We start from the raw sequence: 66,525 nt of genomic DNA, 5'->3' as shown, positions 1-66,525 counted from the left end.
CCTTTATTTTTGTCTGAATTTGTGAATCATTGTTTGCGCTGTTTGTGCTTCAGTTCATGGGTGGTGGCTCGCCTTGGTTTCTTTTGTTTTGGTACTTATTGAAAGAAGGAAGTAAAGGATGTTTCCCGAATCTCGCTCTGCTCATGTTGTCCCGCCTACCTACAACCATGACGGTGACACACGAACAGACGTACAGAACGAGCTATAACTTCGAAACGGTTTACCCGGTATGAGTACAAATACCCACAGAGAAGCTCAGCACTCTGCAGTTGAACTTTATGTGGTCAGTGTATAGTTTTGTGCTGCAGTACAGAGACAAAACAACAAGAGAACGTCACAGTCCATATGTTAACTTAGAGGAACTCACATCACCTCACATCACAGGCACACCTGCCGATCTCCTCAGAAGTCCCTAAACAACCCCACACTGCTGGTCTGTGACCCAGGGCCCCCCCCCGTCCTCCCCCCGTCCTCCCCCCGTCCCCCTCCCAACATCCGTCCGTCCCTAAAGTGTCACCAGGTGCCTCCCTTCCCTCTTCCTCCCCGTTCCCCTCCCCTCGGACTCTCTCCTTCAGACGCCATTGTCCCAGTGAACAATGGAGTCCTCGCCGCGCCAAGGTGGCGTATTGTGAAGGGGTGCTCGCCGGGGTCTGCAGAGGTGACCCTGACAGTGTGTACATTCCCTCCCCAGGCACCAAGCCACCTCTCTTCCACCGCCCCCAGCGGCAGGTCATAGGGCATACAGGAGGTGGTCGGCAGCCCCACCAGGCCCGCTTAAACAACAGCACAGCTGCAACCGAACGAGAGGGAGAGAGATCTGCTCCACCCACGCTGACGTCAGGCGGACTCATTCAACGCCAGGTCGCACCCTCTGCCCTTTCCTTTAACTTTTTCTCTCCTCTTGCCGTCATTCTTATTGCCCCACCGGCCTTTCTCTTTCTTCACAGTCTTTCTCTCTCTCCCCTATCTCTCTTTTCCTTTCCCCTTCTCTTTCTCCCCCTCCCTCCCTCTCTCTCTCCCTCCCCCTCCCTCTCTCTCCCTCTCTCTCCCTCTGACCTTCAGCCTTGCTCTCTCTCTTGCATGTGTCTCTCCATATTGACCCCTAGACTGACCCATGGAAAGTCTCCCCTAGCCGCAGTACAGATGAAGACTAAAATGTTACAATGTCCAGCCCATAATAACCCGCTTTTAGCAGAACGACTATAGGCCAGGAGCATCTGTTGATAACACCTGGGATAGAAGAGAGTTCAGTTGAAGTCTTCTATGTTCCTCACTGTTGTTCAGAGGTAAGAACATTCATTCCTATTTCCCTTCTGTGTTTGGTGGTCCTGCCATGAAAGGAGGTAGGTCACAATTCATATGCTTTTCTTGGAATGTCTCCAAGCTAAAGTTGTCTCTATCAACATCTACCTCCGTGATGTCTGCATGTGTGTGTAGGTGTACGTGTGTGTGTGTGTGTGTATGTTTGTTTGCTGGTGTATATAGATGGATGGCCTGTCTGCCTATCTCCACTCAATGCATGCCACAGTATCATCTTACAGAGAATGTCTGTGCGTGTGTGTGTGTGTGTGTGTGTGTGTAAGAGAGAGAGAGTGAGAGGTGGCTGTAAGTTGGCCAACAGAGTGACCATTGTAAACCTACACCACCTTTCAAAAGTCACTTAGAAATGTCCTTGTTTTCACAAGAAGAGAAAATAGTTTTGGCTGTTAAAATAACATCAGAAATGTTATTTTATCAGAAGTTCAGAAATACAGTCTAGACATTTTTAATGTTGTAAATGACTATTGTAGCTTGAAACGGCTGATTTTTTATGAAATATCTATTCAGGCGTACAGAGGCCCATCATCATCAACCATCAGTCCTGTGTTCCAGTGGCATGTTTTGTTTCCTAATTCAAGTTCATCATTTTAAAAGGCTGACTGATCATTATAAACCCCTTTTTGCAATTTTGTTAGCATAGCTGAAAACTGTTGTGCTAATTACAGTTTTTTACAATCACTTTGGCACTAATTTCAGAACCTTGACGTCATTTTTCAAAACTCTAGACACAAAACTCAAAACGGTCATCACTTGTAACACAGGCTGTCCAATGTTCAAAACATTGCATTGTGCATTCATATCTTTAAAGAAATCTTGCACTTGCACAATCATTGGTTCAAAAAACAAATTTATTGTGAAATACCATTGAAACATTAATTTAGATCACCCACACACAAGCAACCGATAGTATCACTGTGTCATTGTTCGTACAGTCATTAAATATTGTAGTACAAAATAGGTGATACATGTTTCATTATGGTACTACATGTAAATACATCCCTGTAAAAGTACTGCAGTAGTAGGGGGAATACTACAGACACAGTGGAATCATTGAACAAAATCTGAAATGTATTGATGAAAAACAATACAGTACAATCACAACATAGGTTTATTTGAATCAAAGCAAAATAATTAGCTACGAAATAAAAAAGAAAAGACAGTACTGTAAAACATCAAATGCAGTGTTCCTCAACTTGCTTGCTTGTACTGTAAAAAGCAAAACATAGGAGTGATTACTGTACTTCTATATTTTCATCAACTCTGTCTTGTGGATTTGGCCATAGGTTCTCATCTACATCACAATGGATGTTTTCATTAGCCAAACATCTTGGAAAAATCCTTCGGGCATGGCGAATGCAGGCCTGACACTGGTCTGCCGTGATGTCATTGCATGCATCATCCATGGCCTGGAGAAGAGTGACTTGTTTATGAGGGCGCCTATCATAAACCTTCCATCTCCAAGGGGAGATACATTCCTCAATCGGGTTAAGGAAAGGAGAGTATGGGGGTAATTACAGGGTGGTAAATTGTGCATGGGCCTGAAACCATGCTTGCACCATATGAGCATGGTGGAACCTGACATTTTCCCACACAATGACATGGGTCACGCCATCAGCTCTATAGACCTGATCGAGCTCATCAAGGACGGTTACAAGGAGAGCTGCATTATATGATCCAATACGAGGTCTGCGTCCCACCACAGCATCTTCTGATATAGCCGCACACATGGTAATGTTGGCCCCATGTTGTCCAGGTTCTTGCATGGTTGCCCGCTGGCCAATGAAATTTCAACCACTCCTCCTTGTCTTGGCCAGGTTAAAGCCTGCCTCATCCAAATATATGAATTTGTGATGGTTGTCATCAGCATCCAGCTCCATCACCCTCTAAAAATACATTTTGGAAAGAGATTTACTGATTATTTGTACAATGTAGAATTTTTTGGGAATTTTAACAGCCAGCACATACTCAGTCCTCATTTGCTTCACTCTGTCTGCATTTCTTTCAAAAGACACACGGTATAGTTGTTTTAAAGACAACTGGTGCATTTTCAGCATGCGTGCAATAGTCGGCAAACTTATGGATTCCATATTGTTGAACATGTCTTCATTGTCCAAGATATGCTGGCGAATTTCTGTAAGGCGAATATCATTTCTGTCCCGAACCAAATCTACCACAACCAGATTTTGTTGGTCAGTCAGAATTTTGCCTCTGCCTCCCCTATTTGGCCTAGTCTCAATTCTACAGGGAACATTACAGTAAGAAGACACTTGGTCACATAACCTACTCTGTGATAAACATTGGTATGCAGTCATTTGACAATTGAGAGTAGCAAGATGTTTAGTGCATGCTGATGACTTACTGGTTCTCATTGCGGAATGTTCTGATTATCAAGGCCACGGTTTAAAGTGATTGTAAAAAACTGTAAAGAAGCAATTTAACTGGCCTTCTTTAGACAAGCTGAGTATATAGAGAATCAGCAATTGTGGTTTTGATTAGGCTCAAAAAGCCCAGAAACAAAGAAAATTCTTCTGAAACTTGTCTATCTATTATTTTTCTGAGAAATGAAGGCTATTCCATGTGAGAAATTGCCAAGGAACTGAAGATCTTGGACAGCGCTCTATACTACTCCCTTATCAGAACAGAGTAAACTGGCTCTAACCAGAATAGAAAGCAAAGTGTGAGGCCACAATTGAGCAAGAGGACAAATACATTATGGTGTCTAATTTGAAAAACAGATTCCTCACAGGTCATCGGCTGGCAGCTTCATGAAATAGTCCAACAAAACACCAGTTTCAATGTCAACAGTGAAGAGGCAACTCCAAGATGTTGGTCTTCTAGGCAGAGTTGCAAAGTAAAAGCCATATCTCAGACTTGCCAATTAAAAGAAAAATGATGATGGGCAAAAGAGCACAGAGACTGGACAGAGGATGTCTGGATAAAAGTGTTATGGAAGGATGACGTTTGATGTGTTGGGATCACAAAGAACATTCATCAGATGCAGACCAAATGAAAAGATGCTGGAAGAGTGCTTGACGCCATCTGTCAAGCATGAGGTAGGAAATGTGATGGTCTTGGGGTGCTTTGGTGGTGGTTAAGTTGGAGATATTTACTGGGGAAAAGGGATCTTAAAGAAGGCTACCACTCCATTTTGCAATGTCTTGCCATACCCTGTGGACGGCATTTGATTGGAGCCAATTTCATCCTACATTAGGACAATGACCCAAAGCACAGCTCCAAACTATGCAGAATGCTACTCAGGGAAGAAGCAGTCAGCTGGTATTCTATCTATTATGGATTGGAGTGGCCAGCACAGTCAACAGATCTCAACCCTATTGAGCTGTTGTGGGAGCAGCTTGACCAAATGGTTCGTAAGAAGTGCCGTCAAGCCAATCCAAATTGTGGGAGGTGCTTCAGGAAGCATTGGGTGAAATCACTTTAGATTACCTCAACAAACTGACAACTAGATTGCAATAGGTCTGCAAGGCTGTAATTGCTGCAAATTGAGGATTCTTTGACGAAAGCAAAGTTTGAAGGACACAATTATTATTTCAATTAAAAATAATTATTTTTAACCTTGTCAATTACTATATTTCCTATTAATTTTGATACAGTATATTTCCTATTTAATACACACACACACACACACACAAACACACGGACACACAGTTCTCAGTCCAGGTAATAGCAAACCTCTGAAAGAAACCCACGATTTCCCGCAATTTCCCACCAAAATTACCCTTTGAAGTCTTTTCTCTACTTCCCTATTCTCTTCAATAGATCGACGTTTCTTTTTTTTCTCTGGCATCACAAAGCCTTAGCTCGGGCATACAAAAATCGAAGGGAAATTACCTGCTTTAATGCTACCAACAACCTGTAATTTGTGTGCAGCACGTCTGGTCAAGGCGAAGGGGTTAAGTGGATGCGGTGCCGGCCTTTTCAGGCGCTGCTCAGGGAACAGTTAATAGTTTCTGACTGCTTACCTTGACAGAGAGAAGTGTCTCTTCTCTGGTTCTGAGTACCGTTAAACATTAACGCCTCTCCCGGTTGTCTCTGCACTGTCCCCCACCTATTGTCCTAGAACCTTTACCCAGCTGGATCCTCAGCTCTGTTCCACCTGGTCCTAGAACCTTTACCCACCTGGATCCTCAGCGCTGTTTCACCTGGCCCTAGATTCTTTACCCAGCTGGATCCTCAGCTCTGTTCCACCTGGTCCTAGAACCTTTACCCACCTGGATCCTCAGCTCTGTTCCACCTGGTCCTAGAACCTTTACCCATTTGGCTCTTCAGCTCTGTTCCTCCTGGTTGTAGAACCTTTATCCAGCTGGATTCTTAGCACTGTTTCACCTGGTCCTAGAACCTTTAACCACCTGGATCCTCAGCTCTGTTTCACCTGGTCCCAGAACCTTTACCCACCTGGATCCTCAGCACTGTTTCACCTGGTCCTAGAACCTTTATACAGCTGGATCCTCAGCTCTGTTCCACCTAGTCCTAGAACCTTTACCCACCTGGATCCTCAGCGCAGTTTCACCTGGTCCTAGAACCTTTACCCAGTTGGATCTTAAGCTCTGTTTCACCTGGTCCTAGAACCTTTACCCACCTGGATCCTCAGCTCTGTTTCACCTGGTCCTAGAACCTTTACCCAGTTGGATCTTCAGCTCTGTTCCACTTGATCCTAGAACCTTTACCCATCTGGATCCTCAGCTCTGTTTCAGCTGGTCCTAGAACCTTTACCCACCTGGATCCTCAGCTCTGTTTCACCTGCTCCTAGAACCTTTATCCACCTGGATCCTCAGCTCTGTTTCACCTGGTCCTAGAACCTTTACCCAGCTGTATCCTCAGCTCTGTTCCACCTGGTCCTAGAACCTTTACCCACCTGGATCCTCAGCGCTGTTTCACCTGGCCCTAGATTCTTTACCCAGCTGGATCCTCAGCTCTGTTCCACCTGGTCCTAGAACCTTTACCCATCTGGATCCTCAGCTCTGTTTCACCTGCTCCCAGAACCTTTACCCACATGGATCCTCAGCGCTGTTCCACCAGGTCCTAAAACCTTTATTAACCTGGATCCTCAGCGCTGTTCCACCAGGTCCTAGAACCTTTACCCACCTGGATCCTGAGCTCTGTTTCACCTGCTCCTAGAACCTTTACCCATCTGGATCCTCAGCTCTGTTTCACCTGCTCCTAGAACCTTTACCCAGTTGGATCTTCAGCTCTGTTCCACTTGGTCCTAGAACCTTTACCCATCTGGATCCTCAGCTCTGTTTCATCTGCTCCCAGAACCTTTACCCACATGGATCCTCAGCGCTGTTCCACCAGGTCCTAAAACCTTTATCAACCTGGATCCTCAGCGCTGTTCCACCAGGTCCTAAAACTTTTACCCAGCTGGATCCACATGCTTCAGATGCTGATTGTTATTGTATTGTATTACAATGTAACTGTGATGGCCCAGCTTCAAGTGAACACTGTACTATTTAATTCAAATATGAGCCACCTTTACAAAGTGTTTGTGGCTGTTTGAAATACGGCTTGATAAATATCCCCAAAATAATCATTATAACATATGAAATACATTTTTGTTAATACATCTTATTTTCCTCTGTTTACATTTGAGTCTACAGTCTAACAGATTATTGTGGACGTAATACATATAGGAACACGATGGTGATGAATGACACGCTGTCAGGTGTGTGACCTCCCCCTTGGGGTCATGGGGTCAAGTGGGAGAGACTTGAGGCAAGGGTTAATTAACTCTTAACACAGATCAGGTCCCCCATGACATCATCAAAGCAGTGATGTAATGCCAGTGGAGTGTAAATAATGTCTCTAAATGTACTGGAATCTCATGAACACAGTTAACAGACGTTTATTTTAAGGTATGATGTACCTTTCAAAGCAACAAGCCTTGTTGTCTTGTTGGCAAAGGGACAGAACATTTAATGAAAATTGACGGTCAATTTGACCTGTCACAATTCAATTGGCAGTGGAGGACTGCAAGATTACCGTCAATACTCTATGCATTCAATGTGGCTTAAATTCAAGTAAACCTTCATAATGGTGCCAAGGTTTTAACAGGGCTTAGCTTGGAGTGCTCATGTCCATTCAATCTATTTCGAAACGCCCCTCTAATTTTACCCCAACCACCCCCCCACCCCCCGCACGGTGTCCCGGCATGATGACCTCACAACTGCATGAGTCACCCCATTAAACAGCCTCTTGGCTTCATTATGAGGACAAGTTAGGCCCCAGCTGGTTAGCATGTTCTCAATCAGCCAAGAAATTGGACAACACTAACCTCTTAAACTGCACCCCCTCCTCTTTTAAGCATCTTGGTTCTCCCTGTATCTTTCCTTGCCATCTGAAAAATAAGGGGAGACAGGGCCAGGAGAGTGTGGTGTGGCATGGCAATCTGACTGAATGATAAGGCCTGTCGAGGGCCGACAACCCAACTGTCTCGTGTGCTTGTGGTGGCCACGGAGACACAGTATTGTTGACAGGCGCCGACAGACGTTCGGAAAAAACGCCGCCACGTTTTGTCGCATGTGACGACACACAGAGCAGAAGTCCTGGTTGTGAATTTGTTATAGATCACGTTGTGCATCATCTGCTCGTCGTAGAGAACTGCAACAAGTATACAGTGGGAGAGTGAGTGGAGGGGATTGTCGCCATAACGGGGAGAAGGCCTTTGAAGGTGATTTAGCACGTGTCTGACTTGTGGGTGGGTTTAGGGTGTAGGCTGGCCCTACCAGGTGGGGAACACAGATATGTTTGTGTTGTAGAACATAAGGGCTGGATAACCGCTGTTGCCCCCAGACAATGGCTCCCCCCCTGGGGCTGCAGTGGATCCCATCTTTAGTTGGCTTCTCATTAAGCAGATTATTCCTGTAATCCTTCTGCTAGCGTGTGGCATAAAAAAACACACATTATTAATTGCCCGTTTACAGCCGACGGTGTTTAGCACTGGTGACTGATTAAAGCAAGACAGACAGACAGGCCGACAGACAGACAGGCCGATAGACAGACAGGCCGATAGACAGACAGGCCGACAGACAGACAGGCCGACAGACAGACAGGCAGAGAAATGTGCAGACTAGATGGCTTGAATTTTGTGTGTGTTCGTGTATTTATGTGTCTGTGATGGCTCTGTGTGTGTGTGTGTGTGTCTGTGATGTCTCTGTGTGTGTGTGTGTGTGTGTGTGTGTGTTTGCGTGCATCTTCCTCTGCTGCAGAGTCCAAGGACACCTCTTAGACAACACGGTCCTGTAAAGATGTGTTCATTATAAGACGTCAAAGTACAGGTACACAGAGAAGATGGAAACAAAAGTCACCGTGCAAGGTCATAATTCAAAATCCTTCAATAACTGCAGACAGTTTAGAAATACACTCAATCAATTATTCCATAGATTTTTTCGTTGTCTCACTTCAATTACTCCTCTGTTCCCCTTCTCCTTATAATGGATCCTGACTCATTCTTTTATAACCATAACCTTTTTATAACCATAACCAGAAACGATTTTTCTTTGAATATTTGTTTCTCTCTGGCTTACCTGTCTGTCTCTCCCTCTTTCACTATTTTTCTCTTTGTGCCTCTCTTTCTCTTTCTATCTTTTTTGTCGTTCTGTCCATGTCTTTTCCACCCTTACTCTATCTGTCATTCTCCTGTCAGGTGGGTCCTAGGGTGATTGACAGCTCTTACAACACCAATCAGCTGCAGCTCAGCAAGGTCACTCATCAGAAGCGTGATCTGATTGGCTGCTGCGCTTCAACCTGTCGTCACCTGTCTCTTCTGATCAACTGTGTGTGTGTGTGTGTGTGTGTGTGTGTGTGTGTGGGTGCGTGCGTGTGTGCTGGTGTGCATGTGTGTAAGTTGTGTGAGATGGAGATAGTCAGGGGGTGTAAGGTATGGATGGGTGTCTGGGTGTTTGGGGGGTGAATTGATAAGGTTAAGCTGTGGAGGGAGAGGGGGTGAGAGGTGGGTGGGTGTGTGGTCAGGTTGTTACTCAGGCTAATTAAATCCCAGCTGAAGCAATTAGACGTTCTCTGTGTGAGAGTGAGGTGCATGTGTGCCAGTTAGTGTGTGTGTGTGTGTGTGTGTGTGTGTGTCTTTGTACATGCTCTCTAGGCAGCATTGTGCCCAAGTTCCTTGGCAATTACACATTTTCTCAAAGACTAAGAAGCATGTACATTTAAAATTGTGTCATTTAGCTCACAATCTTATCCAGAGTGACTTACAAGAGCAATTAGGGTTAAGTGACTTGGTAAAGGGAATATTGACAGATGTTACACACTGCAGGTTTCTGGGATTCAAACCAGAGACCTTTTGTTGCCTGACCTCCTGTCTGGAATAGCTATTAGTATAGACTACCTGATTCACAGGCCAGACAGAAGGAGACTGATTGCTTGTCTGATTCATCATTTCACTGCTCTATCATTTGCTGCAGTCTGAGATGGCCACTTTTGAAGTCGTTTAAGGTGATCCAGACTCACTGTGCAGAACAATGTAAACTCTGTGGGCATTTTGCTGGAACAAGAATTTTGTGTAGCCAGACAAACTGAATGCGGGTTTGGGAAGGCTAAATCCTGTGTAGATCATATAATCAAATGTTTGGGAAGGCTAAATCCTGTGTAGATCATATAATCAAATGTTTGGGAAGGCTAAATCCTGTGTAGATCATATAATCAAATGTTTGGGAAGGCTAAATCCTGTGTAGATCATATAATCAAATGTTTGGGAAGGCTAAATCCTGTGTAGATCATATAATCAAATGTTTGGGAAGGCTAAATCCTGTGTAGATCATATAATCAAATGTTTGGGAAGGCTAAATCCTGTGTAGATCATATAATCAAATGTTTGGGAAGGCTAAATCCTGTGTAGATCATATAATCAAATGTTTGGGAAGGCTAAATCCTGTGTAGATCTTATAATCAAATGTTTGGGAAGGCTAAATCCTGTGTAGATCATATAATCAAATGTTTGGGAAGGCTAAATCCTGTGTAGATCATATAATCAAATGTTTGGGAAGGCTAAATCCTGTGTAGATCATATAATCAAATGTTTGGGAAGGCTAAATCCTGTGTAGATCATATAATCAAATGTTTGGGAAGGCTAAATCCTGTGTAGATCATATAATCAAATGTTTGGGAAGGCTAAATCCTGTGTAGATCATATAATCAAATGTTTGGGAAGGCTAAATCCTGTGTAGATCATATAATCAAATGTTTGGGAAGGCTAAATCCTGTGTAGATCTTATAATCAAATGTTTGGGAAGGCTAAATCCTGTGTAGATCATATAATCAAATGTTTGGGAAGGCTAAATCCTGTGTAGATCATATAATCAAATGTTTGGGAAGGCTAAATCCTGTGTAGATCATATAATCAAATGTTTGGGAAGGCTAAATCCTGTGTAGATCATATAATCAAATGTTTGGGAAGGCTAAATCCTGTGTAGATCATATAATCAAATGTTTGGGAAGGCTAAATCCTGTGTAGATCATATAATCAAATGTTTGGGAAGGCTAAATCCTGTGTAGATCATATAATCAAATGTTTGGGAAGGCTAAATCCTGTGTAGATCATATAATCAAATGTTTGGGAAGGCTAAATCCTGTGTAGATCATATAATCAAATGTTTGGGAAGGCTAAATCCTGTGTAGATCATATAATCAAATGTTTGGGAAGGCTAAATCCTGTGTAGATCTTATAATCAAATGTTTGGGAAGGCTAAATCCTGTGTAGATCTTATAATCAAATGTTTGGGAAGGCTAAATCCTGTGTAGATCATATAATCAAATGTTTGGGAAGGCTAAATCCTGTGTAGATCTTATAATCAAATGTGTCTGTGATCAACCCCCTAGATCCCAATGGTGCTAATCACCCCAAGTTAGCACAGAGCAGAATATACTGCATTATCCTCTGTCCCATGTGGGTTTATTGACCTATGTGACCCCTAATACAGGAGATGTGTATTCGACCTCTGACCTGTGTGGATAATTAAAGAGGTGCAACCTCAAGGTGACTGTAGTGAAAATCTTTCCCAGGTGATTAATAAGCAGCTATCAGGCAAGAGGTCAGAATTGAACTGTAAGGAAAATGAAAACTGAAGGCATGGAGAAACATCACGTTAGTCTTTTGGAAAAGCTGTACGTTTGTGCCGATACATGACAATCAGGGCATGCTTCTATGTTTGAGAAATGAGAGGGACAAGTTTCATTCAAAAAAGATTGTTACGCTATATATACAGTTCCAGACAAAGGTTTGGACAAACTTACCCATTCACTTTAATGGATCCGTGTGTCCACATGTTTGACTGGTACTTTATACGTACTGTATATATTTGATCTGAATGCTTTTTGGTATAGACAGATAAACACATCACACAACAATATTTTGTTCTAACAAACAACTGAAGTGTTCTAACAAACAACCTAAGTGTTCTAACAAATAAACAAAAAGGAGGAAAGGAAGAGAAAATGCACCATTGAATGGAATGAGTCTGTTCTGAGCAGAATGAATCGACATTCCACGCTGTCCCAATCCACATGGTTACTGTTGCTAAGGCAGGCAAACTTTATCCGTCGAGCCTAGCGACAGCGGGAAGACCGTGTCTGCTTGATTTGCCCCTGAAACTCTGGTGAATTTGGAGTCCTGCTGTGGAACATTGGGAAGATGAGAAAGCTGTGTGTCTCCTAGTGATAACAGCAGGAGACAATTTCTGCATCTCATTGGCTTGTGGGTCGGAGGCGGAGCTCATCTATTTCTTTCCCTTTTGCTGATTGGTAGAAGAGCACCAGAAAAGCTGGATTCTGACACTTTGTGTCTCCAAATGTTCTCTCGTACTATTCAATTATCCTGTTGAACATGTTTCATGTTTTCTGATGACGATCTAGCAGACCCAGAGTTTCCGTCCATTAGCAGCTATTTGCAACCTGTTAGGAATGCCAGGAACATCTAATTGGGGGGTACTATAGAAGTGGATTTGACATCTACCACCAGAGTGACGTCTTCTGAATCTGTGTTCTATTACCAGGATCAAGGCTGCATGTCCAAAATGGAATAATTACTTGGATTCAAGGTTGTCACCACTGCCTTTCAGTGCTGCCTGAAGACCCAAACAGGACCAGATAACTAAGTATCCATGAACTGACCTGTAAAACTATTGTGTATTGGCTGTTTACCATGGTCATATGAAGTCACAGAATGGTTGTAGACTCTGTATCAGAACCTGGTAGCCTCTCCTCACAGTTAGATACCTCCAGGCTTTAGAACAGTGTCTCCCCTGTCCCTTTCTGTAGTCTGTAGGTCATAATCAAAGGCACTCTGTGAACTTGGTTCTATGAGGATCTATAGAATTCCAGCCAAAAGTTTGAGTCCATGTTTGAGTCTCTGTTACATGAACAGAATAGACTGGATACCTGCCACTTTATCCACACAGGGTCTGATGAGGAGGGAACGTTGTGTGTGAAGAGGATTACAGGAAACCTGCCCTCTCAGTGGTTCAAAGACAAACAGACGGGCAGCAAGGGGCGGGGGGGCGGGGGGGGGGGAGAATGGAAGAGGGTGAGAGGATGGGATGAAGATAAAGAGATGGAGAGAGTGCCTGTGAGAGAGATAGAGCGAATAAGAGGTATGCAATTAACAATTAACATCGCCTAAAAACGTATACAAATATTTTTTATTTATTAAATCCTTAATTGGAGGTAAGGGTGACATTTTTTTACTTTCTTGTCCGTCGGCCGAGAGTGTGTAGAAACATGTCTGCCACCAACACACTCCCAGTGTTATTTAAGAACCCGACTGGTGAACACGTGAAAGGTCTGAGCCCTATCAAACAACAGCATCTGCTTCCTTTTTCTTCCACTACAAAAAGTAGAAGAAAGCAACTGTGAATAATAAACATTCCTTAAAAAAATTGCCCATACGAGCTGAGAATGGAGAGATGGAGAGAATGGGGGGAAGAATAAGACCAGAGAGAGGGAGAGAAGAGAGGGAGAGATCGACCAGAGAGAGGGAGAAAAGAGAGCGAGAGATCGACCAGAGAGAGGGAGAGAAGAGATGGAGGGATGAAAGGGGGAGATGAAAGAAAGAGAAGAGAGGGAGAGAAGAGAAGGAGAGAAGAGAGGCAGAGAAGAGAGGGAGAGAAGAGAGGGAGAGAAGAGAGGGAGAGAAGAGAGGGAGAGAAGAGAGGCAGAGAAGAGAGGGAGAGAAGAGAGGGAGAGAAGAGAGGGAGAGAAGAGAGGCAGAGAAGAGAGGCAGAGAAGAGAGGGGGGGATCGGTGACATGCTGCACCATGCCCACCTCAGCAGTGATCTGTAATTCTCCTGACATTTTTGCCAACACTTAATTGCCATTCATTCACTAATAGAGTGCATTGTGTCTATAATGGCAGGAAATGTCAGGTCTGCTCTTTAACGGGAGGCATGCTACAATTGTATTGCCTTTTAAATGAAAAATATACATCTCTGTCCTTAGGAAATGCTTGGAGGCAGATGATCTGTTGACATATGTGTCGTGCCATTGTCTTCACCATTCACAGGTCCAAGCGTTCGGAAATGGGTTTATGGAGGTGTTTCAATGGTATTTTACTTGTTGTACTGTACAGTCCTGCATCCAAACACTTTTTAACACCTCGCACATTTATTTAAAGGTGAGTGGCAAATGCAAACACACCTTGTTAAATGTCTCCAAGCAAAATGTGATGCTGAAGGTTTGTTGGTAACCAGGATACAAGAATGATAGAAAACAATAAAGTTAAAAGTCACTTGGAGACCTTGGTTTGAAATGTAACTATAGGAAGCCTGCTTTGTTCCTTGCCTCTGAATTATAATGGAAGATTGAAGTCCACACAGTTCAATTAGGTAATTCTGTATTTACTCCGTAAAAAATAAAGCTTTTTAATTCTTGTATGCAACCTTGGATGCAAGGCTTTTCATGAAATACATCAAGGCAGTGCCTCTTTGTGGGTGGTGGTTTGTGCCTGAATTCTTACGGTCACACCGAGCAAGCTTTCCCATTTGTTGTTGAGAACACAAAACAGAGAAACATTCTATGACCAAATAAAGAAAAGCCAAAAAAATCTAGCATGCATGCAGTCTTTAAAAACCTAATAGCCTAATGTTTCGTTCCTTACAGACCATGTGCGGGAGTGTAGAATCTTGTTGTATAGACGTTGCACCACTGCCCCACAAATGAAGCAGAGTCATTTAAAGTCTTTTGTCAGATAAATTCTACAGTCAAAAGATGATTGCAGACAAATAGAGAGAGGGACATAATATGGTATAAAAGAGATCTATGCACAAAGAAAGAAAGAACAATAAAGATAGAGAGAGAGAGAGAGAGAGAGAGAGAGGAAGGAAGATGGAGAGAATGCCAGGGAAAAAGAGAAGGAGAGCCAGAATGGCATCAGGCTCCCAGGTCCACCTTGGGGTTCTTGATTGTCTTGAAAATGAGAGTAGAGCCAGTGACACCCAGGGACAGAAAGAAAGGAGAACCCAAAATCAATACAGTGCAATTAAACACAAAGGCTGGTTCTGCACAGCTGAAGGGAATTTGTTATTTATTAAATTCAGCCCCACAACTCCCTCCCTCCATCCTTGCCGGCTGCGTCCAACACAGGGGGTTCTTTGTCCCATCTTCTCTCTAGGTAATCCGACTTGTTCATTCAGACAGGACTCCTAAAGCGATTGTGCGGGAGGCCTAGGGAATTCAAGGAGCGCTCCCGTTTATCGACCCGCCCTGGCAGGTCCCGTCACATTCCGACCAGTAGAATGTCAGAGCAGAAGAGAGGCTGAGGGAGAATACTGGGATCTGGTTGGGAGAGACGGGGAGAAACAGGGACACACAGGGACAGACAGGGAAAGACAGGGTGAGACAGGGACATACAGGGACAGACAGGGAGAGACAGGGTGAGACAGGGACAGACAGGGAGAGACAGGGACATACAGGGACAGACAGGGAGAGACAGGGACTGACAGGGAAAGACAGAGAGGGACAGAGACAGACAGGGTGAGACAGGGACTGTCAGGGAGAGACAGGGACAGACAGGGTGAGACAGGGACTGACAGGGACAGGGACAAACAGGGACAGACAGGGACAGACAGGGACAGACAGACAGAGTCAGGGACTGACAGGGACAGACTGGGACAGACAGACAGAGTCAGGGACAGACAGGGACAGACAGGGACAGACAGGGACAGACAGACAGAGTCAGGGACAGACAGGGTGAAACAGGGACAGACAAGGACACACAGGGAGAAAGACAGAGAAGAGACAAATAGAGAGGCCTAATCCTCCTGGCAGGGCAATATTCTGGGAGATTTCTCAGAGAGAGGGACACACACAAACACACACACTCACACACACACACACACACACAGACATAGACACACACAGACACAGACACAGACACACACAGACACACACATACACATACACACACATACACATACACACACACACACACATACACACAGACACAGACACACACAGACACATGCATGCAAACACAGACGTTTTAATTTAATTGCATTAGGCCTACAAGCTGAACATTGTATATGATTCATTCTTAAAGTTTGGCTTCTTTGGAATCCAAGGTCAGTTCCTATGATACACAGACACACTCCTTTCATTAGGGAGGAGCAGTGAGGAGATAATGTAGTGTTTTTCTGATTTTATTTGTGCAACGATCAATAGCTCTGGGTCAAAGTAGTTTTTATGTTTATCAGGTCGTGTAACAATTCACTTCCATAAGGTCTTTCTGCATGCTGCATGTATATTACAGAAAAAGGCAGGCATCTGAAACATTTTCAACATGAAACGCTGGAACTCACATTCAAGTGAATTCTTTTCACAATTCATATTGAACTGTTAAATATGAAGGTGCACGGTGCAACACTGAGTGCTTAAACCTATTGACTCATGCCTTCTGAACCCAGTGACCACAATCCAACCACAGACTCCCTCACCTCTTGTGGTTTTCCCAGTCGATGGCGGACATGTCTAACACAGGCCAATCCATCAGAACGAACAGCTGTCTTAGGCTGAACTCCTGTATGGCCTCGGTCATCCACCGATCAATGAAGAATCACAGACGCTGATATATTACACGTTCAATCAACGATATATCGTACATTCATTTAATTATATTCTGTACATTTATTCCATTATACAATGTAAATTCATGTGGAAAAAATATATATGCTCGTCATTGGTAGGGAAAGAGGATCTAGTTTCATTTCAAATGCAAATCACAATGGATATCACCCTTTTGAAGAATTCACCAAGATGGAACTTCCAACTGCCTTCCTGATGACCCAGTTAGTCATGTGACAAGGAAATTAACTATTTCAAAATGCAGATGGTAAAAATCACAAAAACCCATTTCACTTTTTTTTATCTACTTTTCCTGTGGTCTATCACTGCTGATTCTTTAGTTGTCCTTTAGTTCAGTTGCACAGACTCTACTTCATTCCGGACATTAATGACTATAGTGGGAATGTATAACAGAAACCCTTGCAATGCCTTTCGTTATGAATTAACCCAACCCCAGCTCCACATGACGACCAGAACTGAGAAATGACTTGACCCTCTAAAGCATCTGGTAACAAGATACATTAAAAGTAGCTCACACCAATAGACTACAAATGACAAGATATGTAAAAGTAGTTTGAATAAATACCTTCTAAACAGAACCACTGCCCCTCTGCCCACAGTGAGGAAGACACAGAGATGGGACATCGCTCCGACTTGGTACTTGGTGTCTAGGTGCACAGTAGTCTCCAGTGGAGTGTCTGGACTACACATCAATGCGCTGATTCATCTCCCAGCTGCTAGAGATCTCTGCACTGGGAGAGAAGAGGAACAGAGGGAGGACTGGCGGAGGGGTAAGACAGGGCCACGTGTTTATGAGGAAGTTATGAGGAAGTTATGAGGAGCAGGGATGTCCTCCTCTGATATGATGAGAGTTGCCTTTTAGTTGTCATGTTGCTTGATTGATGTGCACCGGAGTAGGTCATGTGACTCCTCCGTTGTGTTCGTTTCTTTTGACATCAGTGCGCAATCAACGACCTTGACGGAACACACACACGTGTACACACACACACACACACACACACACACATGTGCAGGCAAGATCCGACACACATACACACATGCAAGTGCACGGGAACACATGCACGCTCTCTCCCTTTAGTCCCTGTTCCCTTCTCTCTGTTGAAAACCCAAAGGAAATCAGAGACCTTGTGTTGTTGTTTCAGCGGACCTTGTTTCTGTTCTCTTCACCCCCCCCCCCCCCCGACGTCTTCCCCCTCTCCCCCTCCGACGGCCTCCATGGGGGAATTTGATCCAGGCCCGGGATGGCAGAGAGAGGTGACTAAATGAAATATTGATCCGCCGCTCCGTGGCCTTGCCTTCACCTTGTCCAGCACGGTGAGTTACTGACTCTTCCGTTCTGCTTGTAATGGGAATTATTACAGGGGGCCAGGGCCTGTAATTACCTGGCATGGTAGAGGGCCAGTAGAGGTGTTGTATATTTCTGTAAAGAAGTTATTTACCGCACCCCACCATCCCTCCATCACCCCGACCACCACTCCAACCCCCCCCCCCCACCACCACCACCAGCACCACCACCCTTCATCCAGACCTCCTCTGTCTGCCGCCCTCCTCCATTCCTCTATGACTGGCCGGCCTGTCACGGGCACACTGTCTTTCTTAACCTTGATTCACTTCTGTTAACTATCATTAATCATCCGGGGTGTTGGGGAAGTTTATCAAACGCAGGGGGAAGTAAGAGAGGCCGGCGCTCCGTAGCAGGGTGGGAGTACAGAGGTCTGAGTTTCTGTGGGAGTGCTGAGTTATCTGCGCGCGCGTGTGTGTGTTTTTGTGTGTGTGCGTGTGTGTACATACTAACAGGGATGAAACTGTAAGTGTAACATCTGAAGCACTGACCTGGCACTGTGGGGGAGTTTGATCTATCCCTCCGTCGCTCTGCGAAGAAGCAGCCGTTTGTTTGGGTGATAGCTCCACTGTCGCGGTGCCCTTGCCTCAGCCCGGCACGGCCCTGCCTGGTGACTCGTTGCCAGGGGTGACACGCAGCATCTGGACCCCAGTCAAGGTCAACACTGATGGAGACACCGGGGATGAATCATCCTGGGATCTGGACATTTGTAACTACAGAGGGAGGGGCAGGGGGGTGCTCAGGTAGGGGCGGGGTGGGAGTCAGGTAGGGGCGGGGTGGGAGATAGATGGGGCAGGGGGAGTCAGATAGGGGCAGGGGGGAGTCACATAGGGGCAGGGGCGAGTCAGATAGGGGCAGGGGGGAGTCAGATAGGGGCGGGGTGGGAGTCAGATGGGGTGGGGGGAGTCAGATGGGGCGGGATGGGAGACAGGTAGGGTGGGGGGAGTCAGATGGGGCGGGATGGGAGACAGGTAGGGGCGGGGTGAGTCAGATAGGGGCAGGGGGGAGTCAGATAGGGGCGGGGTGGGAGTCAGATGGGGTGGGGGGAGTCAGATGGGGCGGGATGGGAGACAGGTAGGTTGGGGGGAGTCAGATGGGGCGGGATGGGAGACAGGTAGGGGCGGGGTGAGTCAGATAGGTGCGGGGGGAGTCAGGTAGGGGCAGGGGGAGTCAGATGGGGTGGGAGACAGATAGGTGCGGGGGGAGTCAGGTAGGGGCGGGGGCAGTCGGATAGGGCGGGGGGAGTCAGGTAGGGGCGGGGGCAGTCAGATAGGGCGGGAGGAGTCAGATAGGGACGGGGGGAGTCAGATAGGGACGGGGGAGTCAAACAGGGCGGGGGTTGTCAGATAGGGCGGGGGGAGTCAGGTAGGGGCGGGGGCAGTCAGATAGGGCGGGGGGAGTCAGATAGGGACGGGGGGAGTCAGACAGGGCGGGGTTGTCAGATAGGGCGGGGTGCGGGGGGGGGGGCGCGTGGGGAGTGCATACTATAAGTAGCAGACGGTGTCTGAAGTTGAAACAGAGAAGGGATAATACATTCCAGTGGTCATCTCACCCTCCTCCTAGACGGAATCGTGAGAACAGCCGAGTCCCTGGTAAATTTGACACAGCATTTATTTGAAGAGGAAATTAAGTAATGGTTCCAAAGTGCTGTGGCCGTGCATGCAGTGCTTTCATTTCTCCTTCCGTCTTCCTCTGACAGTATCTGTGCTTTTTGGCTCTGTCTGCTTCTAACAATCATTCTCAGAATAATATTGTTATCACACTCAGCATATTATCCTCTGGCCTTTTGAGAATACCCTTAGAATGAGGGAGTAAGATAGCTAGCAGTCAGTGCAAATATTCACTTCCAATGAATTAAGACAAGGAGGAGAGGAAGGGAGTTTGCATAGAAAGTAGATAGGACAAAAGTCTGCAATGGTGCTTTTCCATTGATGTGTTTCGTCCAGAAAAACCACTGGTCGTGATGATGTCAGACATTAAAAATAGCAGAAGAGAGATTTTTCAATTACCCAACTGGTCAAAATGTACATTATACCCCAACCAATGGATACAGTGGAAAAAAAGACTAAATGTTATTGGCCATTGCCCTACTCTAATAATCTTCATGAGCCTACCAATCATCACGGTCTGCACTGTAGTCAACTGGCCCTAGAGATAAAACTAGAGTGGTATAACTCAAAATTGCAGTGAGAAGTCAAGATATTAATCTTGCAATGTTACATTATTTTTCAATTTAGACAGCTTTATTGATTTGACAGGAAGTAACATGTTGCCCTAGGCATTTAGAATGAAACGTGCCGTGGAGCTCATTACATGATAACATCACATGCATTGCATATTGTTATCTATTTGAAAAACATTGTTTCCATCAATATTGTTTTTGCAAAATAGTCAAAATAAATCCAAATAAAAATACACCCCCGTTAAAAGGATTAACTATTTTTACATCCTTAAGAAATGTCTCCTACATCTTCCCCTGCCCTTAAGTTTCATATTGTTTTGTGCTGTGCAGACTTAGTTTTGACTCCTAGTTTTCTGTGTATTGTGCAATGCCAATCCACTATGTAAAGCGACTTATAGTCCTTGAAAAGGGACACATGGAAACTAATATATTGCAAATACTGTTTTGGGCCATGTTGACATGTTTTAATTGACAGTGCCACTGGAACCTGCTTTGTAACACGGAGAACAGTTTCAACAGTTTCTTTGTCAAATGCACCAAACAACACAGCATCATCCAGAACAATTCAATTCTTATGTCATGGCACACGACAAACTATGTAGTGAGAATTAAGAGGAAGAGTTTATAAGCAAAAATATATCTAGACAGAAAATAATAATAAAATAAAACGACAATATACATAACACTGAACACTAGCAGCAGTTTAAAAAAGAGTACTGTAAACTAGCAACAATCTGGGTAGTATAATTGGACATTATAGATATGGCAAGTATGGCAGTAATATACATAACAGTGTGAACTAGCAGCAATTGATAGAGTTATTGAAATATTAGATACATGAGTGCAATAAGCTTGAGAATGGTGGCATAGCGCACTACAAACATTATAACAGGGAACGAAAGTAGACGGACCAAGTTCACCCATTTCTTCAAGCGAATGTCAAATAACAGTCATACAGCAAGTCTTCTCCTCCATTACCCACCCCTCTTAGCTCCAGTGCCCAGCTGTGCCAAGCCACCCACCAAACCACCCTCGCTGCACTGCCATGCTGCCACTCCTCCCTTCGCTGGAGAACTTCCAGACCTGCTGGCCTAACGAGATCAGGCCCAGCCCTCATAAATTTTATTACCGCACCACTCAATTACATTACATCTCCATTTACGGACCTTAAGGAGCCCCAAGCAGTGCTCGGACTTTGACCTAGTCAGAGAGCAGAGACTCCGACCGAAGACAGAGAGAGAGAGAGAGAGAGAGATGGATGGATGGAAGGAGGAGAGGTAGAGTAAGAGAGAAAGGCTAGTGCATTTGAGAAGATTGAGACTGGTGCGTTGAGGAGAAGCGGGGGGGAGAAAGGGAAAATAGAAAATCGATAAGGCAGGACGACGGCAGGAGAGCGCGGATGAAGATTGAAGGGAGGATGAAGGGAGGACGAGAGGGATGGGTGGAGGGGAGCAGCTGAGACCGCAGAGGAGTGATGGCCAGGGCTGAGAGCATATCGATGGAAAACGGCCAGACAGGAGAGGAAATCCTCTAGGTGACCTGGACGAGCTGCAATGCCTCCTGGGACATTTAGGGGTCAGAGTCTATTGGACGGATGGAAAAACGGTGGGTCAAAGTGTTTTATTGTTTTTGAGGCCTGTCTTTTGCCTCCATCTAGTCATTTGATGGATCCCCCTGAAGCAAAGTCAATGTCCAAGGGTTCTGACTTTATGTGACTCACGGCCCAAGAGAGGGGAGAAACACTCTGGCCTTTTCAAGACAACTGTGTGGAATATCCATCCCGGACATTTTCAGTGGGTTCAAACAGAACAGCCATATTGAAAACGTAGGTTGGGAGGCCAAAAAAAAGACTCAAAAACGAACTGTTCTGTAACAAGATGTAACAGAAGACTTTGCAGACAATGTACTGTGCATGAAGAACACATTGTACTCACACTGTACACACACTGTACTCACACTGTACACACACTGTACACACACTGTACACACACACTGTACTGATAGCTTCACACACACAGTGCACACACCACTACATACACCGTACGTCCACTATATACACATTGCAAATGAAATAAATAACCAATGCCTTGCTTCTGGTTCTAATATGCATAAATAGGACTGTACATAGGATTATATGGAGACAGAACTGTATATATGGTTTTACTAAGGCAAAACTCTTTATTGGGTTATACTGAGGTAGGACTGTTTTTGGGGTTATACTGAGGTAGGACTGTAAAAAGTATTTGATACACTGCTGATTTTGCAGGTTTTCCTACTTACAAAGCATGTAGAGGTCTGTAATTTTTTATCATAGGTACACATCCAGAAAATCACATTGTATGATTTCTAAATAATGAATTAACATTTTATTGCATGACATAAGTATTTGATCACCTACCAACCAGTAAGAATTCCTGCTCTCACAGACCTGTTAGTTTTTCTTTAAAAAGTCCTGTTCTCCACTCATTACCTGTATTAACTGCACCTGTTTGAACTCGTTACCTGTATAAAAGACACCTGTCCACTCACTCAATCAAACAGACTCCAACCTCTCCACAATGGCCAAGACCAGAGAGCTGTGTAAGGACATCAGGGATAAAATTGTAGACCTGCACAAGGCTAGGATGGGCTACAGGGCAATAGGCAAGCAGCTCAAAGAAAATTATTAGTAACACACTACGCCGTCATGGACTAAAATCCTGCAGCGCACGCAAGGTCCCCCTGCTCAAGCCAGCGCATGTCCAGGGCCGTCTGAAGTTTGCCAATGACCATCTGGATGATCCAGTGGAGGAATGGGAGAAGGTCATGTGGTCTAATGAGACAAAAATAGAGCTTTTTGGTCTAAACTCCACTTGCCGTGTTTGGAGGAAGAAGAAGGATGAGTACAACCCCAAGAACACCATCCTAACCGTTAAACATGGAGATGGAAACGTCATTCTTTGGGGATGCTTTTCTGCAAAGGGGACAGGACGACTGCACCGTATTGAGGGGAGGATGGATGGGGCCATGTATCGCGAGATCTTGGCTAACAATCTCCTTCCCTCAGTAAGAGCATTGAAGATGGGTTGTGGCTGGGTCTTCCAGCATGACAATGACCCGAAACACACAGCCAGGGCAACTAAGGAGTGGATCCGTAAGAAGCATCTCACTGTCCTGGTGTGGCCTAGCCAGTCTCCAGACCTGAACCCAATAGAAAATCTTTGGAGGGAGCTGAAAGTCCGTATTGCCCAGCGACAGCCCCGAAACCTGAAGGATCTGGAGAAGGGCTGTATGGAGGAGTGGGCCAAAATCCCTGCTGCAGTGTGTGCAAACCTGGTCAAGAACTACAGGAAATGTATGATCTCTGTAATTGCAAACAAAGGTTTCTGTACCAAATATTAAGTTCTGCTTTTCCGTTGCATCAAATACTAATGGCATGCAATAAAATGCAAATGAATTACTTTAAAATCATACAATGTGATTTTCTGGATTTTTGTTTTAGATTCCGTCACTCACAATTGAAGAGTACCTATGATAAAAATTACAGACTTCTACATGCTTTGTAAATGGGAAAACCTGCAAAATCAGCAGTGTATCAAATACTTGTTTTCCCCACTGTATATGGTTATATTAAGGTAAAACCTTATACTGAGGTAGGACTGTATCTTGAATTTCTACCCGAACAACTATTATCCCAGTAATATACTTGTAATTACTAGTAAAATGTATGCTCTCCTTATTGCACATTTAGTATTGCTAAATATACACATTCCACTGGTATAATACATATATTGAATACTTGTAAATACTTGTAAATGTTCTACCCTCCTCTATTTGCACTTCTGCTTAGATGCTAACTGCATTTTGTTATACTGTAATTGTACTATTCAATTACAATAATGTTTAATCTAATCTCATCTAAAATATAGGGGTATACTGTTGTAGGACTGTATATAGGGTTATACTGAGGTAGGACTGTATATAGGTTTGTACTGAGGTAGGATTGTATATCAGATTATACTGAGGTAGGACTGTATATTGGGGTATACTGAGGTAGGAGTGTATATAGGGTTAGACTGAGGTAGGAGTGTGCATGTAGGGATATACTGAGATAGGACTGTATATAGGGTTATAGTGAGGTAGGACTATATATAGGGTTATACTGAGGTAGGACTGTATAAAGGTTTTTACTGAGGTAGGATTGTATATCAGATTATACTGAGGTAGGATTGTATATCAGATTGTACTGAGGTGAACAGCATATAGGGTAATACTGAGGTAGGACTGTATATAGGGGTATACTGAGGTAGGAGTGTATATAGGATTATACTGAGGTAGGACTGTATATAGGGGTATACTGAGGTAGGAGTGTATATAGGGTTATACTGATGTAGGACTATATATAGGGTTATACTGAGGTATGACTGTATACAGGGTTAGACTGAGGTAGGAGTGTGAATGTAGGGATATACTGAGATAGGACTGTATATGGGGTTATACTGAGGTAGGACTGTATATAGGGTTATTCTGAGGTAGGACTGTATATAGGATTATACTGAGGTAGGACTGTATATAGGTTTATACTGAGGTTGGACTGTATATAAGTGGCTTTAGATATTGAGAAATAATGGACAGAAATTATGCTAAATTTCCCATTTCACCAAAATGAGTAATTTCACATCAGCGCCGTTCCTCGTAGATGGTGGTGCATTTTTCCCTCCCTCAATTGTCTGGAGAATGATTAGAACTCTCATTTTACTCTCATATTACATCACAATAATGCATGGCAGTGCTTAAGGCCTGACATTACTTACCAACTAATGCATGAGCACCCGGCTGTCCCCGGCGCCTTATCACAATGCCCTAATGCAGTCTGTTGGTCCATAATACAGCCATTATTTGCAGGCAGCATGCTCCTCGGATTGGGAAATAGGCTGAGGAATGTGTTTTGTGCTGTGGCCTTGTAAATGCACAAGCGCGCGCACGCACACACACACACACACACGCACGCACGCACGCAAACACACACAGACACACATGCCTTACATCTGCACACCATAGAGAAACCTAATGAATATTTCCTTTTGAGTGCGAGCAGTGGGTAAAACCAACAGAAGCCTGCTTCTCTGGGAGTAAGATGAGAGGAGAAGAAGCAGCATGAGGAACACTATTGGAGTGGGGACTGCATGTTTGGCACCACACTCCTCCTCCCCATGGCACTCCATCCCTCTTGAATTCCCACATGGTTTCGGTCCAACATGGCGGACACTGATACAACATGCATCCGAGGTGGCTCAAAATGGAGGACTGGTCCCGGGAGCCGTGTGGCAGGGCCTGCGAAAAAGTGAACGGGCAAACTTTTCCCAGCAAAACCACCCCAACATATTTAAAGCACAATCTTAGCTGTTTTTGAAGCGGCTGACACCTTTCTGGAAACTTGAATCCATTTCCCGCCCACGGCCCTTCACAAGACGCTAACAGCAGAGTGGTAAATAATGTTTAAGTTGTTGGAAGAACTAGCTGGCTCCTATATCTCCTTATGAATTATTCACATTTATTATTAGGAGAAAACATACTCTGGCAGATGTGACTGTCATTTACAGTATAACTTACATCATCCCAGTTTAATATGCTGTTGGAATGTATTCCCTCCAGTCAGCTAAAAAAAGCAAACACATGTTAATGGCATATCCATACTTTGGACCACTCAAAGAAACCCTTACTTGATGATTTTCTCACAATATTGTAAAAACAATAAAAATAATAGAGTAAATAAAGTAAATTATTAATTAAACAAATTAGAGTAGTGAGGATGTGGTATTAATAATAGGTAGTGTATAGTGTAAAGTGGAATATTTTCAGTATTTTCAGTATTTGCCGCATTCACACATTATCAGGTCGGGGAATTGGGAAGCTGAAATTGCTCAGCAGTAATAGCAAGAGAGTCTGAACATTAATTAAAAACTACAAAAATGACTTTGGTAGCAGGAGTTGTAAACTGTGCCTGTGGCAAGGATGTATGCCCATGTGTATGGCTGAGTGAGAGCGTGTTTGTGTTTGTCCAGTTCAAGTGTTGCGAGGTGTAATGTCTTGCAAATCAGTTTGATGGTTGATTTGGGGGGATATTGGGGTTGGGAGGTATTGGGGATGGGGGGTATTGGGTATGGGGGGTTTGGGGATGGAGTGATATTGGGTATGGGGGATATTGGGGATGCGGGGGATATTGGGTTTGGGGGTATTGGGGTTGGTGGGGTATTGGGGTTGGGGGGTATTGGGTTTGGGGGGTATTGGAGATCAGGGGATCAGGGGTTGGGGGTGTATTGGGGATGTGGGTTATTGGGGATGGGGGGTATTGTGGATGGGGGGATACTGGGGATGGGGTTATTGGGGCTGGGGGATATTGGGGAAGGATCATGCTGCTGATTTGTGATAACTTATCGGGGTATCTGAGTGAGAGGATGGCCGACCCAGGATGGGACATGGGCTCGGTGGAGCTGGGGGTTTAGGTTGTCATGGTCTTCCAAAATAGAGGCAATATTATACATTCTCAAGGGACATGGGTACAGATGTACTCAAACTTTCTTCTTCATCAGAAGCCTTCAGTACAGATGAAGCAGAGGGAAGGAGACACATAGAGACGGATTGAGGGAGAAAGTGAGGTGATTTTAAAAAGGAGAGCCAAGTAATCTTTCCTGTCCGTTGAAGCCTGTCTTATGGTGTCTCCCCAGGGAAAAACAAAACCGACTTCTGCTGCTGGAATTTGACAGCATTCTAAAACTCATTTTTAAGACTGTTTAAAAAATCCTATGGACATACATGGACAATGCTTGATTTTATAATGGTATCACCTTTGCAGCTGGACACTCTTAGTACATAGACTTAAGCATTATCACCCCCACCCCATTACACACCCACACACCCATTCTTCAGAACAGTTCTTACATTTACAAATGTCAAACACTTTTGACGTGAGTGTATTCACTGAGTACCGTTTCTGTTCCATACGTTCTCATCGTGCCACACTGAGGTGTCCAGTGAGATGGCTCTGTGATCCCTCTGATCGGCTGTGCCACGGCTCTGCGGGTCTGATGCTGCAGTCCCCCAGAGCAGAAGTAATGTGCTATGGATCAATAGCAACAGCAGAGAGACCTATCAGACTCGGTCTACACAGCAGCGGCAACAGCAGCAGTCACGCTGTCCGCACGCCAGCATGGCTCCCCCTTCTTCCCTCCAGCTGAAACTACAGTGGCATTTTGGAAAGAAATCTGTGTGAACCACCTGCGCGTAATGCATTGTCAATGCGTTTTAGGTGGGTTATATCGATCCGTAATGCAATATAAGGCCTGCTATAAGAGCTGCTAACAGCTCATCGAGCTCTATAAAACATCGAATTGTATCTAATAAATGCACCAGATGCATTCATAACGCATAAAAACATTAACTAATAAATGGGTTTACTAGTTTCTCCTCGTCTTCGGGCTGACAAAAATAATAACAATAGACACTCATGGTTAAAAGTTATTCTAACAGTGTGACATTTAAAAACATATTTTCCCAAAACTCACAGTTCAGATTTTCCAAACAGTGCCCTGACAAAAAAAACTGTTATCTATAAACTGCCTAAAGCCACAGTATTTTTCATGGACATATAAAACAGACAGACAGTTGCCTCTGTGCACGGTAGACTCCGTGTCCATGCAGGAAGAGAACGCCGGCGGTGGCGGCAGCAGCACGTGCGTTCCTCAACTTGTCTTAGGAGGCAGCAGATTGATTTCTGTGTCCATCTTGTTTGCCCTTCCCTTTGTGTTTCCAAGCTCAATTTAGAGGGCCTATGATGTATTGACGCGCGCTCCGTGAATTACCCTGCTAAAAGATGCAAGCGCACAAAACATCTCGTTGAAATGGATAGGCTCTGTCCTTCCATTTGTGACGGTGGATTGTTGCTGTTCAGGGCACGTCCGTATAGTGGAGCGGAGTGGGGGGTGATGTGAGAGCAAGGAAGGAGCTGAAAGTAATGTTTGCCTGCGCTGCTATCTCTGGCTGCAATGACCACTGCTTCTGTACTACTAGAAAAGCACAGCAATAGCACTCTGAATTTGCTGATTACTGATGGTGATTGATTCCTTTTTCTGTTGGCTCTAGTTTCTATAAATGCGTTGCAGTAGTTTGAAGGTTTACTATCCTTTCGTGTAACAAGAGTTTTATTATAACACAACGCTGTGAAGCACAGCGCTACGAAGCACCAAGTAAACAATCCAAAACATGTACATGAATGCGTCATGTTCCCCATCCCGTCGCTCTGCGCTCTACTTTCCCTTCACTCCAACCACCTCCCATCCCTTCCTTCATACAGCATGGGTCTGCAGCTAATTATCCAGACAGACTGTTCGCAGCCTAACCACTCCTCACCTAATTAGGAAACTTGGTTAATTAAAAAAAAGCAGCAATAAGGCCTCAGTGTTCGGGAAAAAAAACGAGTTGCTTTGTCTTAGCGGGACACAATAACGATCATATAAAATATTCATGCGCAGACGGCCAGGTTAAACAGTCTCCTTCTGGTGCTGTGCTGCTCCAGATGCAGCCTGCTGTACATCCTGTCAAAGACCCCAAGGCTCATATGGTGTAACACTTGTGTAACAATATAGCAGCCTTTGATGTTACCCACTATGAATAGCTGTGGTTGCATTGTTTGTCTCGGATAGATGTGTCGGCATAGTAAAGAATGGCAGTGTTTAGAGCGGTCGTCCAGCGTAAATAACAGTGCAGTAAGTCCTTATAAGGACGGAGTGAGATGAAGTCTTCTGAATGATAGCACTGTCACGGGCTGTGATTGGCGACACAAGGACCAGAGGGAAGAGGACCCCCAAACGGCACCTCCAATACCACCTTATCAAGTCCAACCACGGCTCAGGTCCCACTACTTACCTAATGAGGATAACTGGCAGCAGACATAAGGACAGTGCTGCTGTCCATGGCTGCTGCCATATGTAACATTGGATATAAAAAAAACTGTCCTCTGCATTTGCCTGGCGTGGGAATGCATGGAAATACCTTCATGAATTCTAATAGCATGTTTACAATATAAAGCAGTGAACAGGGGTAAGAGCCAAGCTTAAACACTGCACATTCACCACATAACAGATGGAGACACTGGGCTGTAAATTCACACACAAGACCAACAACTCTGCAAAGCTATTATCATGGCGATGGAGCGAAAGAGGTGGAGGGAGGGACAAAGATTGAAGAGTTGGAGGAGGAAGATGTGGAGGATGAAGTTAGGGATGAGTGTTTCTACAGGGCTGTCTCACAGCTGTGTTACATAGAGGAATGTCTAACAGCAGTGTTACATTGAGGAATGTCTAACAGCAGTGTTACATAGAGGGCTGTCTAACAGCAGTGTTACATTGAGGAATGTCTAACAGCAGTGTTACATTGAGGAATGTCTAACAGCAGTGTTAAATAGAGGGCTGTCTAACAGCAGTGTTACATAGATGGCTGTCTAACAGCAGTGTTACATTGAGGGCTGTCTAATAGCAGTGTTACATTGAGGGCAGTCAAACAGCAGTTACATAGTGGAATGTCTAACAGCATTGCTACCTAGAGGACTGTCTAACAGCAGTGTTACATTGAGGAATGTCTAACAGTAGTTACATAGAGGAATGTCTAACAGCAGTGTTACATAGAGGGCTTTGATTATGGAAGACTTGAGGGAGAATCGTCAGAGAAGGTTATAGGAGAATGGTTTTGTGGAATTTGGAAATGGATCCCAGTTATCTATGATTGTGTGTGTATGTGTGTGTGTGTGTGTGTATTTATGTGAGATAGAGGTAAATGGGCCAGTGTGTGTCCACACCATGTGTGTGCATGCATGACTAAGGGTGTGTGTACAGTATATGAGTTGGTCTGTGTGGATGTGTGTGTGCATGAATGCATGAGCGAGGTCACTGAGTCCCTGTAATAACAGTGTAACCACACTTCTGATCTTGAGCCAGCCATCATATACCAGAAGGACAGAAACTGTCAGACACGAGAACACAGACCTGAATGACCCCTTTTTATCCTCAAGCTTGGAAGTTTTTCCTGTTTCCCCCTATAATTTAATTGAACTTCTACAACCAGAGGAGGTCAGTGTGGTTTCACAAATGGAGATTGCATTTTGACATGAAAGGAAAATGTTTAAAAAAAAAAGTGTCAAATTAAAGTGCAGTCAAATAAGTTTCCATTAAGTTTCTGTCAGATAAAAGAAGTCAATGTGTGAGCACAGTCAAATAGCACCTCGTTTTTGTTTTCAGTCAACGGTGATGAAATTGCTTTGACTAGGAATGTACACGTAGTGCAGGGAAGCAGAACACAGCCCAGCTGTATTATATTTCAACATTGCAAGGCTCAATCACGGGAAAGTGGGAAAAAAGCGCTTGAAGACACATTTTACAGACAATTTATCTACATACAAGAGTCCTTCAGTGGGCATACAGGGACCTCAGGCAAAACAATCTTTCTGTCAAGGTTGCCTCATTTTGCTCAACAAATATCCTGACCATATAGTTGTAACATCTGAGGAAATGTGAAACTGTTGTCCATGTTTACTCCTTTTCAGAGTTTCTTTGAAGTTCATGGCATCAGACCTTGCTACTCTTACATATTTGTGCCTTGAACAAGAATAACTATGAGTAAGCTCTGAATTCATACTGTATAGCTCATTGTGTTTAGCGTTTTAACTATCCAGAAAAAAATAAAAGACTCATACAAAAGCATTCAACACATTTCTCCTCTCAGTATCTATGAATCATGTGGCTTATCCCTCCACAGATTTTTAAAGTTCTTTGTAGGATTGGGACTAGAGCAACTGAAGCACAAAGATACATAAAAATCTATCATCCTACAAAAGAGTTGTCTTACACCAATGGTACACATTGGTACAGACATCCTGCTAAAGCAAATGCATGGGTCCCTCTTTGTTACCAAATCAACCTCCACACATTCCAAAGGGTCTTTGTCAGTGTGTGGACAAGGCTGTGGCGAGGAGGGGCCTGTGAGAACTGTTTTAATTTCCCCAGTGAAGGAAGTGGGAGCCCGTCTTCCCGACCATGCTGTGGCTTGGACAGCCCTTCCGAAGTGTAGTGGAGAAAAACGGCCTTATTAGCCCAGTTCATTAAAACCATTAATAGTCATGAAATGAGAGGCACCAGAGTCCAAAAGGCTTAATGCTCCATCCATATTAAGTAGACAGCCGTAACACTGAAGTAAAGAGAAACCTTGGCGTCCACGGTACACACACATACGCACAGACGCACACGCACACACGCACACACACACACATTAGCAAACTGCTCGTTATAACCCAACCCCCCCCAGCCCTCCGCAATTCCACTCTGTCACGCCACTTCCCCCCTCCCGCTCCCGATTAAAATTCAGTTTAATTAAAATTGATCACATTAAGAAACTGATGTGGTTAATTAACTGGACTCTGGCGGAGCACCTTCCTTTACATCTGACGACTGCATTGTTGAACACTTCCCATCAGGGGCAGGGGGGAGGGGCTACACATGTAATACTGTCACCCTCTGCCCTCCATCGTTCACAGTGTCTCCTTGAGCCTCTGCAGGAGTCAAGCTGGAAGACATGCTCCTCAGATCAGCAAAAGATCCTTCCTTCTGCCTCCTGTCTGCCGCCTTCTTCCTCCATCTCCATGTCTTCCTCCATATCTCTTTCTTCCTCCATCTCTCCGTCTTGCTCCATCTCTATGTTTTCCTCCATCTCTCTGTGTTCCTCCATCTCTCTTTCTTCCTCCATCTCTCTGTCTTCTTCCATCTCTCTTTCTTCCTCCATCTCTCTGTCTTCTTCCATCTCTCTTTCTTCCTCCATCTCCCTGTCTTCCTCCATCTCCCTGTCTTCCTCCATCTCTCCGTCTTCCTCCATCTCTCCGTCTTCCTCAATCTGTTCCTCTCCTTATTGCTTTTCTTCTTCCTTCATGTCTTTCTCTTCCTCCATCTTTCTCTCTTCGTCTCTCTATTTTCTCCACCTTATCTCCCTCTTTCTCTATCTCTTCCACCATCTCTCTTATTCTTATCTCTCTTTCCCTCCATTGCTTCATCTTCCATCTCTTTCTTTCTCCATCTTTATCTCTTACTCCATCTGTCTTACAGTTCTTCTCGATTGCTTACAAGCATTGGTCAATATTGAAACCACAATAACAAAACTCTTTTCACTGTGCATTACCAACATGCATTGTTGCAAAACAGTTAACCTCACCCCCAAAACTTATTAAAACCACCAAAACACTTCATACATGTCTCAAAACAAGCTTGTTCCACCAAAACACTGGCAACAATTCTCACTCAGAAACACACACTGTCACTCATAACACACTGACCTAAAAAACACTAACAACAAGGATCATTACATAAATGAGGAAGTTGTATCTTGTAGGTTAAAAAAATTATTCTTCACATAAATCAGTATTTGATCATAGAATAAGAAAAACACCTCACTTTAATGACGGTACTAAAGTATATGGAACAAGAATGAATCACAAATGCAGCAATATGAAGGAATATCCTTTATTTGTTTCTATATCTTTGCATATAGTACATTTTACTTATGAAAAATAATAAGTACAAACAAAAAACGAATTTACCCAAATTTCACTAGCCTCTGTGTATTGTAGGGGCCAATGAGTGGTTTGTGTAACAGCAAACCATAATGGGACAGTGCTGCACACATTGTGATGTTAGCTCCTCTCTGGCCTGGGACATCCATGGTGGCTCTCTATCCAATCACATTTCTTCCCCTGCGTTATGTTTTTGCCAGGTTGAATCCAGCTTCATCCACAAAGATGAATTTATGGCTTTGACTGGCTTCCATTTCCATTACTCTCTAAAAAAACAGTAAATCCATAGTTTTACAGTATATTACATTATGTGCAAATGTGTAAATACCCTGTTTGGTTATTGAACAGACATCTTACTTGGAAATATTGATACCAGAGTTCTTTCACACATTCACAGTTTCTCTCAAAGGGCACAGTGTACAACATTTGGGTCGGTTTTCAGTTGAAACTGCAATCAACTGTGTTTGGATTGACTAAATATTCTAACATAATAAACATTTTCTAACAAATATCAAACATTTTCTTTATATTTCCGTCTGGTTACTGCAGAAATGCACAACAGTTGCCATCATTCTGTTTTGAATGGGTTTTTGACCGTTTTGAGAACAGTGTGTGAGCATTTGAGAAAACATGTGCTGTGAATATATTGTTTTGTAGGTGGTTGAGTTTGAATGAGAAAAGAGTTCATGGGTTTTGGGGGATGTGTTCATTGAATCCATTTTGTGTGAAACCAATGAGACATTTTTCACAGTTGGGTCCACATACACTTCTGTTTTGCTGACTGCGTGAGGAGTTTTGTTACTGTAACTTCTGTATTGTTCGATGCTTGTAAGCAATCGGGAAAAAATGCAATCCCCCTCTCTCTTCCATCTCTACCTTCATGTTTTCTTTGAAACCTCCCGTTTGTTGTCTTCCTCTCATTCTTTCTATTTCCCACCTCTTCACTCTCTCGCGGTCCTTCCTCTCTTGGCTAGCTGTAAAAGTTATGGCGGGTGGTTGGGTATCTGACAGCGGCACAGAAGAGTCTAGGCTGTGACCTCTCTGGCCGGCTGGGGTGTGATGAATACAGTACTCCCCTGTGGATGGGGGGAGGTCGGGTTACCAGGGGGAATGTGCCCTGCCAACTCACGGTCCACAACTAAACATGCCGCATCTGTAACAAGGGACACAGACGGGGGAGGACAGGGGGGAGGACAGGGGGGAGGACAGGGGTGACAGAGGAAGGGAGGAAGGGAAGGTAAATTGGCTTCTTCTTTTCCCCCGGGGCCTGATACTGGATGATGTCTCACAGTCAAGGCCTTGTGGTAGAAGGGACCGTTCCATCAGCCGAAATGGGTTTGTATGTGTGTTTCCTGTGTGGGTGCGTGTGTGTGGGTTTTTGTATGTACGTGCGTGTGTGTGTGTACTTATTCGTTTGACATCATCTGCGTTTGTGTCAGCGCGCCTTCATGACTGGTTTATCCCAGCATACATGTGTGTGTGTGTGTGTGTGTGTGTGTCTAAGTGTCTGCATGTTCATGTATATGTGTGTGTGTGTGTGTGTGTGTGAGCGTGTGTGTTTTATTTGTTTCTCTATGTAAATGCCTGCTTACCTTTGTTTATATGGTCACATTTGTTTAGCAAAGTGCTTTCATTTATGTCTCTGTGTTTGCTGTGTCAACATGAAGAAAGTGTTTGCGCGTGTGCATTTGTGCACGTGTGCCTGTGAGTTGGAGTGTGCACGTGTGTGTGCCTACCAAGGGCGTCATTTATCTAGTGGCCTAGAGACAAAAACAACCTGCTGCCAGTATTGATGGCTCCTCTGGCAGCACCTGTGTGGATTGGGGTCAGGGGTCAGCAGTCGCAGCCAATCTGGAGTAAATGGAGCCTGTGCAGTGCTAGACACATGGCTAAGAGCTTCAGAACACAGCCAAGGCCGTGGCCTATCGTGCGAGGGTCGGGTAGTGTGTGTGTCGGTCTGTCTGTATGTTTGTGTGTTTATGTGTGTGTGTGTGTGTGTGTCTGCGTGTGTCTGTGTGTTCACATGTCTGTTTGTGTCTGTCTGTGTGTGTGTGTGTGTGTCTGCGTGTGTTTGTGCATTCATGTGTCTGTTTTTCTGTGTGTGTGTGTGTGTGTGTGTGTCTGCGTGTGTCTGTGTGTTCACATGTCTGTTTGTCTGTGTGTGTCTGTCTGTGTGTGTGTGTGTGTGTCTGCATGTGTCTGTTTTTCTGTGTGTGTGTGTGTTTGTGTGTGTGTGTGTGTGTGTGTGTGTGTGTGTGTGTCATTGCTTTTTCTTCTCCATGTCTCTCAGCCTCATCCACTTCTCACAGGATTAGCTAGTTTCTTGTTTATCATCAGGGAGTCAGACTTCCTCTATCCTTTTAACTTAATAGCAATGTTGTCTGGGATTCTATTACAGCATGCACTCTGTGGCAAACCTCAACAGAAATAAGCCCAATTGACTAAATAACAGGATTGCATTGTGAGGGCTGCTCACCTGGAGAAAAAAAAAACACAGTGTCTCTTGACAGGCTTAGGTAGCAGCTTGCTAATATGTATGGTAAGGAGAAAAAGGTTATAACAATAAACCAAACCTGACATATGATAACAATGTCTTTGTTTTCACACCAGTGGTCACAGGTACAACAGCTAGCATAATTACGATGCCCGTTCAACGATGTCAGTTTGAATGGCGGTCTTGGAGGGGGGAGGTGCTGGGGGGATAGATAACACAGTAGTGATCCACTGTGCTTTAAACAGTGTCTAGCATCATCATAAAACATCATCCAATTTCCCTGCACTATCAGAGAGGAACTATGAGGCATTTGCATAATGCAGCGTCTTCACTATGTTAATGCAGTCCAGCCAGTTTGCAAGGGCTATGTACATGTATTTGAGTGTGTGTGTGTGTGTGTGTGTGTGTGAAAAAGCCTTTGTGTGCAAGCGTATGGTCTTTGCATGTGTGCATATTGGCATCATTGTACGAGCTAATGAGGCCGAGTGGGGTTTTCAAAAGCTCTCCAAAAAGCTCTTCATACCTGTTAGAGGTTGTGAGAGGGAGTGCTTGAATGGAAGGCCAGACACACATGGGGCCACTCTTCAGCTGGAGACGAAGGCTGAGAGAAGAGCCACGGCTGTAGAGATTCACCACACCAAATATTGACATCTGACATTCTCGCATCCAGGAGCAGAACGTCCAGGTGTCTTCACCTGCACCTATTCAACAAGGCCTAGATTTACATGGTTCTCCATTTGATCTTTAAAAGATATCAAAATATATTGCAGCAGTTGTTAGCTAGAATGCCAACACATTGACAAAAGCAGTAGCAAAAGCTAGCCCTGGAGTTGTTTTAATGTTTGGGGGGATTTTCTAATTAAAATATGCATATTAGCAATAACATCAAACCCACTAAGGAGGACATTCATACAGGTCTTAAGACATAACAGTAGTGTGTTGATAACGTGTTGAGAAATGCACTCATAAGCACCATGTACAGCTCTGGGCAAAAGTTGTTAAAGCTGTTGTTTAAAGCCATCTGACCGGCCAATAGGTGTTAATTTTCTATAACATTGGAATAAATAGAAAATATACAGTAATAAGAATTTATTTGTAATGTCCAAAGGTTTACTGACATCCAGGCAAGTGCTTGCTCAACGTCTTGCAGAGTCATCTGGCACAACATTTCATGGTTTGATGGTGAGATTTCTTGCAAGAAATTGTCTTCTAGGGCGTGTTGCAGCTTGTTGTCTTTTCTGCTTGTTGACTTTCCGCAGGTTTCTTTTTTTTGCAGCAATGTCCCAAAAAAACGTGTGTTACTTTTTGCTGTATTCATGTTTTTTTTTGTATTGCTGTTGTTTTACAGTGTTTATACAAGCAAATAAACAATAAAAATAGCTTTATACAAATTTCTCGGGTGGCTGACCTGGTGACGAGGAGCATCCCAATTATTTCCTGTGATTTGTGATCACATTGAAGTATAAATACCCACGTCTGCTGGGTTTGCATTCTTTCAAATATGTTTTCTGTGGCACCAATCACAAGTGCTGCGCGATCATATTAGGGTGGAAATGCTCGGTTACAAGCAGAACTGACCAATCATGTTAGCAGGCTAGACTGAAATTAAGAAGGTGAAATCCGTTTTTGTCTTCAGTTTTATTCTTAACATTTTGAGTGCCACCTTTTTCAGTTGAACTTGGATTTAGATGTAGCAGTCGAAAGGAGAATGTCATTTCTGACCCCATACATTCCTTAATGAATAAAATGTATGAATCAATAAATGTCAGTGGTTTTCACTTAAATCATGTTGTCACCCAATCACACATGCGCACACAAATGTACGCACGCACATGCACCCACTCATACACAGACAGAGTCACTCACACACACACATGCTTTGATGATGGCCTGACTGCCTGAATGAATCAGCATGCTTGACCAGAAAACATAAAGGTGAAACGAGGTAAAGTCTCTTTGTCGTTTTTTCTACATTTTGAAGTGCCATCGTTCTCCAGTGTCCTCGATCTTGGGATTTAATTTAAAGGCATTGTCACACATGGCATCCCAAACTAGCTAACAAATTGAGACAGTGCACCTGTTACCTACTTTACACCCAAACACACACACACATACACACACATACATTGCCTGGAACAACCAATTGTCTTGTCAATTATCGGAGGCGTTCCGTCCACACACAGTATCAATTCACCATCATCCTGCAGTGGTTTATTATTGAGTGACATAAAGACAGTGAATTCACGCTGTGTCCCTGTTCATGACAAGGAGGAGAGGCTTGGAGACGAGCCCAATCTGCCTAGGTTGGAGATGGATGTCCGTGGGCCTCACACCTGTCCGTGACGCCCTCACTCCCTCATCTTACCTCCCGATGTTCACGGGAAGTCGTTTGGGACAGAAATAGCTGGGCAGTAGCAACACACACTCTGAAAGTTTTGCACTACAGTGCTGGAACAGGAAGCTGCAGCAGGTCACCCGACTGCCCACCTTCCCCAAAGACTAAGCACATTAGGTTCATCAAACCAAGCCCCCGTCAAACTATGACTGCACTGTACCGCACTCTGAACTCTGCTTATCGTCACATATCTAGAATAGATATTGTATACTTCAATGTAAATATGTACATCGAATGTGAATCTGTGTATTTATAATTATCATCACAAATCGGATATTGTAATATGTCAAATATGTACACGTTTTGTATATTCTGCACGAATACGATATATGTGCCGTTGGACCTGGATCATAACTGAATTCCCCCCTTCACTTGAAGCTGTTCCGGTCATTATAGGGCATGTTGCCCTTGTTCTATTTCACTAAAGTTATTGTTATAAATATTACTCAGTAATCTTGTTTACATAAAGTATGTTGCGGGTGGTGGTGTTTCATTGGAGGGTGATGTGTGGGCCGGTCTGAGTAAAAAAGTCCAGGGCCATTTTTCACTCCCAGTCTGTCCGTGCTACCACTGCCAGCACATTTATACCTTGTAAAATACTCCTTATATTTACCACTGGTTTGGAGGATGTTGCAAATAAAGAGTTACTGCTCCCCCTGCTGTTCATGTCAATAAAGGCATGGAGATAAGAAAAGGACAGTGCAGTACATGAGTGTTTGGACAGCCACACAAGTTTATTTGTTTTGGCTCTGCACTTGAAATGTAACACAGACAAAAGGGTTACGGTACAGACCGTCAGCTTTAATTTGAAAGTATTCTCATCCATATCAGATGAAACATTTTGAAATAACATTTAGTACTGTGTACCGATTAAAGGGGACCAAAAGTATTTGGACAAGTGCCTTTTAGCTGTCTCTTATTAAGTGTGACAAAGGTATTGTGAACCAAGGAGTGCACAGAAAAACAGGAACCGGCATACCAACTAATCAGTGAAATAAGTTGGAAGGGGATTATTTCTTGGAAATGTATGGGTGCTACTGGCGCTGGCTCACTTGTCTTCAGAGATGTTATAACGGGTGTATGGCAGCAGTGGTATGAATTCTGAAGTGTACAGAAACAAATTTTTTGCTCAGATCCAACAAGAGGCCCAAGAAGTCATTGGATGACACCACACCTTGTAGCAGGAAATTAGCCCCAAAAACACACCGCTAAAGCAAACAAGGAATCTTTAAAAGCCAAAAAGCGAAATGTTCTTGACAGAAAATCACTCAGTTAGTATCTAACTGAACACGCATTTCACTCTGAAGACAAGAAAAAACTAAGAATAGTTGAAGATGGCTGCAGTTCAGGCCTGGCAGGGCATCACCTGAGAAAACGTCCAGTTTCAGGTGATGTCTATGTTTCACAGACTTCAGGTGGACATCATATGCAAAGGATTTGCAACCCATGATATATATGACACATATATTGAAGAATAAGCTTATTTTTTCAATAACTAAATGTTGGGGGACTTTGTATAAAAGGTTGCTGTAATTCCTACATGGTTCACAATTTATAATGTAAATACCCTCACAATTAACTGACCGTCTGCTCTTTAACCCTCTTAGTCATTGTTTTATGTTGAATCCAGTGGGCAGGAGTTCAGAGCCAAAACAACCAAATCCATGTCACTGTCCAAATACTTCAACATAATGTTGGCACATGTGGATTTATCTGGGATTCTTTAATCTTGGTACAATCCTCCCAACTACAACCCAATGACTTCAAGCTTCCTAATCATGGTAGAGTGGGGGAAACAAATATGGTGTGTATTTTTCAAGATATAGGCTGCCTACTTTTGAGGAGACTAGGAATTAGGTTTCGGCAGCCTAGCATAGCATGTACAGTGGCCCGTGGCTGTAGTGGAATGGTAATGTCTCGGCCGTTGTGGCCTGTGCTTGTTCCGTGATAATAACTTGCGAAGTGAATAAGTGAATTAGCAGCTAATTGCTACGCGTGTTTGTTCAGGGTCGTACCGAGCGAGCATCACCTGCCAAGGCGGCAGCGCGCCTACACAAATCTAATTAGCGCTGGGCTGTCCTCTGGGGCTGACATGAAACGGACCATTAGGAGGTCCACACACACACACACACACACTTACACACACGCACACGTGCACACAAACATACACCCTTAGTACACACTTCGGAAGAGATGCGGATAGGTGGGTTGTGAGGAAGATGTTAAGTCAGTGTAGAGAGACTTTGAACACATGCGATTACATTGAAGAAGAATTGCGCTAAACAATTGAAAGAACAAGCAATGGTATTGTCTCTATTAAAAGACAATATTAAAAGCAATTTCATCTAATAGTGCATAACAGCAATCGCCTATGTAACAAAATGATTTATCTCCTCAGTTGAAAGTATGACATTTTTGGCTTCAGGATCTATCAATCATTCCCTGCTCTACCTAAGTAGGAACCCATGCTTTTGTGCGGGGCGGGGGGGGGGGGGGGGGCAGTGGGGGATGTGACTAATACCCATAGGTGGAGTGTGTGGACCTCCTAATGGTCCCCCCCTGGTGGTTGAAATGAGTAATTGCATTTTCCCAATAGATATGTGGAATAATTAATTGCGTTGTTTAAAAATATATTTGTAATTTTAAATAACACAAAACAACTAAATGGTGGTAGGTAATACATCTTATTTCATATATTGCTTTAGTAAACATTTTATTTTATTTTTTTATTTTTTTGTCCCCCCGGCTCCAATGTCAAACTCCGCCTATGGGTATTAGTCATATCCCACACTCTCCCTGTCTTATTACCTAAATGAACATACATGCAGGTGTTTATGTTAAATATACTGGACTTCTTCTACTTCTGCACAACCCAAATTGAAGACCATTAATGGTTTATGGTTTCATACGGTGTCAAGTATCCTTAGCCTTTCAGTAAGTTTGTTGATAGTCACCTAAAGGTAGCTGGTATTAATCCCTGACCTGACCTGGGGAAATAATGTTTTTCTCAGCCGTGTGCAAGGCAATTTACCTTAGTCATTCCTGTAAGTAGTCCTAAATAAGACCATCTGCTAAGTAAATAAAAGACTACTTAATTGCTACATATTTTTTCAATATAGCACTGAAATATGATTTTCCTTATCATTTCAGCAAAATACACCCATATTGATAGGATAGCATCTTGCAGTTGATGGAGATTTGTGGGATGCACATCCAGGGCACGAAGCTCCTGTTCCACCACATCCCAAAGATGCTCTATTGGGTTGAGATCTGATGTCTGTGGGGGCCATTTCAGTACAGTGAACTCATTGTCATGTTCAAGAAACCAATTTGAAATGATTTGAGTTTTGTGACATGGTGCATTATCCTGCTGGAAGTAGCCATCAGAGGATGGGTACATGGTGGTCATAAAGGGATGGACACGGTCAGAAACAATGCTCAGGTAGGCCGTGGCATTTAAACGATGCCCAATTGGCAATAAGGGGCCTAAAGGCGTGCCAAGAAAACATCCCCCACACCATTGCACCACCACCACCAGCCTGCACAGTGGTATCAAGGCATGATGGATCCATGTTCTCATTCTGTTTACGCCAAATTCTGACTCTACCATCTGAATGTCTCAACAGAAATCGAGACTCATCAGACCAGGCAACATTCTTCCAGACTTCAACTGTCCAATTTTGGTGAGCTCGTGCAAATTGTAGCCTCTTTTTCCTATTTGTAGTAGAGATGAGTGGTACCTGGTGGGGTCTTCTGCTGTCCGCTTCAAGGTTGTGCGTGTTGTGGCTTCACAAATGCTTTGCTGCATACCTCAGTTGTAACGAGTGGTTATTTCAGTCAAAGTTGCTCTTCTATCAGCTTGAATCTGTCGGCCCATTCTCCTCTGACCTCTAGCATCAACAAGGCATTTTCGCCCACAGGACTGCCGCATACTGGATGTTTTTCCCTTTTCACACTATTCTTTGTAAACCCTAGAAATGGTTGTGCGTGAAAATCCCAGTAACGGAGCAGATTGTGAAATACTTAGACCGGCCCGTCTGGCACCAACAACCATGCCACGCTCAAAATGGCTTAAATCACCTTTCTTTCCCATTCTGACATTCAGTTTGGAGTTCAGGAGATTGTCTTGACCAGGACCACATCCCTAAATGCATTGACGCAACTGCCATGTGATTGGTTGATTAGACAATTGCATTAATGAGAAATTGAACAGGTGTTCCTAATTATCCTTTAGGTGAGTGTAAATGTGTGATACAAATGTTGGGTGACAATCTGGTTCAAATTCAGAGGCAAAACAAATTGATGCCCACTGCTTTAAAATGCAGTGCAGCTGTGCCATTTGATATAACGCCATTTCTCTCATCTACTGGACCTTTTCAGAACTATAAAGTGACTTGATTAGAAATGGAGGAGATATGCTGCATCAGAAACTCCAATTTCAGGCTTGGCTATACTTGGGCTGCTCATTTAGTTTGATTTCTGATTTACTGGGAATTGTTCATTGAATGCAGACATTGATAAAACACTGATTGCATTATTAAAGATAAATGAACTGCAGCCCTGACGCATTCCACCGTGTCCTTTAATGATGTTAACTGTAATTCCCATTAATGAAAAAGGAAGTGTAAGATGGCCTCTAGATGGAGACAAAGCATTGCTGATCTGCCTGTGTCTCCTTAAGGCCGTCCCCTTCTCACAAGCACACACACACACACACACACTACAACGTACATTTGTATGGAATATTGGGGGGGTCAGAGTCAATGAATCCCAGGATTTTCACTCGATTCCAGGGGGGTCCCATTGACCTGTCTGTAATATTGGGAGGGTCAATTCTACCCCCCTGCATACGCACACACACACACACACACACACACAGACTGACACACACACCTTGCCATGTAAATGTTTTCAGTTTAGGAGTCTGCTTGGACTGGCTGGTTCATCAGCTCAGACACTTAACACTTGCAAAACCATTTTGTCCCCCTCTTTCTGGCAAGAGGAGTAATTTTGTCCTTTGTCCTTTGTATTCACATTAAATTACATGTGTGATTTCAAATAAAACTATTACCTTTTTATAACTGTGTTACTGTAGACTACCTGTAGTATGCTTAACTTAGAAAAGTTCTATTTTGAAATAGTGCTAATCTCTTTTACAAATTATTCATAATCAATGAATGTTCTGGAAACCTCAGCTTCTTGTCTTTCTCATACAATGTAGACATCCACATGTATACCTCTAACCTCATGGGACACCATAAAAGGTTTAAAAAAGAGAGTTTTTGGTCTTTTAGGAAAATAATTAAAATTGCAAATTTTAAAAAAATTGAAAAACATGCTAGAATATTTAGGAATAGACAAGGACAGAGGGGGCCTGACTTAAGAAATAACCGAGATATTTACATATGAAATTTGAAGTGAAGTTTAAATCAAATTGACTCACTTGGCCTTTCTAATGTTAAGTGTGTTGGCATTCAGAGTAGAGGGATTTATTGGTGGCAGCAGACGGCTGTATGAAAAAGCCCCTGCTGAGAAGATAAAAGAGGAACAAGTCGCTCCAAAACAACCGTAAAATGGGGAAAGGACAGAGTGAGAAAGTTATTATTAAATGAAAAAATACATTACAGTCACAACTGGTTTATTATATCTTTAAGACAGTGTCAATGGGACATAATGTCGAACAAAAACAATATAAACTGTAAAATGATGAGGGTGAATGTAAAAAAAAAAGAAAATTCCAACCCATTTATATGGTTCGATATTGTTCCATGGTGTGGAATTAAAAACTTAAGATTGTTTGGAAATACATGGAGGACAGTGACATCTTGTGGACATAAAAGGATGTGCCTCCCAGTGAAACTCAACCAATGGCTAGTAAACATAGTTTAAAAGAAAGCAGCTCTTTTTAAATGTCCAGTATTTTATGGTTTCAGAGAAATGAGGGCAGACACCAAATGAAATAATTTGCACTGGCATACTGTGAACACAGTCATAATGTAGCACACATGCCAATGTCACCGCCTTGCGCAAGAACAATAGAACAAAACCAATAGGGAGAAATACATCTCTCATAGACAATAGCACTCCCACGTTCACACCTTTGTCTCTGTTGTGATTAATAGGAGACAGGAGCAGTGGTGTCCAGGGCCTGAAGACCGCTCCATCTCGCCTCCCTGTGGGTGATGGTGGTGCGGAGGTATGAGACCAGACAGATATGCAGTCTGACAAGATTTATAACAGACACACACACACACACACCCTGTGGCACCAACACCAGACCTGCCACTCGGACGCTCAGCGAATCGGACGGACAAATCTCCAACAGATGGCTCCTGACAAAGAGATTAACACCCTGACAGAACAATTGTCGTTGTGTGTGCGTGCGTGTGTGTGTGTCTGTGTGTTGTGCACATCGGTGTGCACTACCACATCTACTTCCTCCCTTGCCATGCAGTGTTTGAAGCCAACATACTGTTCATAAATACTTAAGTGTATTATATATACTGTACTTTAAGTGTGTGTGTGTGTACAGGACAAGCCTGAATAGCAACACAACACTGATACATCCATGTCTTGGCACATCAGACTTAATGTGAGCTCTCAGATCTATGGATAAGGTGTGGAAACAGCATGTGGCCTTTCACCTGGGGAGCTTGTCGTGGTCCCCTCGGCTTTTGCGCCAGAGAGAGAAAGAAAAATAAATCCCGAAACAGTCATGCTAAATTCAGGGGCACCATGTCTATGGTAAGCTTGATGAAACAAGATAAACAAAATGTTTATGTTACAGTCAACGTAACAACCAAGCTTGTCTGCAGTGCCCATTCATGCATGTATTGTAAATTAACAATGTAGCCTTTTCAAAAGTTTAGTGCCGAGTTGCTAAAGTAAGCTATACTTTTCGAAAGCGAACCGACTGAATATTTAAATGTATCGTCCCGGAGAGGTGTTAATCCATGTATGACTCCTCACAGGCTCGTAGTGTTGGCTAACGTTGTACTAGCTAGATGTGATCTCAAAATGTGATGGCTTGCTAATAGCATTTATTATCATACCGTTTTAACTATTAACTTTTCTTTTTGGCTAGCCAGCTACGCAAGCATGAGGAAAATGTATTGGTTTGTCGTCAGTTATTCTTTTTAAATCAAAAACAGTAAATATAGATTGTCCCAGAGTTGTGACAGTGCATGAATGCCTGACCCAATATGTGCCTCGTAATTTTGGCTAACTTTGTAATAGCAAGTTACTTACTAGTCTACACCTGACATGTCAACCCAATCAATGGCTTGGGCGGAGCTGTCTGCTGTACCGTTAGGGAAGAGGCTAACGTTATAGTAGTACATCCATAGTCCCTTAGACAGTTATTGTTAACTTTGCAGAAAGATATAGAGCTTGGACAATTTAGCAAAGAGGAATTGGCAAAAATACACTCCTGAGCATATCTTTTCACCTGCTTGGGCTGCTTGACTAAGTGAAGGTAGAAAAAAAAATAATATGTTGATACCTGTGGAATACGGTCTTCTGTACCACAGCTTTTCAGTCAGCGTTCTCGGTTCAAAACACTTGGTTAATTGAACGCATCAGACATGATGTTATGCTCCTGTACCCGTTAGTGATCTGAGAAAACTCAACCCTAAGCATGATTTCTGATGGAAGGTATTGGAGATCCTTCAGACCAGAATGTAATTTAATTGTCTCTCTCTCCCCTCCTTCCTACTTCTGTAAAAGCTTCATTTACCTCCTATGGAGAGGGGCTAGGGAGCACCATTAAGGAGATGATGGCAGAGAAGGAGAACACCAAGGGGAATGGCACAGTTGGATGAGCTGAGTTGGGCCCCCATGTCTAGCCATGTGCGTCAGACTGTATGTCTCACATCTTCCTCCCCAGCACCTCTGAGAGGGAAGTGTGCCTCATATCCTGAGAACAGTAATGGGTGAGGCGGTAAGAGACAGTACTGAGGTACTGGGGTGGTCCAGGACAGGAGAGGTGGCTGGGCTAAAACATCAGTTAGGTTTGGAAACAGTGTAGTCGAGCCCATTAGCATACAGTGCAGTAGAGTAGTCTACAGTAGAGTACACTGTTGTAGAGCATATTAAAGTGCAATACAGAAAAGTAGTCTACAATAGAGTAGAGTATAGTAGAGCACATTACATTAGAGTGCATCGCGGTATTACTATGTACTATACTGGATAGTATAGTATGCTACAGTACAATATAACACTGAATACAGCAGATAATGACACTAAAGTCAGCAGAACAAAGTAGAGCACCATACTTAAGATACTAATAAAGTATACTAAAGTCAGTAAAATACAATAGAATACAGGACAATATAGAGGCAGTTACTAACCTTTTCGGTCACTTCACCTGCTATAGTATTTCACAGAGCCCTGAGTTCCAATGGTCCCAGTGGTCATTTTTCTACGCTACTGTTATGAAACTTTGCATTACACTGTTCGTTTGAAGTCAGCACACCATTTAAAAACTATGTATTTTCAGGGGAATGTTCCCTAGCCCTTGCTCATAGAGTTGCATGCTTTGTTAAACTTCAAACACTATGTGTTATGATTCGAATACATTTCAAAGTAAAACCTTTCAGTTTGTGGAGTTGTCAGATAGCACTGGCTTTGGAAGATCGAACAGTGTGGGAGAGTTTGAAGGTGTAGAGCTCTGGTGGGAGGGTCAAGAAAAGGTTTGGGCAGGTGAGTGATACTGCATCTTTGGGTCACACTGACATGCCCCCGCTTTAGAAGACCCGGAACCCCATTTCCACTTTAACTTGCGTGTCCATGTGTGTGTTTGTGTGTGTATGTGTGTGTGTGTGTGTGTGTGTGTCATCGGCCCCCAGCTGGGCTGTGTGTGTGGTTTAATAAAATGCCAGTGAGCATATAGGCTTTGCATCATTGGGCTCGGCTAGCGAGAACACGACTGGGGGTCCCTGTTTGAGAGAGGGCAAACCACACATGCGCCAGTTAACCACACATGCGCACACTGACAGGAAGTGTGGATTAGCTAGTTTATCTATGTCAATCCTTAATCCTTAATCAATTCTAAAAAAAAATTGTGTGCGCCGCAATTTGCTGCAAAATTTTCAGCAGTAATTATTTTGAGTATATTAAGACACATTAAATAAATAAAAACTTGCCATCCACTCAAATGCAGTACAGTTCTTTTTTTTCTGCAGTACAGTAACTTTTTAAAAGTAACTTTTCTTCTTTATTGGAAAAAGTAATGTGCATATCTGCATATATCAGCTCCGAACATGCATTTCGTGTTTGGATTGAATAACTTCCTGTTTTAGTGTTGATTTAATAAATGTTTTTACTCCATTTTCTTCCCAATTCTGTGATTTCCAGTTTGTGATTAAGGCTCTGGTTAATCACAGCAACTCCCAGCAGAGGGTGGACTGTCAACGCCAAGGTATGAGTCTCCTGGATCACCTCTGCCGTTCAGGTCCTTATCTCGTTGCTTGAAGATGAAACCATAAACCGTATGTGCCAGAAGAAACACATTCTCCAGTGTTCTACTTTAAGTGAGCTCACAGGTGCCCAAGCTGACACAAAACGTCACTGGTGCAGAACAAGGCAAGGCCTCCATATTAGGAGACAGAGATGGAGGCAAGGCCTCCATATTAGGAGACAGAGATGGAGGCAAGGCCTCCATATTAGGAGACAGAAATGGAGGCAAGGCCTCCATATTAGGAGACAGAAATGGAGGCAAGGCCTCCATATTAGGAGACAGAAATGGAGGCAAGGCCTCCATATTAGGAGACAGAAATGGAGGCAAGGCCTCCATATTAGGAGACAGAAATGGAGGCAAGGCCTCCATATTAGGAGACAGAGATGGAGGCAAGGCCTCCATATTAGGAGACAGAAATGGAGGCAAGGCCTCCATATTAAGATACAGAAATGGAGGCAAGGCCTCCATATTAGGAGACAGAAATGGAGGCAAGGCCTCCATATTAGGAGACAGAAATGGAGGCAAGGCCTCCATATTAGGAGACAGAGATGGAGGCAAGGCCTCCATATTAGGAGACAGAAATGGAGGCAAGGCCTCCATATTAGGAGACAGAGATGGAGGCAAGGCCTCCATATTAGGAGACAGAAATGGAGGCAAGGCCTCCATATTAGGAGACAGAAATGGAGGCAAGGCCTCCATATTAGGAGACAGAGATGGAGGCAAGGCCTCCATATTAGGAGACAGAAATGGAGGCAAGGCCTCCATATTAGGAGTATGATGAGTGACAAAGTTACAAAGGGTACATGAAATAACTGACCATTCACCAGTTGAGGTCAGTCAATAACAGAGGAGCTTAGCATTTTGTGGTGGTAGGATTTTCTTCCCTCTGCAACATGCTCACTCAGTCCATGAAACATCTTCCATCTTAAAATAAAAGAGATGTGCGGATTAGCTCAGGGGTCCCATGGAGGGTGTTGCAATTGGCCAGCTCTGCCTGCATTCGGAGGAGTAGTCTCCTAATATAGTTGCCTTGCCTCTATCTCTGTCTCCTAATATAGTTGCCTTGCCTCCATCTCTGTCTCCTAATATAGTTGCCTTGCCTCCATCTCTGTCTCCTAATATAGTTGCCTTGCCTCCATCTCTGACTTTGTCATTGTAATTTTTATCATAGGTACACTTCAACTGTGAGAGACGGGATCTAAAAATTAAAAAATTTATTTGCATTTTATTGCATGACATAAGTATTTGATCACCTACCAACCAGTAAGAATTCCAGCTCTCAAAGACCTGTTAGTTTTTCTTTAAAAAGCCCTCCTGTTCTTCACTCATTACCTGTATTAACTGCACCTGTTTGAACTTGTTACCTGTATAAAAGACACCTGTCCACACACTCAATCAAATAGACTTCAACCTCTCCACAATGGCAAAGACCAGAGAGCTGTGTAAGGACATCAGGGATAAAATTGTAGACCTGCACAAGGCTGGGATGGGCTACAGGACAATAGGCAAGCAGCTTGGTGAGAAGGCAATTATTAGAAAATGGAAGAAGTTCAAGATGACGGTCAATCTCCTTCGGTCTGGGGCTCCATGCAAGATCTCACCTAGTGGGGCATCAGTGATCATGGGGAAGGTGAGGGATCAGCCCAGAACTACACGGTAGGACCTGGTCAATGACCTGAAGAGAGCTGGGACCACAGTCTCAAAGAAAACCATTAGTAACACACTACGCCGTCATGGATTAAAATCCTGCAGCACACACAAGGTCACCCTGCTCAAGCCAGCTCATGTCCAGGCCCATCTGAAGTTTGCCAATGACCATCTGAATGATCCAGAGGAGGAAGAAGAAGGATGAGTACAACCCCAAGAACACCATCCCAACCGTGAAGCATGGAGGTGGAAACATCATTCTTTGGGGATGCTTTTCTGCAAAGGGGACAGGACGACTGCACCGTATTTAGGGGAGGATGGATGGGGCCATGTATCGCGAGATCTTGACCAACAACCTCCTTCCCTCAGTAAGAGCATTGAAGATGGGTCGTGGCTGGGTCTCCCAGCATGACAACGACCCGAAACATACAGACAGGACAACTAAGGAGTGGCTCCGTAAGAAGCATCTCAAGGTCCTGGAGTGGCCTAGCCAGTCTCCAGACCTGAACCCAATAGAAAATCTTTGGAGGGAGTTGAAAGTCTGTATTGCCCAGTGACAGCCCCGAAACCTGAAGGATCTGGAGAAGGTCTGTATGGAGGAGTGGGCCAAAATCCCTGCTGCAGTGTGTGTAGACCTGGTCAAGGTTTCGGTACCAAATATTAAGTTCTGCTTTTCTGATGTATCAAATATGTATGTCATGCAATAAAATTAAAATTAATTACTTAAAAATCATACATGTGATTTTCTGGATTCCGTCACTCAGTTGAAGAGTAGCTATGATAAAAATTACAGACCTCTACATGCTTTGTAAGTGGGAAAACCTGCAGAATCAGCGGTGTATCAAATACTTGTTCTCCCCACTGTAGCATAAGGGTTCGTTAACTTTCTGTAATCACTGTAATGTACTTTATTAACCTGGCTTGAGGTAAAAACGAGTTTCTGACAGTCCAAATAAAGCTTCTATTCCTGGGGGTACTAGCAGCACTGAGGTACTAGTGGCTAGCTGAGGGATTGGTGGTGTGAGAGAGGCGTAGTGGTGTTAGGGGCTGTGGGCTTGGAGCCATGCCCAGGGCAGAAGGGTCCAAGTTGGAAAACTGCGGATAGGCATTTCACTGTCCTTCATTCATCCACTTTTCAACTCCGTAATGCCAAAAAGCCCCCAGGACAAGTCGACCACCAGAGACTGGCTTCTGGCTGCCCCGAATTGAATACATATGCGTGAGAACTGATTTAAATGAAATTTGCAAGAGTTTTCTGACTCAACCAAAGGCTGACATGCAACTTCTTACTAGGGTGGAGGAGTACCGACGCACTAGCCTCCTGTGTGTGTGTGTGTGTGTGTGTGTGTGTGTGTGTGATAGGTCCCAACTGGCCCTCATGTCTTTGGCATCACTCCAGTGGGGCTGGTGTGTGTGTGTTTGTGTATGTATGTGTGTGTGTGCATGTATGTATGTGTGCATGTGTGTGTGTGTGTGTGTGTGTGTGTGTGTGTGTATGAGCCAGAGTAGTGGCTGGGGAGATGGCATGCAGCACATTGACATCAGGCCTGCCCGGTGTGCCCCTTCATGCACCAGTAGACTTGGCACGGCCTCCCGCCTCTGCCCAGCCCTGGTTCAGTGTGCCAGCTGGGCACTACCAGGAGAGAACTCTGTAGAGGGAGGCAGGATTGGGGGATAGAGAGAGAGAGAGGGAATGGGTAGAGGAAAAGAGAGGCATAGAGACAGTGACTTGAGAAGGAGCTGTCCCATGTATCTGCTCTGGACTCCACAGTTTTTTTGTTTCATGCAGTTCTGAGCTGCAAAAGATGTGATTAAATGAAAAAAAAACACTGAAGATGTCCACTTGGTTTCTGAGTGTAACATTTGTTTTATTTACCTCATACAGAATCACAGGAGATCAATAGTGACCATCAAATATGCCCCAACCCAGTGACATGATTCTCACATCAAATGGAAGGCTGTCGATCTGACAGAGAGAAAGGCTGAGGGGTGCCATCTCTAGTAAAACCATATTCACTTAGCCTGCTCCTCAGTTCCTGTCTGCAGACAGTTCTCTTTGTCAGAGGTTTGTGAGCGAGGCCAGGAGGAGAGTCTGTCATGAATGCATGAAAGATGGCTGAAAAGAGTAAGGGATTGAGGGGAGAAGAGAGGAGCTGATGGGCCTTATAGGATTAGGTCATCATCCGTCCATTCTCTGAGACAAGAACAAGAGCTAATGATTCTAACGAGGTTCGTAACGAGGGCTAAGACGTGTCAAAGATCCCTGACCCCGAGAGAAGGAACAGGGGAGAGAGGTAATTCACAAGAAGAACAAGATAAAGCAGGGCTCATCCACACCGATAATTAGACAAGAGGTGGACAGAAAGACAGGGGAGGTGAGAGGATGATAGACCGGGAAAATGGAAATGAAGCCCACGTATGTTTTGCGCTGTTTAAAAAGCATTACAAGTTAAATGATGAAATGCAGTGAACATGATTACATGGGATACATGCCCTGGTGGATTCCAGCTGGTCCCCTCTGTCCCTCCCACTCCGAGTGCCTGCAGGGGGTGCTGGCTTTGATACGAAGGATCAGAGGGCTTTACCTAAGGCCTGGGCTGAGTGGAGTCACCCCTTGTAGTTCCCGTAATCCTCCCATCACTCTTGCATGGCACCCCCAATACAATCCGCTGTTCTTCCATCACTCCCATCTGCTCCCCTCTCTCTTTCCTCCTTCCGTCCTATCTCAGCCCCTCCCTCCCTGTGCCCCCCCCCCCCTTTCGGTCCCTGGCTGGGGCAGGCTGGCACAGCTGTGCCGGGAGCGGCACTGTCACAGGCGGTTAGGGTGACAGCCACTCACACTTCATAATGTCCCTCTCACAGGTCACCGGGCGACAAGCTGGGTCACCATGCTTCAGCGGAGAGCCCCCCGGGGGGAGAGTACCCCCCCCACTACCATCTCTCCATCATCAACCCCCCACCCCCCACCCACCCCCCAAACTAAGGGAAGGGGCAGGTGAGGGGGGAGAAGTATGCTTTTATGAGTGTGTAATAGTGGAGAGTGTGGATACAGCAGGGTCAGAGGTCATAACAGGCCCTGTCACATCTTCCACATGCCACACAGATTACGTTGGCAGTGGTCAAACATGCTGGCCTATATTCTGTCATAGCTGCCATGTCTGGTTCTGTGGTCAGTTTTTAACAACAGAATTTACTGAACGTACGCAGAGTAATATGCTGGTAGAATTACTACACAAACTCTACTGGATGTCTGTACCCTTCAGTAATGACAAATTATGTTGTGAAGTCATTTAATCTGTGATCACTGATCACTGAATGCACCAGCCTTCTGTCTCGATCCTGTGACTTCTCTAAGCTGGCCGTGCATTATGACATTTTTAAACTGAGGTTTAACCATGTTTAGGGATCCGCAACACATTCTGGGTATATTCTAATGTCTTAGGCTCTCACCATGACGTCACATGTCTCATACTGTGGGCCCTCATGTTAGGTCCTGGTTACTAGACATTTTCCTTGTATCTTCTGCAGTGGGGTGCCTTGTTGTGCAACGCATCCTCCGATTAGGATACAGTGACAATGCAAGGGATGGTAGTGGTGTGGGGAGGTTGCACAAGACAGCCAACTGGTGTAAAATGAACACACTGGTGGAATCTTTCACCATGTCATGACTATGCAGACAATTCGCCCAAATGTGAGTTCTCTCACAATGTTTATGGTGGCCTCTTGTAGGGTCACCATGACTCTATGTACAATTCTAAATAGAGACAACGCCATATTCTGTTAATACTTGTCATCCAACCATTTCATGAATCAGCTGATATTATCTTCAAGTCTAATGCGGTCCTGATCCAGGGATGAGGACACATTCGGATAATAACATTATGAGCGCTAATATTCATATACAAGAGAACAGTACTTTTTCAGGGGTTTTTTCTCCAGGTTTTTTGCTTTTATAACAATGGACTGAATGAAGTGTGTTTGAATAGGAATTTCCTATTGAAAGAACATCAGTTAAACTCATTTGATTGTATATTTAAAACATTGTGCCGCTAGTCATTCAAAAGTCACATTTACGAAAAGTGGCTGTGTTTTAAAGGCATTAAAACATTTCTAGTCAACAAAAACCTTTGGCCTTAAACCATTGCAAAACATCACAGGCAGCCCCGTGGTGCGTATTCCTGAAACTGTTAGTGTGAGCCATAATAAGATGAAGAGAAGAATGATAAATATCACAGATAGGCCCTGTTGTTAACCGTGTGTTTGGAGCAAAAACACCCTCCTCTTTTATGTGCTGTCAAACGTGAAGTTAAGCATTGCGAATCAGAGGCCAGATAAGCTAATTGGAAGCAATGCCTGCGATTTCCTTCAGCTGCAAGTGAGATGCGTCCTACCTAATTTCCATGAGGGGTGTGATCGGAGTGCTCCGACTGCAGTTAATTCACCGAAGGTGCGCACACACCCACTGAACAATGTGAAGCAATTAATTTCGCTCTCCATCCCACATCTGGTGCTCTACGGTGACTTTAGCATCGCCGCGTCAACCGCGCCGAGGCCCGGCAATTTCACACGTAGGGGACCCCCAATGAAACGTGAAGAGAATACGTGGCATTGTTAAATTGTTAAATTGCATTAAAGAGTTTAGAACAGAGAGGATGTGAATGTTCGATGCCCTCCACCGAAAAAAAACCCCTCAATAACAAACTCCAGTATGCTGAAATGCTCAGTGATAGTGAAACACTCTGTAATGTCCACAGGGGAACACAGAGCCTAATCAGAGAGAAACAATTCATTATGAGGCATGGGACGATTACAGAACCCACTCTGAGATTGGATGATATCAGAGAGTGCTGCAGAAGTCCAAAAGACAGTGAATCAAGGGGCAGATAGGTTGTTTTGTATAGCAGAGCTGCCCAATGTCCGTTCTGCAGAGCTGAAACACTTCTAGTTCATGTCTTGTCCTACAAACATGGCACTGATTCCACCAAGACAAATGTTTCTGCCCTGGCCTCACGGACAACACTGAGCTGCCTCAATGTGTGGTGTAGGCCTGTGCCCACATTGGTTTGGATTTGTCTCAATAGCCGTTCACTTACAACCTCAGAAGGGATATCTAGAGGTTAGAAAGAAAAATCAAGCCCGTCAAGGCCAAATTGTCTGTTTGGAAATTCAATTTTTGAATTGCCAGTAGTCAAGCGCACTTTTTAAAACTTGCTATTGACTTATTTATTCTGCCATCTAGTCTATATTTTCTGAGTAGTGTTTGTACCACTTCTCTCTTCTTTCATGTTGGCTTCCCCTCTCTTTCTTTTTATCTTTCTACCCATCTCTCTCCTCCACCCTTTCCACCTCCTCGCTCTCCATCTCTGTCTCCTCCCTCTCTCTCCATCTCTGTCTCCTCCCTCTCTCTCCATCTCTGTCTCCTCTAACCTCTTTCTCCATCTCTGTCTTCTCCAACCTCTTTCTCCATCTCTGTCTCCTCCAACCTCTCTCTCCATCTCTGTCTCCTCCCTCTCTCTCCATCTCTGTCTCCTCCACCCTCTTTCTCCATCTCTGTCTCCTCCCTCTCTCTCCATCTCTGTCTCCACCGATCCTCTCTCTCCATCTCTGTCTCCTCCAACCTCTCTCTCCATCTCTGTCTCCTCCACCTTCTTTCTCCATCTCTGTCTCCTCCAACCTCTCTCTCCATCTCTGTCTCCTCCAACCTCTTTCTCCATCTCTGTCTCCTCCACCCTCTTTCTCCATCTCTGTCTCCTCCCTCTCTCTCCATCTCTGTCTCCACCGATCCTCTCTCTCCATCTCTGTCTCCTCCAACCTCTCTCTCCATCTTTGTCTCCTCCAACCTCTCTCTCCATCTCTGTCTCCTCCAACCTCTCTCTCCATCTCTTTCTCCTCCAACCTCTCTCTCCATCTCTGTCTCCTCCAACCTCTCTCTCCATCTCTGTCTCCTCCACCCTCTTTCTCCATCTCTGTCTCCTCCCTCTCTCTCCATCTCTGTCTCCACCGATCCTCTCTCTCCATCTCTGTCTCCTCCAACCTCTCTCTCCATCTCTGTCTCCTCCACCTTCTTTCTCCATCTCTGTCTCCTCCAACCTCTCTCTCCATCTCTGTCTCCTCCAACCTCTTTCTCCATCTCTGTCTCCTCCACCCTCTTTCTCCATCTCTGTCTCCTCCCTCTCTCTCCATCTCTGTCTCCACCGATCCTCTCTCTCCATCTCTGTCTCCTCCAACCTCTCTCTCCATCTTTGTCTCCTCCAACCTCTCTCTCCATCTCTGTCTCCTCCAACCTCTTTCTCCATCTCTGTCTTCTCCAACCTCTTTCTCCATCTCTGTCTCCTCCAACCTCTCTCTCCATCTCTGTCTCCTCCAACCTCTCTCTCCATCTCTGTCTCCTCCCTCTCTCTCCATCTCTGTGTCGTCCTGTGTCCTGTGTCCTTTCTCTCTCTTTCCCTTTCTCTTTTTTCCCTCCCCTCCTCTCCATCAATCCCATGGTGCCAGTCACCCTGCTCTAGGGCTCTGGGGATATTTCAAGCATATCTGGGAAATCAATCTTACAGGAAACCGAAGGAAAACATGGAATGTCAATGAGCAATAACTATCAAGGCTGTCAGAGGTGGAGCTCAAAGGCCAGCCTGGGGGTTGTTTGGCCTGCCAGTGTCCCAGAGAGAAGCCTTGTCAGCTGGGCTCTCCGCTCCCACCCCATAACCCCCACTACACACCCACTCACCCACTCACAAACCAGCATGTAAGTCTGCAAGAACACATACATACATACACATGCACATGCACACTCCAGCTTGGAGTTGACTAACCTCAAACACCCTTAGAGCCTATTGATTCAAAGCCCCCCCCCCCAATAGTGTCCATGGTGACCTGCAGCACTTGGCAACAGGGGATGGAGATATGGCTTGAAGAGGCCCGCTGTGACTACAGTGCCCCTGGTCTGACTGGTGTCACTGACATTCCGTTCTTTACATTTTGTCAAATGATGCCCATGGTTGACAGAGTAAATGCATATGATTCTTTGTGGTGCTTGAGGGACCTGTAGTCACCTGAATGAATCAGTATTTAGCTAAAGACAAACAGGATTTATCATCTGCAGTTTCACAAAAACACATCAGTTGTTTCTGCGTGGGGAAATTGTTGGGCCCAGATCAAAATGTCACAGAATAGTCTTTGTCTGCAGTGTTCTTGTTTCACATGCAAAAGGCAGACAGATGGTTTAATTGGCGCCATCTCATGTGTTAATGTCAGCCCACAAAACACACAGAACTGACCAAAAACCATCCAGGAAAGCCCGGGTGTGGTGAAGCCCCCGAAGGTAAGAGTGAGAGATGGATAGAAAGGTGAAAGAGAAAGGAGAGAGAAGGAGAGTTCAGGCATGGACAGACAAGTGAAGAGAAGCAGAAGACGATGGAACAAGATGTTGCGAATGACAGATCATCATGCCCAAGTAAACAAGGGGACTCTATCTGAGGCTGGCAACACACACACACACATACACATACACACATGAAAACCAAGACGCTGATATCCTCCTGTCACTCTGCTTTGTTATCTTGTACAGTATACAGTAATGTCTACCACTGGAAGAAAACAGGAGCCTTCACAGCTCAGTGAAGTCTGCTATTAATGACCATCTAAAGGTTTTTACCTTTTAACTTCCCTCATATGTATTTTCCCCTCCATCTTGGAACATGTTAAAATGTATCTTGTAATGAGTCTTGAATGTTACAGTATCTTGACACTTTTAACATGTTACAATGTATTATAATGTGTCTGGAACATTTTGCTGGATATTAGAATGAGTTTGGAACATATTAAAGCCTCTTGTAATGAATCTGGAACATATTATGGTATCTTTTAATGAGTCTAGACAATATTATGATATCTGGTAATGAGTCTGGAACATATTACAAAAATTCTAATGAGTCTGGAACATATTACAAACATTCTAATGAGTCTGGAACATATTACAATTTATTCTAATGAGTCTGGAACATATTACAATATATTCTAATGAGTCTGGAACATATTACAATATATTCTAATGAGTCTGGAACCTATTACGGTATCTGGTAATGAGTCTGGAACATATTACAATATATTGTAATAAGTCTGGAACATTTTACAATATATTGTAATGAGTCTGGAACATATTACAATATATTCTAATGAGTCTGGAACATATTACAATATATTCTAATGAGTCTGGAACCTATTACGGTATCTGGTAATGAGTCTGAAACATATTAGAATATATTGTAATAAGTCTCGAACACATTACAATATATAGTAATGAGTCTGGAACATATTACAAACATTCTAAATACAAGTTGAGAGAGAAGGACCACCCTGTCACTCATTATAATGACTCGAGCAGATGAATATTGAACATAGTTTAGTTCCTGTGAGGTGAATTAAACAGGATATGAGATCATAAAAGTGAGATTAATGTACAGCTCCTTAGTATGAGAGCCTGAATACAAGAAGTGACTAACAATGAACAATGTCCATATCTCACACTCATTGAGCACATGAGTGATCCACATGAGTGATCTGAGTTGTAGCCCATTTAGACACGATGATGTGGTCATTGGTGTAAATATGTACAGAGGAATTTGAGATGTTCAGCTTAAGATGAAGGCCAATATCTGAGTTTTGAGGGCCGTTCACAGGCTTGAAGTTGATTTGGTCAGATTATCCCTTGTCGAACCCCTGAGACATAAAGTGATCCATGAGTGTGGGTGATGGCAACGAGTGCGTGTTACAGGCTTTTGAGGAGATTACGACAGAGATCATTCCTGTTAGCCTGCCTTTATGTTGCTCAGTGGAAGGGAATAGCAAGATCAACAGTTAATACGCACTACAAACAACAGATGTGGTTAGTGATACTGAATGACTTCAAAATCAGATTGTCAGAGTTTCTGTCTGTGAAAGTACTACTGAAGATACAGTACATGTACGGTCTGCTCCCATGGTAATGGGAAATAACAAATATTGAGCTATACTGAATGTCAAGAAACTTATATACACTATACTCATGTATATATACAAAGCCATTAATGTCTAAACCGCTTGAAACAAAAGTGAGTACAACTCTAAGTGAAAATAATGTGTGGCCACCATCATTTTCCAGCACTGCCTTAACCCTATTGGGCATGCAGTTCACCAGAGCTTCACAGGTTACCACTGGAGTCCTCTTCCATTCCTCCATGACGACATCACGGAGCTGGTGGATGTTAGAGACCTTGTGCTCCTCCACCTTCCATTTGAGGATGCCCCACAGATGCTCAATAGGGTTTAGGTCTGGAGACATACTTGGCCAGTCCATCATCTTTACCCTCAGCTTCTTTAACAAGGCAGTGGTTATCTTGGAGATGTGTTTGGGGTTGTTATCATGTTGGAATACTGCCCTGTGGCCCAGTCTCCGAAGGGAGGGGATCATGCTCTGCTTCAGTATATCACAGTACATGTTGGCATTCATGGTTCCCTCAATGAACTGTAGCTCCACTCAACTTCTTTGGTAGACCATGGCGAGGCCTGTTCTAGGTGGAACCTGTCCTGTTAAACCGCTGAAAGGTCTTGGCCACTGTGCTGCAGCTCAATTTCAGGGTCTTGGCAATCTTCTTATAGCCTAGGCAATCTTTATGTAGAGCACCAATTAATTTTTTCAGATCTTCAGAGAGTTCTTTGCCATTAGGTGCCATGTTGAACTTCCAGTGACCAGTATGAGGGAGTGTGAGAGCGATAACACCAAATTTAACACACCTGCTCCCCATTCACACCTGAGACCTTGTACTTGTCCAACTATTATATACGAAAAGACCTACAGTAGGGAGAACAAGTATTTGATACACTGCCGATTTTGCAGGTTTTCCCACTTACAAAGCATTTAGAAGTCACATTTTTATCATAGGTACTCTTCAACTGTGAGTGACGGAATCTAAAACAAAAATCCAGAAAATCACATTGTATGATTTTTAAGTAATTAATTAGCATTTTATTGCATGCTTTGTAAGTAGGAAAATCTGCAAAATCGGCAGTGTATCAAATACTTGTTCTCCCTACTGTATCTGTGGCAAAACATCAGTGTAAATCACTAGTTCAACAGACCACCCAATAAATACCAAATATCAGACTAGGGTATTGGTTGTATTCAACGTCCTTTTTTATATATATCAATTCTGATCCACTGATTGATATTTTGCCATAAAATGAGAAACATTTTAGAATTAGGCTGATGGTGTGATTTAAAGGAGAGTAGCCTGTCATTTTGGCATTGAGTGTGGTTAATAATTATTATGCTATTGTCTCATTTAGCATAACAATGCAGTATTTTTTTTTCATGCATTATGGGTACGGAAAGATGGATCCCAGTTTCTCTGATTGAAAGGTTTAATGACGTGTAATGGGAAGGTCATTGATGCAAAGCTCTTTAATAAACTTCCTGAGATGGTGTTTGGGAGCATCTTTTCCTACTTGTGTCCCCTTCAAATTAGCTTTTGTATATAGCCACTTTGATATAAAATGCATTTATACAGCAAAAGACACATTCATACCTGTACTAGAAATTGTTCTTATTTCAGGAATATTCTGGAACAAGTCCTACTGTCCCCTCGCCTCCCAAATTAAACCACTGACTGTAGTTCTATCCATTTGGCTGGCGTCATGCCTTTGAAGTTAAAAGGTCATTTTCTAGGCCATTTTGTTCATGACTTCAAACAGCAAATATTAAAGCCTGGAGTATTTTAGACAAGATTGGCTCTTGAATTACAACCAGGCATGTTGAGCTTAGATGAAAACAGAGCTCCACTGAAGGTGGTTATACATTTTAAACACAGAAATGTTTTATGCAAAAAGGAGCTGGTCTTGGGTTCATGAACTCATGAAAGTCTATCAGCGTACCAGGACTTAGCACAAAAGCCTGTTGCCTCTGCCAGAAGGCAAAAAGCTTGTCAAGTTAATCTTCCAATAAGGTAACTACTGTTATCATACATTAAAATCCACACAAAAAAAATACATGAATAGACCACAAAAATCAACAAACTTAGTCTCTAAATTTGAACTTCTTGAAACTTAAAGAAGGTAGTCAATAAGTGCAGCATGAAGGGTATCACAGATTTGGAAAGATATTGTAGAATAATAGTCTAAGATTCCCTCAATGTGTTTCCCATTCTCATAAAACAGAAACAATTATAATATTGTAACAAAATATTAATAAAAAGGGGTGCCATATACTGTAAACACTTTTTTTGAAAATATATTATTTGTCTATACAATCTCTTACCCTTAACAAAAAGTATAAAATTATGTTTCAAGGTATTTGAGCAGACAACTTAGGTGGAGCTCAGTATTTGTGTTGTTTCATTATGAAGACAGTGTTTAATGCTTTTCTGGGGGCCAATCATTTGGAGGTGACTTCCTGCAGAGTTTCAACCTTTCATTGGTCATATAGACATTACGGCAGATTGTGATGTCGTGGGTCTGTGACCGCCCACGCCCAATCATGTTTATACCTTGGATATCTCTAACGAATGGAGTCTGCAGCGTAACCACGGCACTGTGAAGCTTGTCTCTTACAATAGGCCTCCTCCACGTTCACTGCCAATTACACCACACAAAAAACCGCACGGCCGTGTATGCACCCAACACGAGACATCCACTTCCCAACAACGCAGACACAAGGAGATGCTTCAGCGGCTCCGTGAGCATGTTAAGACCAGTGGGTGGAACTAAAACCGGGCTAACAACAGATACGCCATGCTAGGGTAGTGGCTACATTCACCGCGCTGTTAGAGACAGTCTAATGTTCATTGATCTGGGCGCAGGGTGATGATTCATCGCCTGGGGCTGAGGAACTGAGCTTAACCGACCTGGATGCGGTCGGCATGGTGCACTGGGGCGGAGGACTGAAAGACGCCGCAATGTGACTGAGACGCTGCACTGTGGAATAAGACAGGGGCGTGACAGTGGAAGAATCAAACAAGCATGAGGCGAGGAGATCAAGTGTGGAAGCAAACTGTGCGCCGGGGTCCTGACCCCCCTAGGCGTCGGCCACGCTGTCCACACGACCCTGTCAAACAGTTAAATTACCTCTGTTCAACCAGCGAAGACAACTGCAATACATTTCTTATTCAAAATGATTCCCTGGCAAGAGGTGAAAGCAGTCCAGTGGTAACAGGTGGCAGGGAAGAACATGTTTAAACATTTAAATACTTATAGACAACCAGAACAGTTTTACCATTTAAATACTTAAAAGTAACTAGAAACATTTTTACCATTTAAATACTTAAAAATAACCAGAATATTTATAACACTTAAAGGCTTGAAAATGTCCAGTGTAGATAATGTAGTGTTTCTGTGTCTACCCAGACAAAAAAAATAATTCTGTGAGATTATCAGTGTTTTAAAGCCTGGAACACAAGCAATCAAACAGAATTTCATCATTCCCTAACAACTGAAAACCCATTCAACTGCCGTAGGCTCAAATCACACAAACTCACTTTCTGCATGTACATACATTCAGTCTCTGCCTTGGCACTCCCAATCTCCTTCTTGCACAGTTTGATGGGATGTTATTCTAGGCACGCTGTGACTTGATTCATTGGATTTATGTGGAAGCAGCAGCACTCTACATTGTCCTATATAGTCAAATGTCTTGTCTAGGAGGATGAAGTGTATCATGTCATGGTATCATTGGCCAGACGTCGGCCTCTCTCAGCTCTCTCGCTCTATTGGAAGCTTCCCGTGACCCGGTGTCACAGTGTTTGCTGGCAGCACGAACAGCATGCATCCATCCATACACATATACTGACAGCATAACCTGCTCACTGAGGTGCAGACTACCAGACACACACACACACACGTTACACCCACACACACACACACACACGTTTACTTAGTTATCTGAGTGGGGATACAGAAGTCAATTATGTTAAAAAAAAATCCTACTTTTATTAATCCCTAACCTGATGCTAACCCTATCCTTAACCTCAATAACCTCATATTTATGATATACTAAAACGTAATGCCTAACACTAAACCGAACTGCTATTGCCTATAGCTCTAACACTTAGTTCACTTATTTCTTACCCTAACTTAATAGGGTAATTATACCTTTTCCCTGAATCATAAAAAGGCTGCATTCAAACCAGGGACAGGACAAATGTCCCAAATAGTCAACTTTTGTCAGATTTAAAAACACAGTTTAAGGAAATGTTTATCCCTGTTATAAAATTAAATCCAAAACACACACGTTGGCTTTACTATCAAAGTGAGGACCAGCAATCTAGTACCATTAAAAAAAGAACCCCTAACTTTAACCCTAACCTCAACATCAATAACCTTACCTTTATTTCTACAAATAAAGGTAAGGTTATTAACAAAGCCATAACTCCTAAACCTAAACTGTAATTCTAAACATAATTTCAAACCATAACCCTGATTCTAACCCTAGCCAAAATCTAAATCCCTGATGAAGTTTGATGAAGCTTCTTTTTAAGATGAAAACCAACAAAATGACCTCAAGAAGCTCATCCATCATAGATAATAAAACAGGAACCCAAACACATACACAAACACACACACATACACACACACACACACACACACACACGCTTACCTCCTTGAGAAGTTGATTTTGGAATATTAGTTTTTGTTCGTTACCTGAACCTGTAGAGGCAACCTGGAGGCTGGTGGAAGATAGAGTCTCCAGTTGGCAAACAGTTATACTGCCCACGGTCAACAGATAGATGGACAGGTCACAGGGAGATCAAGGACCAGACTTAGCAAGAGAGAAGAGCCAAGTCTGCCTCACTGTCTACCCACCCGGCGTAGTTATACCCCGTCTGTTTGAGGTACATTGACTACTTAGTGATATTACACACACACACATAAACACATTCATGCTCAGACCACCTTCACTGCAGGGTTTGTGTAAACTCACCATGCAGAAGCAGGTCGCTGCATTAAACACAAGCATATGCTAGCTAGCAGTCTTACCATGATCTTGCACACAGCACTTCACTAGAGTGGGCTTCAGCACGCTACGCTAGATGTGCATCAAAGTAGGCTAAGGTGGGCTAAGCTAGTTAGCGTGATTCCGTGGCTACATTGGCCCATGCTAGCAGAAGGCTAAGCTAGGCTAATGTAGGCCTCCTGCAGTCATTGGTGTGAGAGACCATTTTCACAGTTCACACCCGACCTGCTAATGACTGATGTTTTATTCACGCTCTCTGTTGATTGTGCAGGCAGGGGGTCAACCAATCATACGGGCTGCTAATGCTAATGTGGTGTAAGTAGCAGGGATAATCGGTAACCTGGCAATGAACAATATGACCTTTAAGGGACAGTTCTGAATGGAGGGGAGAGTCTAAATTGTTATTTATTTTGTTATTTGAACTATCCCCATAGCCAGACAAACTTACTTGAGAAAAAGCCCTGGGTTCTCCTAGGTGATGCAGCCATCTTATAACCTATGAGTCAAACCCCAAAGTGTGGACCTTCAGGTTCATTTGTGCCAAGCTAGGTCTGTGTAAAATGTGTGACATTAGTCTTTCCTTCATTCGCTAGCCAAAAAGGAAATGTCCATCGGTGACCGGTGCTTTCAAAGATGGCTGTCAGTATTGAATCAATAAGGCTTTGGGTAGTTTCTGTTATCTCTCTGCAACTGCACATCCAACTGAAATCATCAGGTAAGTCCTCAGATGCCTTGAACCCCAAAGCTTTGTGGTTGGAGGAGTAGTGTGAAAAAAGTAGAATGGCTTGGCGTGGATCGCTGTTGGGAGAGCATGCTGCAATTTTCAATTCTCCCACAATCCATTGGGAGTTGTGGTTATGAGTCAGCCTCATGAAGCCAGTGGAAATGTACAAGAAAGTGTGATAAATCGAGAACAGAAATGAAATCAATGAAATAAAATGGCCTGGCTTTGGGTAATCAAAAGGTGCATCTGTATGAAGTAAGCTGTTTCACAAGGCAAATTAGTCTTAACTAAATGACCAAAAACATACATTATTTACAGCATCGTCATACATTTTATTAACATTCATTATCATACTGCATTCTGTGTAATCTATTTTCTCTTTAGGGCTAACGTTAATTGCCACTGGGAGATTAGTCTTTTCGGTGTTTGTAACAGGCTCTAATGCATTTCAGTATGAAACATGTTGCATTCCTCTGTCCTCATTGGTCTAGAAGCTGTCCTGGAGATCGTACTGCATTTTCTGACCCACTACACATCCTTCCCCTGTGGATGAATTCAGCCTCTCCCTGTCTCACACGATATCCACACTCATCCAGGAAAGTCCAACGTGGCCCAACATGACAAACTTCCTCTACTGGATCTGATCATTTTGTGGCAAAAGACAAAAAGTACATAAATATACACATAGAGAGAGAGGTTGGAGTGGGGTTAAGGCCATATCCAGGCTTAGTTAAATGTTCTCCGGGCAGAAAGAGACAGCGATAGAGTTGGTGCCAAACAAGCATTATTGATGTGGTTAATTAGAGAGCTAGCCTTACAGTGGGGACTGACACATCGCACTCAGAGCTCATCACGCCCGCCGGGCCGGTGCTAGGCTCTGTTCACGACGAGTGTCGTGTGCTTGTCTCCTCTCATACCGTGTCTGTCCCCACATGTGAGTCTGTTCCAGCCAACACCCAGACCCAGTCCAAGTCGCCAGACACCCTCCAAGCCGTAGCCTTATTCTCATTCAAAGCTGCACTGACAAAGACCCCATGAGCGTGCACCCTCTTACTGGGTGGAGGATTGGGGAAAAATGTGTTTGTGAGGAAGGGGAGCCCCCACACAGCTCAGTCTTTGTCCATCTCTCTCTTTACGTGGTCCTCCCACTCCTCTCTGGCCACGTTGAGCCACGTTGCCTCACAATGAGCCACTCCGTCATCTCTTTAGGTCTGGATCTTTGTCCAGGACCAGATGGGTTTAAACCCCCTGATCATTTTCTCTTTCCCCTATGACACTCCAGGAATTACTTCCTCAGATCAACCTCCCACCCCCCTTGGTCCTGCTTTACCCAGGGTTCTATAGAGATTAGGGGTGCAGCGGGTGTAAATCCGGTGCCCCCCCCCCCACAGATCTCTTTCTCCCTCTCTCAACTTCTTTCTTTTTCTATCTCTCTATCTCTCTCTCTATCTCTCTCTCTCCATCTCTGTTAGCCTACCTCTCTCTTGCATGTTTCTACTGGTTTGTATGAAAAGGAAAACCTACTCAGCGAATGCCGTCTGAGGATTGATCACGGGCATGGATGCCATTGTTGCGTCTCCTCCAGGTTAATCCTTCATTAATTAAGCCTTCATTTCATACACTGGTTGGCTGATGGACATTGAAGTTTGAAGCGGAAATCCATAGATGGTGTGAAACGTGTGAAACTACAACAACAAAGATGTTACTTAAAAAACAACTACTCTTATCATGACATAAGACCAACAGGTAGAGGCCAAATGCCGGAGGCACATCTTGAGAATTTATTCAATAACAACAGTAAGAAAACTGACGGTGAAAAGTGGCAGTTTCTCCCTTTACGGTTTTTCACTTATATGGACTCTGAGTCCTTACTACCACGGTTCCACACACTTGGAGTTTTTTTATTTGAGTTTTTCTTGAGGGGAACATGTAAAAATGTTGTACTGCTACAGCATGTCAAGAGACAGTTGACTCCATTACATTGTTGTTGCCAACTCCCAGCAGGGGGCACTAGTGTTCTGCTGCTGATAGAAATGTGTACCAGCCACACACAGCTCATAAGATCCCGAAAATCACGTGTCTGATTTAATATTTATGTATGTAGTTATATGGCTCACATATACTCTTTTAGTTTATAGGATGTAAGATGGGATTGCCTTGTATTAACATACAGACTTGAATTTAACATTAAAAGGAGTGCCTAGGTTAATTATAAAAAAAAGGTTATACGTTTTACTATCTTATCATTAAACCATTTTTGTATTAAATATAATGAATAAGTTCAATTATCATTAATCAAATATAATTTAAAACAACAAGAAATGTTGGCAGCAGTTCTATTTTTTGGAATTATAATGATCATAGGAGTCAGTATAGGTTAGGACAAACTGACATTTAATCACAAGAAAATAGGCACATAGGTTGACGAATGGGAACATGACTCCCATCTCTCATAAAGTGGATTAATTTAATTATGCTATAAAATATTCAACTCAGCGAATTCATTTTTTAATAAGCTTTTATTGTCAATTAATGCATATACTTATAATTAACTATACACATTTGAATGTATTAATTACAACACATGTTTTGTTGCTGTTATTCTGTGTGTACAGTAAAATATTATAGCAATAATTTGAATATTTCAAGAGGTTTGAAAATCTGTCTACAATGGATCAATTGCAAAATGACTAACCTCTGAAGTTATGAACTCGGTGTCAACACATACACACACATAAAACATGTATGTGTCACATAATTACAATTACTATTACTCATATTACTGAACTAGCTATACTTAGTACTCACTACTTCAAAACATTATTAATGATTCAACTGATTCGAGTATTGAGAAATGCAGGGGCAGTAGCTGTAGTGCCAGTATTAAATGACAGTAGTTTTAGTGTCCTTATTGAAAGACAGTAGTTGTAGTGTTGAGTATTTAAGGACAGTTGTTGTAGTATTCACTGTTTTGGGACAGTAGTTGTAGTATTCAGTATTGTGGGACAGTAGTTGTAATATTCAGTATTGTGGGACAGTAGTTGTTGTCTTCAGTATTTTGGGACAGTAGTTGTAATATTCAGTATTGTGGGACAGTTGTTGTAGGATTCAGTACTCAGAGATAGTAGTTGTAATATTCTGTATTGTGGGACAGTAGTTGTAGTATTCAGTATTGTGGGACAGTAGTTGTTGTCTTCAGTATTTTGGGACAGTAGTTGTTGTCTTCAGTATTTTGGGACAGTTGTTGTAGGATTCAGTACTCAGAGATAGTAGTTGTAATATTCTGTATTGTGG

General features: G+C 43.5%; 1 long non-coding RNA gene across 2 annotated transcripts; it reads right to left on the bottom strand.

The window, feature by feature from the left end:
- Positions 1 to 14,850: 14,850 nt before the first annotated feature.
- Positions 14,851 to 18,439, bottom strand: LOC117595387. 2 transcript variants are annotated; one of them, XR_004576609.1, is made up of 3 exons: positions 18,257 to 18,439; positions 16,276 to 17,154; positions 14,851 to 15,118 (listed from the first exon to the last, which is right to left on the bottom strand). It is a non-coding gene; the product is annotated as an uncharacterized LOC117595387 (long non-coding RNA). The 2 variants fall into 2 exon arrangements; XR_004576608.1 differs by lacking the exon at positions 18,257 to 18,439 and having other exon boundaries at positions 16,276 to 17,571.
- Positions 18,440 to 66,525: the final 48,086 nt, after the last annotated feature.

Source organism: Esox lucius, chromosome 2 (genome assembly GCF_011004845.1).
Source record: "Esox lucius isolate fEsoLuc1 chromosome 2, fEsoLuc1.pri, whole genome shotgun sequence".
NCBI lineage: Eukaryota > Metazoa > Chordata > Actinopteri > Esociformes > Esocidae > Esox > Esox lucius.
Note: the sequence above shows the minus strand (reverse complement) of the source record. Positions and strands in the feature narration are given on the sequence as shown.